The sequence below is a fragment of the Lagenorhynchus albirostris genome, chromosome 12, assembly GCF_949774975.1.
Source record: "Lagenorhynchus albirostris chromosome 12, mLagAlb1.1, whole genome shotgun sequence".
NCBI lineage: Eukaryota > Metazoa > Chordata > Mammalia > Artiodactyla > Delphinidae > Lagenorhynchus > Lagenorhynchus albirostris.
In genome coordinates, this window is record NC_083106.1 from 83,794,399 (window position 1) to 83,866,487 (window position 72,089).

A 72,089-nucleotide genomic window follows, 5' to 3' on the forward strand; every position below is an offset into this window, starting at 1 on the left:
GTTTACTTACTTTTAAATTGAATTAATTCTTAGGGAGGACACTCCATTATATACCATATTACCAAAATAACTGCTATTTAGTTGATATTTTGCATATGCTAAAATCAATGTACAATACATATACAACTATTATCCATCAATACCACCAAGAGTCCTTCCTTGAATTATGACATAAATTCCACATTTTTATACAAAGGAGTTATTTGAAAATAGAGAGAAAAAGAAAGAAAAACATTCATCAATGAAAGAAAATTAAGGTATCCTTTTATAAATGGTATTGAGTCAATATATTTAACAATAGACAAAGGCTAATCATAAATCATATCATTTTAAACTTTCTGTATGTTTTAACAGTGTTAGGTTATTTAATCTATGATGTCATTCTAATTCACATAATAGCCATTTGTATTAGAATAACATCGTTTTATACTATAAAGTTATCAAAGAATAAAAAGCAAAATTATTAACTTATAACTATAGCAATAAGGTATTTTAAAAGACATTAATTAAACATCAACTATTGGTAGGAATAAGTATCTAGGATGTTCATTAAATTCAAGTTGATTATGGAGACATACAGTCAAAATAATGAGCTTAGAGGTATTAGAAGAAATAAATAGATCAAGAGCAGATATAACATTTGATGAAACATGCTTTTACCTATTATATTTCTTCTAGCAGCATTCTGATCATTTATGATCACTTGATTAATGGCTCTTTTCAGAGTGACTACTTGTCAGAGACAAGCACACATATATTGCAAATAAATTCTTAAGATAAACATGGCATGGGTATTTTAACGGTCTGCTAATAAACACCTTTGCTGTGTGATGATTCATGAAGCTAGGGCTGATGCGTTTTAGTTGCCTAAGGTGTGTACTAATAGGACACTAAAGCAAGATCAAGTAATAATGTTATGTTCTTCTAGATAATGTTAAAATTAACTGTCAGCCCTATGTGATCTGTCCTGTTAAGACAACTGAAACAGTTAGACATCAACACATTATATTATGGTAGGTTTTGTATTTTCTTCCACTTTATGAACTTATGGTTTAGATAAAGGATATGAAAATAAATTTCCTTCCTTATGATAGTCAATATTAGCTCTCATCAAGTCTTTCACTACAATTAGAGATTCTTGTAGGTTTTTATTTGCATGCTTCAGAAAACATCCTTAGAACTTTGAAGCCAATCCCAGCTTGACTATGCAATTGTATAATTGAAGAGAGTGTTCTTAAGACAACCTAAACATTAACACACTACCTGTATTTAGGAACATTCTGCAGAAAATTGTTTTTCAGATTTGAAATGATTTAATAGTGTACTATCTCCTCACACCCGTAGCCTAGAGTACATAAACCATGACATTTTTACTTCATTAGCCAAAGAGGCATTGAGAATGGTACCTGTAGCAAATTCATTAGTCACCTCCTGTATTCCAATAGGAAGCTCCCAGCATCTGTACAAAATTACTAGAGAAATTATCGGGTAAGTTAAGTACAAAATTTCAGGATATTTTGCGGCTCTCTGAATGATCTGATTGGCTTCCCGTTTGATTTAACTATTTTTTTAAATGAATGTTATCACAGCATATAGATCTCAGAAAGACTAATCGAATGATAAATTGTAAGCTGATTATGGCCCTAAAGAATGAATACACATTCCTGCCTCTGCTATTCCCTTGTTATTATGTTCATGAGACATACGTATGGAACAGCTTGAATCTCAGGTGCCTCAACCTATTTTTACAGGAAACATTAGTAATAACTTGGGAAAGAGAAGAAAGAACTGATCAATGTTGGGATGTAAATTCAATTTGTGTGGGCTGAGGAGCCTTTCCCTGCTTTCAGCAACTAGAATATTTGCTTGGACAGCATATTTTGCCCTCTTTCAAATGGTCCTTTATCTGTCTTCAACCTCTTGTTTTGCTGACTCAGGAGACAGCAAAGTCTGGTTTATTAATTCTGGAGGCAATAATTCTAATTATCCTCACAAGCTTAACTCTAACTTCTCTCTTAGTGGTCTTGGAAGCAATGGAAGCTGGTACAGCAGCTGGATTGAAACCTGGAAATGCTTGGAGAGGCTGAGCAGGTGATTTGATTCCAAAGGACTTGATGACCTCTTCTTTTTAGACTGAACTGCTCTTCCCTTAAGACAATTTAAACCTCTACTTTGGAATATGAAAATGGAGCACATAAGTTGCTTCCAGCTTTAAAATGAAGCCAAAATGTGAAGTTACCTGGATAACCCCCTAAAATGTGGGTGGTCACAGGACCTTGGGAGGAAAGAGGTGGCAAATTTCAAACCAGCCACATGGTGCTTGTCTGTGCTGTGAAGATGGTCTTACTTGAACAATGATTCTCTCTATATCCAAATCACTGCCCTCTGGGGTACATCGCAGTGGACTTACTTTGTGATTTAATTTCCCTCTTTTTTCATATTGTTGAATTAGAAGCATTCAAATAGCTACTGATTGATCTTATAAGGAAATATGAATCTCAAACAATCTCTATTCCTGCAATAAACTTTTTATCTCAACATATTGGCTGAGAAGATGAATGATTGACTTGAATGGTAAGGTAGAAATACCAAATTTTCCTTCCATTGTGAAGATAAAAAAAATAATAAAAACAAAAGCAATTTTGCAGTGCTATGCTCTTTCCAATCAAATTTAGCATGAGGTGAACTGAAAGCGTATTTCTTCTTGTCCTTTTTGTTACTCCTTATTAATTCATGGTCTACATAATGTTTACAAGACTGCTGTAGCTTTATTGTTTTCCTTCCTTCTCTGTGACATTGAATTAGCATCTGAGAAATTAATTGCTTCCCCACTCTGTGTTGGCTGTTCTGTGGTCTGATATCGGCCCCTCTGTCAAAGATTGTTTTACTTACATCACGGAGCAGAGAGCAGCATGCATCTTTTCGGAGTTTGCTTCCTGACAGCTCTTGTCTTCAATGATAGCAAGACAGAGCTTTCAGAGTCTCTATTAAGGAGACTTACTCAATTTGTTTCTGCTCTTGCATTACATAAGTAAACTCAAAAGAAAATATATGTGCTGAAAAGCATATCTGGTATAATTCCCAGGTATGTTCTTCCAAATGATTTACTTTAGGGTTGTGAGCACAATTTCTATGGGGTAAAGGACATAACCTGAGGTCCAAATATGGATTGCTGATGTCAGAAATAAAACGATTGCTTTAATGAATTGATCAAAAAGATACTGTCTTACTTTGAACAACAAGGATCTGTTATTATGGGAGTGGATGGAAATTGGAAAACGAGGGCAGGGAGTAGAAGTTTAAGCCACAGGAACAAAAACTAAATATGACTAAAATTCAGCCATAAGCAATAGGATAGAATAACTCTCAAAGGCCTCCTGACTTTTTTCTTCTTGCTATAAACCTTTCCTGAGGGGTAAAGTAAGAGGAAGAACAAATGAGGACACAAGATTCTTTGACAGGTAAGGCCATTTGGCTGATGAATAATCAAATTTTTACTAAGAGACTAAAAACAACATTGGAGGGAGGGGGACAGTGTTTGTTCTCCCTGGAATTTAAAATATAACAGCAAAATCTAAAGAATCCAACATTTTTTGCTACAAGTTCACAATAATTATATAATCTACCTTTTTTTTTTTGTTATACTTAAGGGTTTTGTTTGTTTGTTTGTTTTGTCTTGGTGTTTTTCATTTTCTTTTGTGGTACGCAGGCCTCTCACTGTTGTGGCCTCTCCCGTTGTGGAGCACAGGCTCCGGAGGTGCAGGCCCAGCGGCCATGGCTCACGGGCCTAGCCGTTCTGCAGCATGTGGGATCCTCCCGGACCGGGGCACGAACCCGTGTCCTCTGCATCGGCAGGCAGACTCTCAAGCACTGCGCCACCAGGGAAGCCCCTACTTAAGGGTTTTTTAGAAAGAATGAAAAGTAAATTTTCACTTTATGTTTTGAAAAGTAAGTCTGTTTTCAAAGTGGCATTTGAACTGTGCTAGTTTGTGAAATACAGATTTGTCACTCAACTCACTGGCTTTCACTTATTTGTGGGGTCGTCTTATTTTCTTTACATGAACTTGGAGACAGCAGTGGCTAAGCCGAGTGTGTCTTACAAGGACCAGCTATTTTATATGCCACGGGGTGACTGAGGTGACAGCTGTGAACATTACGGCAACATAAATAATATGTAAATAAGTGCATGCTTTCCAACAAGACACAACTGGAGAGGCTTTTCATAAACAATTAAACTAATATACTTTATTGCCTGATGCACAATAGAAAGAGAATGAGTTTTCTAATAGGCTTCTTGGAATTACTTTTTTTTATGCATTGAAATGTTGTTAATGTTTCTAAAATTATCTCAGCTGAAAATTATGTTTAGCCTCAGAGGGTGAAAGAAAAATCATTCTCTGACACTGCTCCCCTTCTCTGTATTCTCTCCTTTTACTGTGTACTTTTTTTCTTTGTGGTACGCAGGCCTCTCACTGTTGTGGCCTCTCCCGTTGCGGAGCACAGGCTCCGGACACGCAGGCTCAGGGGCCATGGCTCACAGGCCCAGCCTCTCCGCGGCATGTGGGATCTTCCCGGACTGGGGCACGAACCTGTGTCCCCTGCATCGGCAGGCGGACTCTCAAACACTGCGCCACCAGGGAAGCCCAAAACAGTGTACTTTTTAAAGAGGTTAAGACAACTGATGAGTGTGTTGGTGGAGACTAGAGTGAAACTGGCTGGACTGTCCCCTGTATAATTTACCCTGGCTGCCTTAGGATCCTGTGATGATTATTCCTTGGGAGGGAAAAAAAAATCCATGTAAGCTAAGGAAGAAGCTCTATTTCTGTACTTAGATTTAGAAAAAGTGATTCATGTGCTCTCATTCTCATAAAGGAGATGGGTTGAGGATTGAATTCTTCGATACTTTGGAGAACAATAAGGATGTTTTATCTGAAGCAGGTTTTTCGAAGATTTATCAAATAGAAATCTATTCAGACCTGATGGGATGGTTATGAAGATCATTGAGATAGTATACTTCAGCACTTTTAGATCTCTAAGGAAGAAGCAGATAGAAGTGAGTCAAAATACTATTACTTTTAAGTCATAGAATCCCAAAAAGTTAAAATATCATTTCTCAAAAGCACTTCTTGAAAACTATAAGCATAGCCATTCCTACCCTAACTTTTTTAAATCCAAGGAAAGTACAGCCAACAAACTACTATTTAATAAAAGTAATAGAAGCTCTTCCTTTTTCAGAAAACATTTTGCATCTACCAAGAGCCAAGAGGGAATATGACTATTGATTCCGACTCAGATATGAATCCTGACCTCAAAAGTACTGAATGTGATTAGCCTGTATGTGCATTGGCCCCATGGATTATGAATTTTGACTTTTTTCTTGATGATGACATTTTAAATCAAAGCAATTTGAGCTTCCTATGATAATATTGAAGCCCTGTATGTTTTCAAATACTTTTGTACAGTCCAGAAAGGACAGAAAACTAGATGTTTTTCCCCCACAGTAATTCTGCACAAGGTTTTTCCATCTGCTATTAGGAAATGTTTCCCTAAAATAAGAAATCAAAATGGTAGAATTATGGTAAATTCATGTCTTAGCTGATCATATAGTTAACAGAGTGAGGGGAAAGTGAGCAGACCCATAGATAAGGATGTACATTTGTTCCCTTTTAAAAGGAAGTGTTCTGGTCCTAACAGAATGCTGATTCCAGAATCTGTAGAAGCCAAGTAAAATCAGGATCAAGGGATTATATATTTCTAAATGTCTTTTATTGATCTAGGTGATTTAAAAACACAGTACCCCTTTAAAAGAAGTGATTCGTTATGATTTCAAAACCACAAATTAGAACCATACATTTTCAGGATTAGCAACGTCAATGTAGACATAATGTTGCCTACTCACCCAGAATTCCAATTCCAGATTCAGTAACATTGTGTGAACTAATTATTTTTGTCTCTGACTCTTCCCTAAATTTCTCCTTTATGATGTACCTACTTTGCCAGTCGATATAGTAGATTGAAAAATGACCCAGACACTCAGATACAGGCATAGAGGCCTGTATGTTCATCCATTGTTTAGCCTTAAATCTGTGATTCTTCCCCCTCCAACTCCTTCAGTTTATTTTTTTCCCTTTCTCTTCAGTTTTCTGCATTATTCTCATTTCCACTTTCCATTATCTCGCTCCCTTTTCTGACTTATATCGATCGCTGAGGAATGTAAATTAGCCCCGTTACCAGGAAGCAGGTTACAGTTCTCTCAGGCATGGAGACATCTCAGCATATCGTTTACTGACTCGAGTCCTACTGATGCTGTATTGACTAAAAAGTGCAAAAGCAGAGAGGATGTCTAATTAAAGAGACTCAAATAAACATGAACATTAAAAGACAAATAAATAAATCCTGTCACTATTATCCCATCAAGTTTGATGACAAGAGAAGGTAGAATTTGAAATGTGGTTCTCAAATTTTTTTGACAAGGTCTTCAGTGATTTCTCTCTCTCTCTCCTTCTCTCTCTCTGTCTCTCTCTCTCTCTCAGTCTGTCTGTCTGTCTCTCTCACACACACACACTTGAAATACTGACCTGATTATTATGACACAAGCAACTATAAGATAGAATGGATTTTTGCTTGTGAATATATTTTCCTTGGTAACCTTAATTATTTAAAGTCGTGTTTCAGAAATAAATCCACCTGTAGAGACTGACCAGATGCTTGTTTTCAAGAGACGTTCTGGCCTCAAAGGAGATTGCCTGCCTTTCTTAGGTCTTTCTTTGTATAAAATCTTTGTATGTGTTTTAGGATTTGCACGCCTTTCAAAGTGCCAAATGTTCTCTTCAGGGGTTCAGATTATTTAGGTGTTGGAATGAGCTTTCGATGATAAACAGTAAAATTCCTTTTTCACACATTAAAAAAATATATTGAATATGCATTGCATACACATGGGTGCCCTAATTGCTTTCTTTTCTGGATCCTCCAAGAGGCTATGTCGATCATGGGACCCCACAAAGTAATCCAGATTGTTTAGAATTAAGCATTAGTAAGAGGCAAATCACAAGAGGCAGCTGAACGCTGGGAATGTCCAAAGCTGGACAGAGGTAAGATGGGAAAATTGTCAATACGTGAGTTGATCCTCCCTGTGTGCACTGCAGGGTGCCCTGCTGCCCTCCTAATTTAACAAACATTCATTGAACAGCTGCTCTAAGGCAGGTGCACACAAGACAAAGGGAATTCAGGAATGACGTATGAGGAGCACACATGGTAGCTAAATGAGCACAGGGCTAAGAGATGTGATGGGTACAAGGACTACTGGAATGAAGAAGGGCCAGTGGGGGTCCATGAGACGGTCAGGACACAAGACAGTGTTGCATTTCTGAGTGGATCAACATTTAGCTTTAGAAGACTCAGAAATGTTCTCTGTGACAGAGTGACTTGCTAAAGCCTGGCATTCCGTAATCTGACCAGATGTATTTCACAGATATTATTATTATCTATTCAATTCTGCCCTGCCTTTGATTTTAATCAAGTGCTGATAGAGAATTAAAATTTAGGCACTTGATGCCATGAAGTCATTAAATAAATGTAGAAGGAACCTTAGCAATATCTAGTTCAATTAGGGCCATTAGGAAATATTGCATAAATTTTAACATATTGTATAAAAGTTCTTAAATATCAAACAATAACAAACTCAATAGTAAAATGATATCTTCAAGTATGAATGAATAAAGGTTTTTCAATGGACCATTTTATGAGAGAAAATGCTGGGAGAGAGATTTTAAAATAGATTTGTCTAATAGGTAAAAGCAGATATAATCCATAAAAAAGGAAACTCATTAAGTTTGTAAATTCAAGAAATAAATATCTTTATGTCTTTCCCAGAAGGAACATGGAGGGATTCTAGTGGAAGGCTAGAATAGAATTCACAGTAATATTAACTAGAATGGCTAAAGGAAGAGAAAGTATAGAAAATTAGGTGCCTTGTTAACAATAATGAGTTTTAAAGTTATCCTCCATACGTACAAGTTTTCGATTTATTTTGTCTAATTTTCTTCTGCTTATTGTTATAACCCTGCTGTGGATAATCTTCACATTTCTTATTTGGAAGGCAGCTGTCACATGAAACTGCAGCCACTTTTCTCAGTTATTGAATCATAACGATCATGTCATTTTAGCAGAAGAGCAGCAAAAGCCAGTTTGCATGAGAATCCATGTCAGGAAAGATAGACCTCAAATGAATCGATTTGCAGTATTAAAAGCATTGTTTCATAAACATAATGAACTCGACACACCCAGTCCTTTAGTACATTTTCTTGGCATTACTTTTAAACCATATCCAGGATCTGACCTTGTCTTACCACGTCTAACCATTACACTCAGGACCAGCAGTGGCCATGTCTTGCATTATTGCAATCTTGTCTAATGACCTGGTCTTTCCGCCTCCATTCTTATGCCCCTGTAATCTAATATATTCTCCACTCAGGGATGAAACAAGAGTGCAAGTCTAACACGTGGCCTCCCATATCACACAGGTAGGAGCCAAAGTCCTCAGAGTGATGGAGTCCCTTGTCACATCTCTGGCCTCATTCCTTTCCATCCACTTCTTTACCCCCTCCACTCCAGCCTGTTGGTTCACAAACCTCCTATTAAGTCCCTGGGTGAAATCCAAAACAGTCCTCAGTATGCGGAGGACAACGGGAGACCAAGAAAGAGGCAGACCACTTCAGGTTAGTAAGTGACAGGTTTAATAAGCAAGGGAACTTGCATACGAGGCTGCCAGAATCTTAGAAGTTTACATAGGGACCTCAACAGGGGTCAGTTCCCACATGGTCTAGATGGTCTCAGCTACACATTATCCTCTTAAGGCTGCATTCTTGGGAGGTTCTGAGAGCAGGGAAGGCAAGTGGAATGCACATTCCAAGGACAGAGGAGTGGATGGGGAGCCTCCAAATTGCCCGTGTCCAGCTCTAGGGTCAAACAGGTGGTCAGGTCCACTTGATGATCTCCCTCCACACAGCCGTGCCATCCTGCAATGGGAGGGGCAAGCTCCTTCCTCAGGACCTTTGAAACATGCTATTTCTTTTACCTGAGATGCTCTGTTCCTAGACACTTGCTTGTATGCTTCTTTAACTTCCTTTGGGACTTTACTAAAATGTTAGCTACTGGCTGTTACTGTAGTGTAATATTTCTCTTTAATATACTAAACTGCAGTGCCAGCCAATGTGAGAAATCTAACTCGATCTTCTGACTAGATCTGTACATAATCAATTGAATTCAGGTTTTAAAATGGCTAAAGTAGTAAAAGTATTATTAATAACCTTAAGTACCCGTTTTATGCTCTAACCAATTTGTGAATTAATTCCTGAGTTCCTACATATAGAATCTATAAATAAGTGCAATTTCGGAGGTGGTAATACAAATACATCCTATTTTTTTAAATCTTATATTATTAAATCATGTTATTAACTAGTCATAATTATATAATTTTAAAACAAATAAGAATAATTATTTTTTAAATATATAATTACTTATGAAGTCAGTACAAAATGATTATGCATGTAAAAATTTAGCTGTTGAACACATTTTTACCTTTGCATAAATTTATTTATGAATATATCGAATTTCCTAAGGCTTTAAGCTCATAGAAAATAGATTTAAGAGTCTCATGCTTTACCAACTGAGCTAGCCAGACAGCTGGCTGAAAATAGATTTAAAAACTAAGCTTTACAGCTCAATACAGACATTAATGAGAACTGTAGGCAATTCAACTTTAATACAAACTACTTTTATCTTAAAGGCTGTTATAATGCATTTTTGGGGTAGCTTGTTTACATGTATAATTCCCTTAATTTGAGGGAAGGTGACAGTATATTATATAAAAACATGCAGTGATCATTAACATCACCGAATACTCATTTTCAGTTTTAACAAATTATTTGCCTTCACAGTTCAGTTTTTTGTCTTAAAGATGTTCTTTCTTTGGATATTATATCTATATATAAGCAACATGGAAAGCATGTTTTAACAAATATTATAGTCAATGGCTGTCTCTAAAAATGGTCCTAGTAACATGGAAACATAGTCATCTTATACGAAACTGTCATCAATAAAGAATCTTCACAATGACATTGTCTACATATATTTCTGAGTGGTCCTCCTTAGATTTCATTTTAACTTATATCTCTGTTCAATGAAAGGAGGAAAAAAAAGGCTCTCTGTGAATCCACAAATAATTCAAAACACTTCCCTCTTCATTGTACCGAAGTCAAACACGTTGGTGATTTTCTCTGAAGGCTGGATTCACATCACATGATATGCAACTGCATTCATATTTTTAGTCATATTTTTTGGCACATTCAGTAGTTACAGTGTTTCCTTTATATATTCCTTGAAAAAAGTCATATTTCAATCATTTTTAAACTTTTCCATTTTAATCTTCACACTTCTTACACTTACTGTTTTATTGTTTTAATGCACATTTGTTCTAAGTAGCCTATTAAAACGGAATCAGGCCAAATTGTTCAAGAATGCTCTTACCACAGTTTTTTTTTTATTTCTTTCTCTATATTTTCATCATTTTTGCATTTATGAGTGCAAACAATATTTGAATTTATTTTACTACAGAATTCAACCCAATCTAAACTTTTGTAAGGATGGGTGACTCCAGCCGTCTTTTTCATTTGTCAAATGATTCACATTATTTTTCAAAGAGTTTTGGTTCACTATAATCACATTTATAGATACTTTTTTTCTGAACAAGTTGTTCTTATGAAAATCCACATGGGAATGACTCTTCTTATTTTTTATTCATTATTAGTGGAAATGAAAGCATTTTCTTTATTAGAGTGAACCATAAAATTTTGGATAAAATTATAAGTGAATTACAGTGAAATAAGATGTAAATATTTGTGTATATAATTGAAACTTATGTGAAGTACATTTGGAAGTAAAGGATATTTTTTGTTGGCACCAGAAAAATAAAGTAAAGCCAAAAAAAAACAAAATGAAATCAAAAACAAAAAATAGAGAGTATGAAACACTGAATCTATATTCAACATATTACTCCATTACTCTGCTCTATTAAAGCTGATAAATATGTCCCAAGGACACTGAGCTCAATTAATGTAGGACTCAAGTAGACAAATCAAAGTGTGTATATTCTTTAATACCCCGTGTGTAAAATTAGTTTCAAATACTCAGAATTAAAATCATATACGATATTTCTGGAAATGTTTGTACTGCTTTTTAAAACTATTTACTAGGCGAATGACTCAATATGTTAGAATTCAAAGAATAGTATCCAAAATAACCAAACAGCACAAGCAGAGCTATGAGAATTCAAATACCCTAACATGAAATTAAAGCTTTTCATTAGTATCTTTGCTTTTTCATCTACAACTAAACATCCTGTGAACTCAAAGTTGTGAAAATACACTCACTGCATCCAATAGACTTTGAACCATTCAGAAGTAACACCCATTATTTTGGAAATGATATATTCTCATGTGGGTGAGCATGGCTCTCAGTTGGTAAATGAGTAGTCTCAACATTTACTCATGGCATTAAGAAAATTACGTTTAAATTTGTTCCTGACTGTAAATACAACAATAAAATAAAATAATGGCTACTGTTATACAATTATGGATGTTTCTTTTTTTTTTCTTCAAAATTTAATGTGGTTTCATCATCTTAATTGATAAGAATAAAGGATGATTGAGACGTTTGGTAAAGGTGGGAGGATGTTGTTGTTCATCTGAGTCAGTGATATAAGAAATTGCACATCAGTGCTCCAAATCACAAAGCAGGAAGTGAGTACAGACTCCTGCTCATTCATTTTCACCTCATATCAACCTCCAAACCCTCGTTACTCCAATTCCTCTTCTAGTCTTCCTAAAGTAAAGGAACATGCACTCACAATTTGAACAGGGATAAGAATAGTAACAACAAAGACTTTCATACATTTATTCCACCCCAGGTCCGAGCTAAGAGCATTGCATGAATTAACTCCTTTAGTCTACACACTGATCCCAGAGACCGGTCCTATTTTCTCCAATTTTTAGACAAGGAAAACAAAGCACAGAAATGTTAAGTAACTGGCTAGGTCACCCATCAAGCAGGTAGAAAAGCTGCTTGAATCCAGCTAGTTGGGCTCCACAAAGCATGCTCTAATCACTATCCCAGTGTTCCTGAAACACATCACCCCAGATGTTGTTGACAAGGAGATCCTAATTGACTAGGTCAGGGTTGGAGGTTGACACTGTGCATTTTTAGTGAGCTCAGATATGATCCAACTGCTGCTTGCTGACCACGTATTGAGGTGCAAAATGTTACACTGTGCTGCCTCTTGTGGGCAAGGCCAGGATAGAACAAACTTGCTGTAGAAAGATCCCCTTTGTCATGCAGGCTTTCTATACCCCCAGGCTTCCCACATTTACACTGAGAAAAAGATCTGAGGTATCTGGACACTCTAAAGCTTTAGGCACAAAGCATGTCTGTCTGTCCCTACTGCACCTGTTGTGTCAGTCTCTTGTCTTAGAGTTAGGTCATATTAATTTCTGAGGTCGTGGCCTTCTCCCACTATGACCTAAGATCACGATCCATGTTCATTTAAATTTATTCTAAGATTGAACTTTTGGAAGAAGTTGATGTTAATATCAAGAGAACCTTCAAAGTCAGCTGTGAGACTGTCACAGCTGTCCTGTGTCTTATCTCCTGGACCATTTTAAACAATTTAAAATTTTCTCTGAAATAAACTTTTATACTCTTCCTATAAATATGATATTTCAATTAAGATTAGAGTAGTAGAAATCTCTTTTTTTTCTGGAATGTATAGTTTTTTTGAATAATTTTTGGGATGCATGTAAATGATTGAAACCAAATTGTTATTCAATGCCCTTTAACATGCACACAGCCATAAGAAAAAGGATCTGGCTGAAATATTTATATCTCTTCTTTTAAATGTTACTACAATTTAGAAGCAGTGATTGTCCTGTGCTGGGCTTTGACTCTCTGACAGTCTTCTTACTGATTCCCTGGAATCTCTCAATATTCTTTACAATTGAACTGAAGCTTTTCTTACAGAGATTTATCATTTGACAGGTAATAAGCAATTCTTGATTTTATCATGGTTTACATTTGATGACCTCGGTTAGCTCTGACATGTTTTTTTCTCCTGATACATTAATATTTTGACCTTTGGCTTGTTTTTGCATAAACAAAGCTCCATTTTTATCTTTGGGTTGTTTTGCATATGCATAATCATACCTCCAGCCTTTTCTAACTTCTAAGCCACAGGTAGAGAAATAAAATATACTATGAAATGAACTTTGGGAAAAGTTGTAAGTTATTTGAAACTGGTAGAAGTAGTTTAATTTTAAAAGGCAAATTAATTGAGAATTTTAAATGTCTAAAGATTTTCCAGCTTTTTTTGTGTATACCTGATAAATAAATTGGTAGAATATTTAAAGTGTACATCATAACAAAACATTGTAAATTAACTACACTTCAAAATTTAAGAAAAAAACTTAAAATAGATTCTGCACAAATTCGGCTTTACATGAACTGACATGGGGGTTGGATACCAGTATTTTTAAACGCACCTCTGCTAGTTCCAATGTGAAGTCATGTCTGAAAACCAGTGCTTTGTAGGACTGGGTCCTGAACACCTGAGTGTCATCCCACCATCATCTCTGACTATCATGAAGGTCACCAGACTTTTGGGGCCAATATTTGTGTGATGTTTTAATGTTCTGTCTCCTCCAAAATAATTGATTCTTGGACATATACTTTTGAATTCTGCACATGGGAAACCCACTGTCACAAAGTGAGCACATAATAAGGGTTAAGCGAGAAGAGCGCTTCGCTTTGGCTTACCCGAGGATTCCTCCAGATTCGAGTTTTGTTCACAATGTCCACTCCCAAGACTGACATCAAACTGCCACTTCCACAGGCCCATTAAAAAAAAGTGTGCATCGTGGTGATTCAATGTATGCATATATTATGAAAATATTCTTCCCATCCAGTTAATTAACACATCACTCATCTCATATATTTATCTGTTTTTTGTTGTTGTTGTTTGTTTGTTTTTGGTGAGAACATTTAAGTTGTGCTCTCTTAGCAAATTTCAGTTATACAGTACAGTGTTATCACCTATAGCCACTGTTTCACAGTGAGTATTTCCTTATTATGATCAATGTGTAACTACTTAAGATTAATCAGGTTTGTCATAGTTCATCTATATTTATCTCTCCCATGAGAAGTAGTCCATGTCCTCAAGGATCCTTTGCCCATAATATATGATATAGCTACACTAATTAACTCTTTTAATGCCAGTGTTTGTCGTTAAGATTTTCTTTCAATTGATTTGAAATTATTTTTCTATTTATTTATTTTATTATTTTATTTTATTTATTTATTGTTTCTGGCTGCGTTGGGTCTCCATTGCTGCACGCGGGGCTTTCTCTAGTTGTGGCGAGCGGGGGCTACTCTTTGCTGTGGTGCGCGGGCTTCTCACTGCGATGGCTTCTCTTGTTGTGGAGCATGGGCTCTAGGTGTGCAGGCTTCAGTAGTTGTGGCTCGTGGGCTCAGTAGTTGTGGCTCGCAGGCTCTAGAGCACAGGATCAACAGTTGTGGCACATGGGCTTAGTTGCTCCACGGCATATGGGATCTTCCCAGACCAGGGCTCGAACCCATGTTCCCTGCATTGGCAGGCGGATTCTTAACCACTGAGCCACTAGGGAAGCCCTGAAATTATTTTGCAATTAACTATACAAATCATTCAAAATAGATGAATTTACCCCATTCAGAGGATATCACTGTTTTTGAAAATTATTTAAGAAACAGAAAGATACAAAATTATAGTCTAGTCTAAGTACATAAACAACCGCCATCCTACTGAACAGTTAGGTACGAGCGTTAGAAGTCTCCTAAGACAGATGCATCTGGAGACAAGCTCTCCTGGTAAAGTCAACAACCTCCTGTTGAGGTAGCAGCTGACTCCAGGATCCATAAGAGTGAAGCTCCACAGCACAGGAAGGGTGGACGGATGATGATGAGTTAGAACCCAACAGCCTGATAGAGAGAGAGAAGGCAGATCTTTCCAAGGAGGGGGCAGAACCATTTAGGATTATGAAAGGTAAAATTAGGATTTTTAAAATTTAAAATAGAATGTAAAGTAAAAGAAAGGGGTAGCAATGTTGAGGTGAGAGTTGTGATAACATTTTAGGATCAACAGACAAGCAGAAAGGCTATATCGCCTGAAAAGGGAAAGCACTGACACCGTTTAAGAGGGAGGATCAATTACTGGATTAATGAAATGTAAACAAATTTACAAACACATAATTTTAAAACACAGCTTATCCAACTATGGCTTATAAGGAAACAAGGACGTGGCAGATTCTAAAGTAACTTTAAGAATCTCTCTGTTTTGGGATAGATAAGAATTATTTTGTCAGTAAAGGAATAAAGAACAGTGTTTACCGTAGAAATAACTGTGACATTTATAAAAAATGTTTGTTTCACGAACAGGCAGAAGTATCAGGGCTTCCACTGTAAAGTTCGTGCATCTGAAATTTATCACATTCAACAGAAAGTCTCTGCAAGTGTGCTTTTGCAAATAAATGCCCTGAAATACTAATCTTGTTCTTCAATGATGTGTAAAAAACTCCAGTAAAACCCATTTACCAGTTTAATACCTTTTTTATGATAACATAAATATATGCAACTTTGATTTACAGAAAGGAAAAGTCAAGTTCTTAACTTCTGGAATGAGTTTTTTTCACCAGGAAAAGTGCTTAAAATGAAAGCAATACATATACGTGTTAATATGCTACGAAAATTAGAACTTGAAATGCATATTATAGGCATAAAAACTTCTAATTTTCTATTTTTTATATCACATGGAACGATTGTGTATTTTTCTGTGCAAAAAAACTACTCATTCTTCCTGTCACCACCCTACACCACTTGGCTTTTTTTTTTTTTTCTTTTGTTTATAATTATACTTCTTGTCTTGCTAATGACATTCAAACACTAATGGCACTCAAAGTGACACTGAATGCTATGGATGTCCAAATAAAAAATATTTTAATTTTCTTTTTTATGGTCACAGTAACTTTCTGAGTCAGAAATTTGACACACTGTTATTCTCACATGTGAGGTCTTGAGATACAGATACTTTTTAGTTATTTGCCCAAGGTCAGTGACAAGTGCAGACCCCTAATTTTCATTCCTGAATGTCTCATTTTCAGTAATGTTGAGTTCAATATATGAAAACAAAACAAGGAAAATATATTTCTGTAGTCCACTCCTACCCTTGGTAGAATGGAATCTCCTTAGATACTGTGAGCCCATGACAATATTGAAATGGAAACTTTCCTGTGGCCTTTTAAAAGTGATGACAGAAAGGTGTTCCAGGGTCAAGAAGGGATTTGGTAAGAAGAGATTGCAGAATCCCTCTCCCTTGCGTATTCTGGACACATTCTTTACATCTTGCATACTCCATAAGGGCATGTGTGGGTGTCCTTCAGTACTTATGCTCCATTTAAGTGTTAAACAAAAATTGGTTGTATCATATATACGTGTTGCAACCTGCTTCTATTGCAAGGAGAGAGAAATTGTGAATTATATTTTTATTTTGTCCCAATGTAAAGTAGATCAGAAGGTATTAAAGTACTCAAACCTTCACTTCATTTTTAAACTCATTGTTAATATTCAAAGTAGCTAAAATTCCCAGTTAAAAAAATATTTCACACAGATGCAATTTCCAACTATTAGATAAAGAACACTTTATCATTTTAACAGAATGTCTTATACAAATCCACAGAACTTGTGGAATTATAGAAGAAAAATAATATGAGAATATTTCTGTAAATTTCCTAGGAATTTATCTTTCCAGGAGGGCACCATTCCTATATTTTCACATAACTCAGGTACAATTTGAAATTTCTTAATCATATTGTTATAGAATAGCTAAGCTGTATTTAGTGCTTTTTCTATACCAGGCACTGTGCTGGCATCTTCTATGGTTTAACTTATAGAATGCTTATAAAACCTTATATGGTAACCAAATTATCATGTATTGCAGAGGAAGAAATTGAGATGACATGTTACAAAACCTGTCAAGATTACACAGTTTATAAGTGATAATGTTAGAAATAAGGCCCAGGTTAGTCTGACCCAAATTTCAAGGTCTTAATGATTTTGCTCCCACAATGCAGCTCATAAGATATTACATAGGTACTTAATTTTATTCTTTCTGAGTGTCCTTTTGGCTTAGCATTCTTCTCACATTGCATAAATCAGCCCTGAATTAGAAATTTAAGGACAGTTATAATACATGTAGGAGAAAAAAGAAAAACGTTGATTAATTATCTATCCAATACATATTCACCTCTTCTTACTTACTAATATAACCTGATTGCATTAAGGATGGCAATGTGCCTAGCTAAAAAGAATACATTTCCCAGTTTTCCTTATAATTATCTACAGTTAAGTGAAACAATTCTGAATCATGAGATGTAAACAGAAGCAGTTGGATGGGATTCTGGGGTGGCTTTTTAAAAGGTAATGTTGCGTCTTACACACATCTTTTAAACCTTTATTCTTTTTCATCTAGCTTGAAACAAAGATATGATGTCCAGATATCTGGCAGTCTGCTTGAGATAATGAGAATGAAGGTCAGACCACGAACAGGCAGAGCTTAAAGAGTCTGCTACTTTTAGTTTTTTTTTGTTTATGAGAAATAACCCCTTTTTTAATACAGTTAAACCACTGTTTCTGAGTATCTCTTGAACGTCAACTAAATGAAATTCCTACCTGATGTATTATAAGAAATTAACCACATAGAAAAATTGTTTTGTTCTAGGAAAATTTGATTCATCTTGTTTATATTAATGCTTAGACTAGTAGAAGGAAATTGAATCTGTGGCAAAAATTATTACTTATTTGTTGAAGAAAAATATATTTCCCTATGGCTAAAGAATCATTTGATTTCAAAATTAAAATAATGAAAAATTTGGCTTTAAAAAGAGACTATATTGAATAGTAAACTATTCCATTCTCATCAATATTTCAATTATATAGTCATTTGAATTGATTCCAACATATATATATATATATATATATATATTTAATTTTACATTTCATGGCTCTAAGATAAAGGGTACATTTTCAGATAAAATCTTAAGCCACTCCTAAATCACATCCAAGTGATCAAACAAAAACATGATAAAAATTAATATTATTGAAGGAAGTGAGAAGGACAAAAAAAAAAAAAAAAAAAGAAGGAAAACACCAGTTCACTGTACAAAAAGTAAAAGTTATTTCTTTTGATGGAAAAGACCAGCACCATGAAATGCTCAATTTCAGTTCTATTAGCACATTTTATAATATTGCAGAAATAAAAAAAGACTGAACTGTTTCAACTCTTACTATTTTGCCAAAGTATATTCTATTTCTTGCACAAAATAGTCAAGGTTAGCTTTTTTTTTTTTTTTTTTTTTTTTTACATCTTTATTGGGGTATAATTGCTTTACAATGGTGTGTTAGTTTCTGCTTTATAACAAAGTGAATCAGTCATACATAAACATATGTTCCCATATGTCTTCCCTGTTGCGTCTCCCTCCCTCCCACCCTCCCCATCCCACCCCTCCAGGCTGTCACAAAGCACCGAGCCAATATCCCTGTGCCATGCAGCTGCTTCCCACTAGCTATCTACCTTACTGCATTTGTTAGTGTGTATATGCCCATGACTCTCTCTCGCCCTGTCACAGCTCACCCTTCCCCCTCCCCATAACCTCAAGTCCGTTCTCTAAGAGGTCTGCGTCTTTATTCCTGCTTTACCCCTAGGTTTTTCATGACATTTTTTTTTCTTAAATTCCATATATATGTGTTAGCATACGGTATTTGTCTCTCTCTTTCTGACTTACTTCACTCTGTATGACAGACTCTAGGTCTATCCACCTCATTACAAATAGCTCAATTTCGTTTCTTTTTATGGCTGAGTAATATTCCATTGTATATATGTGCCACATCTTCTTTATGCATTCATCCGATGACGGGCATTTAGGTTGTTTCCATCTCCGGGCTATTGTAAATAGAGCTGCAATGAACATTTTGGTACATGTCTCTTTTTGAATTATGGTTTTCTCAGGGTATATGCCCAGTAGTGGGATTGCTGGGTCATATGGTAGTTCTATTTGTAGCTTTTTAAGGAACCTCCATACTGTTCTCCACAGTGGCTGTATCAATTTACATTCCCACCAACAGTGTAAGAGGGTTCCCTTTTCTCCACACCCTCTCCAGCATTTATTGTTTCTAGATTTTTTGATGATGGCCATTCTGACTGGTGTGAGATGATATCTCATTGTAGTTTTGATTTGCATTTCTCTAATGATTAGTGATGTTGAGCATTCTTTCATGTGTTTGTTGGCAGTCTGTATATCTTCTTTGGAGAAATGTCTATTTAGGTCTTCTGCCCATTTTTGGATTGGGTTGTTTGTTTTCTTGTTATTGAGCTGCATGAGCTGCTTGTAAATTTTGGAGATTAATCCTTTGTCCGTTGCTTCATTTGCAAATATTTTCTCCCATTCTGAGGGTTGTCTTTTGGTCTTGTTTATGGTTTCCTTTGCTGTGCAAAAGCTTTGAAGTTTCATTAGGTCCCATTTGTTTATTTTTGTTTTTATTCCCATTACTCTAGGAGGTGGGTCAGAAAGGATCTTGCTTTGATTTATGTCATAGAGTGTTCTGCCTGTGTTTTCCTCTAAGAGTTTGATAGTTTCTGGTCTTATATTTAGGTCTTTAATCCATTTTGAGCTTATTTTTGTGTATGGTGTTAGAGAGTGATCTAATCTCATACTTCTACATGTACCTGTCCAGTTTTCCCAGCACCACTTATTGAAGAGGCTGTCCTTTCTCCATTGTACATTACTGCCACCTTTATCAAAGATAAGGTGTCCATATGTGCATGGGTTTATCTCTGGGCTTTCTATCCTGTTCCATTCATCTATCTTTCTGTTTTTGTGCCAGTACCATACCGTCTTGATAACTGTAGCTTTGTAGTATAGTCTGAAGTCAGGGAGCCTGATTCCTCCAGTTCCTTCTTTCGTTCTCAAGATTGCTGTGGCTATTCGGGGTCTTTTGTGTTTCCATACAAATTGTGAATTTTTTTGTTCTAGTTCTGAGAAAAATGCCAGTGGTAGTTTGATAGGGATTGCATTGAATCTATAGATTGCTTTGGGTAGTAGAGTCATTTTCACAATGTTGATTCTTCCAATCCAAGAACATGGTATATCTCTCCATCTATTTATATCATCTTTAATTTCTTCCATCAGTGTCTTATAATTTTCTGCATACAGGTCTTTTGTCTCCTTAGGTAGGTTTATTCCTAGATATTTTATTCTTTTTGTTGCAATGGTAAATGGGAGTGTTTTCTTGATTTCACTTTCAGATTTTTCATCATTAGTATATAGGAATGCCAGAGATTTCTGTGCATGAATTCTGTATCCTGCCACTTTACCAAATTCATTGATTAGCTCTAGTAGTTTTCTGGTAGCATCTTTAGGATTCTCTATGTATAGGATCATGTCATCTGCAAACAGTGACAGCTTTACTTCTTCTTTTCCGATTTGGATTCCTTTTATTTCCTTTTCTTCTCTGATTGCTGTGGCTAAAACTTCCAAAACAATGTTGAATAAGAGTGGTGAGAGTGGGCAACCTTGTCTTGTTCCTGATCTTAGTGGAAATGCTTTCAGTTTTTCACCATTGAGGATGATGTTTGCTGTGGGCTTGTCATATATGGCCTTTATTATGTTGAGGAAAGTTCCCTCTATGCCTACTTTCTGCAGGGTTTTTATCATAAATGGGTGTTGAATTTTGTCAAAAGCTTTCTCTGCATCTATTGAGATGATCATATGGTTTTTCTCCTTCAATTTGTTAATATGGTTTATCACATTGATAGATTTGCGTATATTGAAGAATCCTTGCATTCCTGGAATAAACCCCACTTGATCATGGTGTATGATCCTTTTAATGTGCTGTTGGATTCTGTTTGCTAGTATTTTGTTGAGGATTTTTGCATCTATGTTCATCAGTGGTACTGGCCTGTAGTTTTCTTTCTTTGTGACATCCTTGTCTGGTTTTGGTATCAAGGTGATGGTGGCCTCGTAGAAGGAGTTAGGGAGTGGTCCTCCCTCTGCTATATTTTGGAAGAGTTTGAGAAGGATAGGTGTTAGCTCTTCTCTAAATGTTTGATAGAATTCGCCTGTGAAGCCATCTGGTCCTGGGCTTTTCTTTGTTGGAAGATTTTTAATCACAGTTTCAATTTCAGTGCTTGTGATTGGTCTGTTCATATTTTCTATTTCTTCCTGATTCAGTCTTGGCAGGTTGTGCATTTCTAAGAATTTGTCCATTTCTTCCAGATTGTCCATTTTATTGGCATAGAGTTGCTTGTAGTAATCTCTCATGATCTCTTTTATCTCTGCAGTGTCAGTTGTTACCTCTCCTTTTTCATTTCTAATTCTATTGATTTGAGTCTTCTCCCTTTTTTTCTTGATGAGTCTGGCTAGTGGTTTATCTATTTTGTTTATCTTCTCAAAGAACCAGCTTTTAGTTTTATTGATCTTTGCTATTGTTTCCTTCATTTCTTTTTCATTTATTTCTGATCTGATTTTTATGATTTCTTTCCTTCTGCTAGCTTTGGGGTTTTTTTGTTCTTCTTTCTCTAATTGCTTGAGGTGCAAGGTTAGGTTGTTTATTCGAGATGTTTCCTGCTTCTTAAGGTGGGCTTCTATTGCTATAAACTTCCCCCTTAGAACTGCTTTTGCTGCATCCCACAGGTTTTGGGTCGTTGTATCTCCATTGTCATTTGTTTCTAGGTATTTTTTGATTTCCTCTTTGATTTCTTCAGTGATCTCTTCATTATTAAGTAGTGTATTGTTTAGCCTCCATGTGTTTGTATTTTTTACAGATCTTTTCCTGTAATTGATATCTAGTCTCATGGCGTTGTGGTCAGAAAAGATACTTGATACAATTTCAATTTTCTTTAATTTACCGAGGCTTGATTTGTGCCCCAAGATATGATCTATCCTGGAGAATGTTCCATGAGCACTTGAGAAAAATGTGTATTCTGTTGTTTTTGGATGGAGTGTCCTATAAATATCAATTAAGTCCATCTTGTTTAATGTATCATTTAAAGCTTGTGTTTCCTTATTTATTTTCATTTTGGATGATCTGTCCATGGGTGAAAGTGGGGTGTTTAAGTCCCCTACTATGAATGTGTTACTGTCGATTTCCCCTTTTATGGCTGTTAGTATTTGCCTTATGTATTGAGGTGCTCCTATGTTGGGTGCATAAATATTTACAATTGTTATATCTTCTTCTTGGATCGATCCCTTGATCATTATGTAGTGTCCTTCTTTGTCTCTTTTAATAGTCCTTATTTTAAAGTCTATTTTGTCTGATATGAGAATTGCTACTCCAGCTTTCTTTTGACTTCCATTTGCATGGAATATCTTTTTCCATCCCCTTACTTTCAGTCTGTATGTGTCTCTAGGTCTGAAGTGGGTCTCTTGTAGACAGCATATATAAGGGTCTTGTTTTTGTATCCATTCAGCCAATCTGTGTCTTTTGGTGGGAGCATTTAGTCCATTTACATTTAAGGTAATTATCGATATGTATGTTCCTATTCCCATTTTCTAAATTGTTTTGGGTTCGTTATTATAGGTCTTTTCCTTTCCTTGTGTTTCTTGCCTAGAGAAGATCCTTTAGCATTTGTTGTAAAGCTGGTTTGGTGGTGCTGAACTCTCTCAGCTTTTGCTTGTCTGTAAAGGTTTTAATTTCTCCATCAAATCTGAATGAGATCCTTGCTGGGTAGAGTAGTCTTGGCTGCATGTTTTTCTCCTTCATCACTTTCAGCATGTCCTGCCACTCCCTTCTGGCTTGTAGGGTTTCTGCTGAGAGATCAGCTGTTAACCTTATGGGGATTCCCTTATGTGTTATTTGTTGTTTTTCCCTTGCTGCTTTTAATATGCTTTCTTTGTATTTAATTTTTGACAGTTTGATTAATATGTGTCTTGGCGTATTTCTCCTTGTATTTATCTTGTATGGGACTCTCTGTGCTTCCTGGACTTGATTAACTATTTCCTTTCCCATATTAGGGAAGTTTTCAACTATAATCTCTTCAAATATTTTCTCAGTCCCTTTCTTTTTCTCTGCTTCTTCTGGAACCCCTATAATTCGAATGTTGGTGCGTTTAATGTTGTCCCAGAGGTCTCTGAGACTGTCCTCAGTTCTTTTCATTCTTTTTTCTTTATTCTGCTCTGCAGTAGTTATTTCCACTATTTTATCTTCCAGGTCACTTATCCGTTCTTCTGCCTCAGTTATTCTGCTATTGATCCCATCTAGAGTATTTTTAATTTCATTTATTGTGTTGTTCATCATTGCTTGTTTCATCTTTAGTTCTTCTAGGTCCTTGTTAACTGATTCTTGCATTTTGTCCAATCTATTGTCCATTCTATCTCCAAGATTTCGGATCAACCTTACTATCATTATTCTGAATTCTCTTTCAGGTAGACTGCCTATTTCCTCTTCATTTGTTAGGTCTGGTGCATTTTTATCTTGCTCCTTTATCTGCTGTGTGTTTTTCTGTCTTCTCATTTTGCTTATCTTACTGTGTTTGGGGTCTCCTTTTTGCAGGCTGCAGGTTTGTAGTTCCTCCTGTTTTTGATGTCTGTCTCCAGTGGCTAAGGTTGGTTCAGTGGGTTGTGTAGGCTTCCTGGTGGAAGAGGCTAGTGCCTGTGTTGTGGTGGATGAGGCTGGATCTTGTCTCTCTAGTGGGCAGGTTCACGTCTGGTGGTGTGTTTGGGGGCGTCTGTGGCCTTATTATGATTTTAGGCAGCCTCTCTGCTAATGGGTGGGGTTGTGTTCCTGTTTTGCTAGTTATTTGGCATAGGTTTTCCAGCACTGTGGCTTGCTGGTCGTTGAGTGAAGCTGGGTGCTGGTGTTAAGATGAAGGTCTCTGGGAGATTTTCGCCGTTTGATATTATGTGGAGCTGGGAGGTCTCTTGTTGATCAGTGTCCTGAAGTTGGCTGTCCTACCTCAGAGGCAGAGCCCTGCCTCCTGGCTGGAGCACCAAAAGCTTTTCATCCACAGGCTCAGGATAAAAGGGAGAAAAAGTAGAGGGAATTAGTAGAAGTATGAGGAAAGAAAGAAGGAAAGGAGGGTAGGAAGGAAGGAAGAAAGAAAGAAAGAAGCAAAGAAGGCAAGAAGGCAAGAAGGAAAGAAAGGAGGGAGGGAGGGAGGGAGGAAGGAAGGAAGGAGGGAAAGAAGGAAAAAAGACAGAAAGAAAGAAGATACAGTAAAAATAAAATAAAGTATAATAAAGTTATTGAATTAAAAACTTCTTATTTAGAAAAAAAAAAAAAAGGGACGGAAAGAACCTTAGGACAAATGTTGGAAGCAAAGCTATACAGACAAAATCTTACACAGAAGCATACACATACACCCTCACTAAAAGAGGTAAATGGGGAAAAATCCTAAATCTTGCTGTCAGAGACCACCTCCTCAATTTGGGATGATTCGTTGTCTAAAGGAGGGAAGGAAGGACGGAAAGAAAGAAAGAACGAACGAAGGTACAGTATAATAAGGTTATTAAAATTAATTATTAAGAAAAAAAAATTAAAAAAAATTAAAAAAAACATGAAAAAATAAAAAAAAATAAAAAAAAAAACATGGACGGATAGAACCCTAGGACAAATGGTGGAAGCAAGACTATACAGACAAGATCTCACACAGAAGCATACACATACACATTCACAAAAAAGAGGAAAGGGGAAAAAATCATAGATCTTGCTCCTAAAGTCCACTTCCTTAATTTGGGATGATTGGTTGTCTATTCAGGTATTCCACAGATGCAGGGTACATCAAGTTGATTGTGGAGCTTTAATCTGTTGCTTCTGAGGCTGCTGGGAGAGATTTCCCTTTCTCTTCTTTGTTCTCACAGCTCCCAGGGCTAAGCTTTGGATTTGGCCCTGCCACTGCGTGTAGATCGCTGGAGGGCGTCTGTTTTTTGCTCAGACAGGATGGGGTTAAAAGAGCCGCTGATTGGGGGCTCTGGCGCACTCAGGCCGGCGGGGACGGAGGGGCACAGAGTGCGGGGCGGGCCTGCGGTGGCAAAGGCCGGCGTGACTTTGCACCAGCCTGAGGCGCGCTGTGCGCTCTCCCGGGGAAGTTGTCCCTGGATCCCGGGAACCTGGCAGTGGCGGGCTGCACAGGCTCCGCGGAAGAGGGGTGTGGAGAGTGACCTGTGCTCGCACACAGGCCCCTCGGTGGCGGCAGCAGCAGCCTTAACGTCTCCCGCCCGCCTCTGGGGTCCGCGCTTTCAGCCGCGGCTCGCGCCCGTCTCTGGGGTTCGCGCTTTTAGCCGCGGCTCGCGCCCGTCTCTGGAGTTCCTTTAGGCAGCGTTCTTAAACCCCTCTCCTCATGCCCCAGGAAACAAAGAGGGAAGGAAAAGTCTCCTGCCTCTTCGGCAGGTGCAGGCTTTTCCCCGGACTCCCTCCCGGCTAGCTGTGGTGCACTAACCCCTTCAGGCTATGTTCAAGCCGCCAACCCCAGTCCTCTCCCTGCACTCCGGCCTCAGCTCGCAGCCCCGCCCGCCCCGGCGGGTGAGCAGACAAGCCTCTCGGGCTGGTGAGTGCCGGTCGGCACCGATCCTCTGTGCGAGAATATCCCCGCTTTGCCCTCCGCACCCCTGTGGCTGTGCTCTCCTCCGCAGCTTCGAAGCTCCCCCCTCCGCCTCCCGCAGTCTCTGCCCGCGAAGGGGCTTCCTAGAGTGTGGAAACTTTTCCTCCTTCACCGCTCCCTCACACTGGTGCAGGTGCCGTCCCTATTCTTTTGTCTCTGTTTTTTCTTTTGCCCTACCCAGGTACGTGGGGAGTTTCTTGCCTTTTGGGAGGTCTGAGGTCTTCTGCCAGCCTTCAGTAGGTGTTCTGTAGGAGTTGTTCCACGTGTAGATGTATTTCTGGTGTATCTGTGGGGAGGAAGGTGATCTCCGCGTCTTACTCTTCCGCCATCTTCCGCCTTCCCTCAAGGTTAGCTTTGAATTGAAATTAATTCTGAAAAAGAGATAGGCAGTTGTACAGTTTTTCTTTTTTCATGATTTTTAGGAAAATCGTAAAAAAGTCAAAGCTTTAAAAACAATAGGAAATGACTTTCACAAATAGAAAAAAATGCCAATTGAAATATTTATTCTAAAGAGCAAAATTTCTAAATTTATTTTCTTATGCAGTGATGATTCTGTAAAGTATATGTTGGCAAGGCTAAAGAGATATGGGGAGGGAGAAGAATATTTTTTTTTGAAAACAAGTTTTAGAGTTTACTTATATTTTGAGTATCTTTCTTCTTTGGTTTTCTAATATGAAATATTTCAGTCATATATAAAAGTACAGAGAGCAACATAACGAATATACATGTATCTCATCTGAGATTTAAGTAATTGTAACTATTTTTCATATTGCTTCAGATCATTTTTTGTAAAATAAAAAGTAAAACTAGAATTGAAAAGTAAATATCAACAGTTTTCATACAGTATACATATGGATAGTAGAGTTTTTCATCCTACGCAGGGATTCTCAGTTCTGGTTTTCCCTGTGGTCTGACTGTCTTCTTATTACTTTCAAGTATTTACGTGCTTATGAACACTGCAGTTTCCAAAGATGGCCCCCTATGGGCACCCAATTACTTTCTACCTCTGCAGTCAGCTCCTAGGAGATGAAAATTGATTGACAGGTGACACTGGGGTGTAATCCTCCAGGCCCAGTTGTGTGCCTCCCGATTGAATCTCAGTGTTGAGACTTTTCCAAGACTCTCTTCCAAGCACACCCTGGGGGACCCTAATTGAACTCCAGGGGACTGAGCTTAATTCTTTTTCAACTCTTGATAGCTCCCAGTTTGGAGAAAATATCCATAGGCCCAGAAACAGCTTGAACTTGTAGAAAAAGACAGGAGTGAATCCAGGAGATCTAAGCTCTCACGGCATCAGAATATCTGTCCTTCTAGGTACATAAGTTGAGCTTACTGCTTTTGAGAGTGGAGAGTGAGACTCTCTGCATGAAGTGTTTTGACTTTCCTTATTCTCTGCTTCTCTGTAAAATTCTGCATTCTCTTGAAGTCTTCTTCCTTAAGAAGCCTTTCCTAGGTCCCCACATTATCCTCTGAGTTCCATTCTGTTTTGTTGGGCTCTCCCTTTGGCACTTACATTAGTCTTTTATAGTAGGTGTTTGGATATTTATTGTGACTACTTGATGAGAAGGAAAGTCTATTTTTTTGTCTTGGATCTCCTTTTCCTTTTTTTTTTTTTTTTTGTATTTAAGGATTGAGCAGTAACTATTTATTATATGAATGAAAGTATTTTGTCCCAAGTCAAAAAACTCCTCTCTGTCTAGCTCCTTCTATAGGAAATGTGAAGAATAAACTATGCCCTATGGAAAAATTTTACTAGGATAGTCAAGCACAGATGTGTTTTGTAAAGCATATAGTTTGGCACTCTATACAAATATCAATTGTTAATAAAAAATAATAGTGTGTTTGGGGATCACATATATTATATTCTCTAACACTTGTGTGGGCTTTTGTAAAATGAATAGCATGAAGGCAGAAAAGGGACACTAGAGATTAGCTACCTGTTTTGATAACCTTTACATTATAAAACAGGACTTACCATTTACTGGGATTTGCAGAAATTCCTCCCGGGTCTGATTCTTCTGTCTCCAGATGTCTAGAAATCTTGGATATACCAGGCTTGTGGGAGAACGGCACAAATATTTCCCAGTCCAGCTACATTTTAGCTTCTGGAAATGGCTCTGAGAGTGAAATTAGCATATAGCCAATGTGCTGGATGCCCAGGGTTTCCAGGCTCATGCTGCTACATCTTTATCTACTCATTAGGATTATGGCCTGAAATTTGGGTTTCTTGAGTTTATGCCTATTACTTTTGAAGTATTATAGATAAACAGTTTATTCACATTATGCTTCACTTTCTCCTTCTATGAAATGGACTAATTAACACTAAACTAAAAAATATCTTGGTAAATATGTCAACCGACAACCAATTATATGTAATGTGTTCTTACTGGGCAGGAAGTGGTAAATGATATTCTCATTACGTATGCCTATAAGATTTTCTAAAGATTTTTGTTATGAGGGCAACATTTAAACCAGTATACACAGATGATTGATACACAGAGTACTTGTTTTATTGTATTGTTTTGCTTTATTGTACATTAATAAGGTCTCTTTCAGGAAACACACACACACACACACACATATATACATATATATATATACATATATATATATACCATTAGCAATAAAACCAGCTTGTTGGACAAACTCCTTTTGATGTGATCTCCCATTTCCCATTTAAAAGCTTGTTTAGTGGGAACCTCTTCCTTTGCCCTCAGAGAACTTGAGCAGGTCTCAGGGACTCACTACTCATCTGCTTACTCTTAATAAACTACTAGGTTACAAGAACATTCCCAGTTCAGAGGTCAAGATGTCCAGCCCTGTGCAATAATCACTCTGAACTGATTTGCCCTCATTTACCCTCCACCCATCAGTTCTGTGTGCACTTAATGGCTCCTCCAGCATTGGGGTCATTTGCTTCGGTAGACGATCCTGTGCTTTCTCTTTTTCATTAATCAGACAAGGATCATTTGACCGGGCATGTATTGAGAACCTGAAGAGAACAGGCTTAGAAACATCAGCAAGACTAGCAACTACCTTCAGATCATTTAAAGATGATTACAAGGCTTAGGCTTAGGCCACTGTGGGTACCGAGGATAAGTCTCCATGGAGGGAGGATTTAAAGGCCTAAGGAACATAAATTTCAGTACAGGATGAAAAAGACAGTTTGAGACACTGCTGGGGTAGAGAAATACTGAGAAATAGCAGGTAATTGGAATTGGGGGAAATGAAGTTTGCATGGAGAGTTTACTGTTATAAATGTGAGTAACTTGCAAAATTGGAAATAGTCTCAAGAAAAAGCTCATGTTTAGTTTAATCTGGGGTTGCAAACACAAGGACCAAGGTAGAGAATAAAAAAAAAGGAAATTAAAAAAAATACATATACATCTGATATATGTACATATTCTACTATATATATGTCTTAATGGCTCTATATATATATATGTATACACACACACAGATATGTGTGTGTGTGTGTGTGTGTGTACATATGTGTGCATGAAAACTAGGAAGGGAAAAATGAGACTAGATAGCAAGTATATTCCAAATTCTGTAATTGTGCAGTTGTGTTTCAGATTCCAATCTCATAGAAGGAAGGTGGTTTGAATAGATGGTAGATTTCTTTATCCTGGAGAGCCTATTAGCATATTAGCAGAAACTGAGTCTAAGATAAATATGGGTTTAAATATGCTGAACTATGGATACCACCGGGTAGCAGACCTTAAGCAAGTAACCTTGTTTTTTTGCTCTTATAATCCCTATCATCATTCATAAATAATATTAGTTTTATTCATTATTTATAGCTAGTTCCAGTGGAGGAGAAAAAGTTAAAACAGCTGGCCTATAATCCTTCGTTCCCTAATTGCCAGAGAAATTCCCTTCAGAGAAAGAACAAAAGGTGGCGACACAGTCTAAACTCTTTCTAAACATAGTAACTGGATCTTTGTGATGAGAATAGTTCTTGCTTATGGAATACTCTTAATATCAAGTCTTTGGTTTAAGATTGCACATGGTAAACACAATTAGAATATATAGACTTAACAAAACATAGCTCTTTGGAGAATATTGCATAAACTATATATCATTGGGGCCTAAAGGGTGATATTTCATAAATTAAATACCCCCTTCTGTATGAGATGACTAATAAAGCACATTAGAAACCTCAGCTATTACTCTACGCCAGACGACACATGTCCAAAGTAAAATAAAAGAACCTTGGATGCCACACGTCAGGAGGAATCTGTGACCTCTGCCTTCTTCACCTTTGTCTTTTGAGCAAAGCTTGATACTGCATAAAATCTGTGATTTGTGGTAATCTGATTGGACAATCTGATGTATTTGTGTCCGCTCAGACTGGGTGCTCTGTTCAGGATTGCCCTTCAGTCCAAAGAAACTAAATATTTTAGCAAGAAAAATGAAGGCGTGGAAAAATACGGTGAGAATAAAACACTTGAGGGTTACTACTCATTCTTAGTATAGATTAGTGAAAGATTTAAGGTAAACTATTGGAGACAAGTGTTACCAAAGAAATTTGGAGCAAATAGACATCTACTGGGGTGAAGAGGATAAGTGGATTGATAGCACATACAAGACAGAAGGAAATACAGTCCAAAATTATATTTATCTGCTGTTGGTAGCAGCTCTGGTAAAATCTAGATCAGCACTATCCAATAGAAATATTATGTGAGCCACAATACAAGTCACATTTATAATTTGAAATGTTCTAGTAGCCACATTTTAAAAAAATTTTTAAAGTGAAATTAATTTTGATAATATAATTTATTCAACCCAGTATAGTCAAACTATTATTCTGCCATGTGATCAACATAAAAATTATTAATAACCTATCTTATATTAATCTTTTGTACCAACACTTTGCAATCAGGAGCATACTTTACTCTTACAGTGTATCTCTGTTTGGAATAGTTCCATTTGTAGTGCTAAATTGCCACATGCGGTAAGTGTATTAGATAAGGCAGGGCTAAACCTTTGAAGAAAAAAAGGGCGAGATGAGAGTAAAAGAAAAATTAAAGACTAGTTATGTTTCTTGTGCTATTTTGCTACCTGAAAGATTTATGTTCACGTGCCAAATTAAAGCAAATAAGGGCACTGATTACCCAAAAGACTGTCCATGTAGCTAAATTCAGAGACTGAATTCAGGCGACTGTTGAATGTTAAATTCATTCTGTTAAACAACACAGGTACTTTTAGAGATAAATGCCAGCAGATGCCTGTTGAATCATTACTGGCATGGGTTCTTAGGTTTAATGATCGGGGGGCATGTTACTAAATTTAGATACTATTGAATGAAAAGGATTACTTGGGTTGAGGACAGTTTCCCAAGTAGCTGTAAACTTTTGTGAGCAGATGTTTCTGGATGGTAAGTCTACTGATCTAGTGCAGTGGGTTAGATGGTATTGGACAGACCTGTGTTAGGAGAGTAACAATACTACTCTCCATCCCACACCTTGGTGGAATATTTCTTCCTAAGATGCTGGAATGCTATATGTATAGATAACTACCATTTTGATGACTGGAGAGACACACCAGTTTAATGTCATTATTAGTTTAACACACTGACACATAGATAAAACTATATAGGGTGAAGTAGAGCTTCCTCATCTTGTACACTGTATATAACTTTGGAAAGCCAGCATCTACGAAAATTTGTAGTATGATATGTGATATATGTTATGTTCACAAACCAATTGAAATCCTAAATTTCTTGAATAATGAACTCTATTCACTTTCTGGCCACCAGGAATGTATGATGCATGAGAAAATGTCCTGACTATTGGGCAGGAATAGCATTGCAATTTTAACTAAACTGTGATTTGTCCAACATTAATCTCTCTGCCTCTGTTGTATGGTGAATCAAGGGTTTTTAAGTACACTGACAGAATTAAATAAAAAGTGACTGTGTCAATGATTAACCATAGGATAAGAAAATATTTGGGGAAACTTAATAGCAGCTTATTTGAAGCTCCCATTTTATTAAGTATTTATGGAAATTGATCATTTGGGCAATGTGAACTTGGCCATAGAAAATTACGGATGAAAATAAGTGTCTCCATCAACACATATAAATAGGATCAAATAACTGTGAATAGTGGTGGTAGAAAAAGAATAAATGAGCTGGTCAAAGAATATCAGATGATCTGTGGAGTGATAGATCATAAATGCCATGCTTAGTAAAGAGAACACCTATTCCCATTGCTTGGCTCAGATCCTGATGGCCATCTGGAAATTAGTAGGCATATCCTTTTGGATAAATTATTGCCAAAAATATTGTAGAATATCTTTTAAACCTGTGATAAGGGGATATTGATTAAGGTCAGATGGTAGACCAGTCAGGAAAAAGTTATAACAGCTGGCTTGTGTTCTATTTCCTCCATGATTGGTGGATGAGGGAACATTAGAGGGAAAAATAAGGCAGGTGAGTATGTAATCAACTGTAAACATGATAATTGAATGGGTAAGTAGATTAGTGATACTGGTCATTATCTATACAACGATCTTAATGTCCGTGGATTAGGATTGTTTAAGTAAGAAAACAATTTATTGCAGAATGTCACATAAGATGTACAACTCTCTGTGTTGTAGGATATAGATGTTTCATAACTTAACTCTTTGTGCTGTTGGTGGTAAGCTACCTGATGTGGAAATCAAGGATCCAGGGAGCCACATGGGACAACCCAGATCTCTCCCTTCTTTGTTCCAATGCATTATTTCTTAAAATTATTAATAGAGCTTGATACTTGGCAAATTCTCTTGTATGATTTTAAATTGGATTGTTATGAGTTCTAGATACATTGATTTGCTGGAAAATTCTATTTTAAGAAGAAATTGGAGCTTGGATTATAAACAGCTGTTATCACATATAATTTTGAAATTTTGTTTTATTGTTCTATTTTTTTTTTCATGGAGAGCTGATGTTGTTATATTCTTAGGTCTCTTCTTGCCTCTAAGAGGATCACATGAGAAAATTGGAGCTGGTGTAACTCAGTGGTGGAGGAGGGAAAGGGGCTGTGCTCTGATTTTGCTGTAGAATCAATAAATTCACTTGAAAATGTGAGAGGTTCCCAGTGTCAGATTTTATGGGGTAGAGACAAATCTGAAGCACATCCTTCTGCTGTATGGCATATATTACCTCTATACACATGTATGTGTGTAACCCTTACAGAAGGAGAAGGGATAGACACATACATTGGCATAAATCAAGACAGAAGATAGAAGATTAAAAATTCATTCTATAACTTGTGTGTTACTGAAGTAAATTCAATTATTGTCTCCTCCCATGTTCCATTTCAGAGGTCTCTGTGGCTGAAATGCATATGCTATTGCTCTGGGTGAGGATGTGTTTTAGGTCAATGAGAGGAGAGAAAAAACAACTCAGGAAGTTTTGGGTAAGACCCTTCTGACAGTCGACTCAGATGAGCTCCTTCCTTTACAGATAAACTTGTGCTCCTGATTGAATACAGTTTGACGTTTAAGCCCAGTGGGTTAAAAATAAGGAACAAAAGGTGTGAAGATTTATTTTCTAAGGAGAATGTGAGGTTTCTTCTACCTTTTGTCCTTTGTTGGAAATATAGGCCAGTTTGGTGAATGGGAAACACTGGGCCACCCATTCTATAGAAATCTGTAATTTTCCCATCTCTTTTTGTCATACCTCTGCACCATCCCCTTGGACAGTATGGTAAGAAGGTCCCAGGCTGCTCTTTACTATTTGGGAAGAAACATCACCCTGGGGTAGTTCTGGGGTATACATCTGACTGGGTCTGATGTGTACCTCAGTGCTTTCTTTCTCCCTGATATATTTTTTCTTGGAATTGTTTTTTTCTGTCTTTCTTGTGTCAATCTAAAGAGTCCAGATTCAGGACATCCAGAGACCACTCAACCTGTCTTTGCCATCTGCATGCAGTGACTACTCAAGGTTTGTTATCAAGATTAGTATATCATGTTTAATTCTAAAAAACAGGGAGATTTTTGTCTTGTACACTTTTTCTGCATATCACTTTTGTGAATCTGTGGCAGGAGTAGGCAAATGGTGAGGGATTTTGGTTTTCAGGATTGTGGTTCCCAGCCAACTATTATTTCATCTTAACATCCACACTGTGTTTTATTGCCACCTAAGACGCCTTCCATTTGGGTTGGCTGGGCAGCGTGGGGTGAATAAGTGAAGCACGACTCCTATATTTTTACAAACATTATATCATTTCATGAAAATTTGGAAAAGTCAGTGTGAGTACCCCTTGTGTAATATTTCCTTTCCTTAGTGGCAAAAAAATATTAATCAATGTAGATACAACCTTTAGTTGGGAATGGAGCCAGTATCCTTGATTTAAGAATTCAGCATGTGTAGACACTGCTAGGGGTCTCTCTTGCATCAATTATTATGGAAGTCATGCCTTAAAAAAAAAAAAATCCTGTCTCTTAAATCAACTTCAGTTGGTGGCGATAACACAGTTGTAAAACTTATACTTTGAGTGAATAGAGGGTAACAGATTGCGTATTCTGGATTTTATAAGAACATGTCATTTTGCTGTAACTGTTTAAATCCCTAGATTCATCCGATGTGTAGAGCTAGCATTTGAAACTTCAACTTAACAGCAGTTACATTAAAGATAGTGTAATATGTGGGAAAGGAAAAAAAAATCTGATTTGTTTCAACAAGAGTTTAGAGTATGTTATGTTCTGTAACTTTGCTTTTCCTAATAAGAGAGTTATCTGGGATGGGAATAAGAGCAATTTAGAGCTGGGTAGTTGTACAAATTACCAAAACAAATACTGTCAGTAAGAGAAGAGATACAAATACAAATAATTTAGATTTAATTTCCACTTATTAATATCAAAATCCTCTTTGAACCCTTTAAACAAAAATGTGTTTGTGATGTGTAGTGTCTCTAGTACTCTGCATCATTTTTCTGACATTTTGCTATATTAGGAATGAACCAAGACATAAATTCCCTCCCTTTACTCAGTTTCATCTCTCTCATTAGATGAGTTATAAAAAGCTAGATTTTAACCACCTCAAATTTAATATTATGAGTACTAAGTTATCTGTATCTCACTTAATTCATAGAGAAGTTAAAGTATAGGTTACTCCAAACTGGTTTCATTTAAATCCCTTTAAACCATGTATTTAGTTGTTTGAGGTGTAACTTTTCATTAAATTATAAATTTTGACCAGCTGAGTGTCAAATATTTCATAAATGTTTCAGTTCTGCTATGTGTTAGTCACATTTTAGATACTGATGAATATAACAATGAACAAGGTAGCTGTGAGTGATTGTCCTCATGAAAGTTGTATTTCTGATTTTTGTAGGAGACAGAAAATAATGAAATAGATATTGGATGTATTTCCAGGTAGTGTGTGGTGAATATTATAAAGAAAAATAAATGAGGCAGAAGACAAGGGAACTTCACATGAGTGTTATTATAAATACGATGATAAAATGAATCCTGAGGAGAGATCTGAATAAAACTGCAATCATCTGAGGAAAATGCAGTTTAGACATTGATAACAGTGAGGGAAAAGCTTTGAGGCAGAAGCATTCTATGTGGTTGTAGTGGAGTGAACTTGAAGAAAATCAAGGAGAAGATAAAGAGAGACCAGGAGCTCGATCATGTGGTTCTTTGTAAACCATGGGGGAGACTTTGGATTGTATTCTGGTGTCATGAGAAAACCTGGTAGGTGTGGAGTAAGAAAGCAGGATATGTTTTTAACATTTCCATAATAGGATAATAACTATAACTCTTTTCACACACACACACACAAACACACACACACACACACAACATAGAATAGGGGAGAAAGTTTATTGGACAAATAATTTTGAGAAATTTTGGCTTAAAAAGTTTATTTATAGTAAGAATTCTGAGATCATCAAAACATGTTATTCTGCAGGGCGAGATTTTATATGTCATTTAATAAAATTACTAACTATAGGACTCTTCTCTCACAGACTATTTTGTGATTTGGGGGATGCATAACCATCTATATTTATAATAGCTTCTCTAACGGGTGTTGAAAAAATATAAGTGTATAATCAACCTCTCTTTGAAATACATACAAGGAGTATAACACTATCTGAAGTCCTAGGAGTGTTCAATAAAAATTACATTTTACAAATGGTTACCATAAAATACATTTTGATAAATGGAAATCTCTTAGGAGATTATAACAGTTTAACACTGTAGTGTTCTAATAGCCATGCTTTACTAAGCACTTACTGTGTGCCATAAAACTTTTGCACGTGTGTTATTTAATATATAATATGCTTTGAGTAGGCATTGCTATCTTAACATTGCAGAAAGAGAACATGAGACTTAGATATAGTAAAAAAAAAACTGACCCCAACTCACTTAGATACTAAACAACCTATCTAGATGTCAAATCCCGTTGGGAATGATTGAAACATATAATTTCAAGCACTACACTATGAGGTCTGCAATAGTAATAAATATTGCATATCATGAGTGGTATCTTAAAATTGTGATGCTATGATGTCATCACAAATTTGACAGTCTTGCTGTTGAGTATTAGTGTTTTGTATGGCACAGACATCTGCTCCACAGGGAACAAGAGGATATCAGTGGACAATTGTCTTGAAACTTTAGCCTAATCTACATAACTGAGGACCATAAAAGTTAGTGGGATTCAAAATCAACTAGATTAACTTTCTATGCTCTGAATTCCATTTCAAAATATTTACATTTCAACTTTTATTTTGTTTCGCCTAAAGACATCTATCCAATGCCTTACATGATATATTATATATATATATGACATACATATCATATATGTATATATGATATACATATATATATATGGGTAAATAAGAACCCATGCCACCAAAGACTGAAGTGGTTCACCGCAAAACACTGACACACTATAACCAGAAATTAGAATAATCAGAAACGTGAATTAACAAATTAAACCTTGACACAGTGCATTATTGGGGGAAACATTATACTTGTCCTTTCTTTCAATCATACAAACACATAATTATAGCAAAAATGAAAACAATAAAGATGAGGCAACATGGTCTCATAATAATAAATATAAACTATTTTATATTTATTAACTAAAAAGAGAATAGTGCAATAAATCTCTGATCCTATATTCCTATGCAATTTTTGCCCCTCTTTTGTATATTTAAGACCCCAGTTATTTTATTCTCTAATATTCAAAGAAAATAATGTCTTTGTATTTAAATAAAATCTCTCACTTTATACCCATAACCTAACCCATGCAAAGCAATTCAAGTTACTCTCGTTTTGAGGTGAAGACAGGAATAAGTTAAAATAGCATGTATTTTAAGCTCTAATGAAATAAGATGTACTTACCGTGAAATATAAAATTATTCACCATCTGGTTCTAACTTTCATTTTCCAGCTGCATTCTACCATTTGTTGCTGAGGATTATATGGTCTTGTAACATGATTTTATTCTTTCCCTAATACCCAACACATGTTCACGTCTCAGGTTTCCATGAATTTGCCCATATTGTTTTTTTTCCTAGAAAGCCTTCTCTTCTTTACCTGATTTATCATCAGATTTCCTTCAAGCAGAATTTATCACTCATTCATTAATTCTGATGAGATATAAATGTGAGATACATTTTCTGATTCATTTATCCAAAATTACTTATTAAATGTCTTATAAATGCCAGCCACAGTGTTGGAGATAAAATGGTTAATAAAATAGGTACGGTCCTGAGTTACAAGTTCTGTGTATTCATATTACACACTTTGTGCCCTGGGTTATGATATATTGTTTACTTAAGCCCCTCCCTGGAGGTAGTGAGGGGATCTAGGGGTAAGGGGCTGGGGTCGCTTGCTCATCCTTGTATCTCCAGTACTAAGCATGGTACCTATCAAGTAACAGCTACCTAATACATTATTTTTTTTTAATGAACACTTTATTAATGAACACTTTTCTAGTCACATATATCTCAAAAATAGTGGAGTGAGAAGCAAAACTTAGGTTTTGTAATTCCTGTATTCATTCCACTGTACTATATGGGCTTCAGTAGGAAGTCATTAAAGGTAACAATCTACCTCTGATATAATTTTTTGAGTGCACCAGATGAAACTCACTAAAGGTTTTCAAACATCTAATTTAGTGCCATGTGTAAAATAGGCACAAAAGTAAGGAGTTGCCATCCCCTTAATTTGCTTAGAGCACATTGCTAATAAGCTTGTAAACTGGGAATAAGTTCTATAGGGGTCAATTGGTTTAATTTGTTCCAGAGGGAGGTCAGACACCTCTCTTTTTGCCATAGAGGAGACAAGATGTAACAGTGTGGGTCAATAAGCAAAGAGTATTTTAATTTTTCCTAGAAAAAAATTACCTCTCAAAACTTGTTGCATTTCAACAAGTGCAAAACACAGATAAATCTTCAAGTTTGAAAATAGCGCATGATGATAAAGATGAGGATAATGAAAATAGTTTTAAAGCCTTTTATGTACATTAGGAAGCACTGTCTCTGCTATTATAAGCATGTGATTAGTGAAAAACAAAGAGACTGAGCATCGTATCTGAGCTACATTTATGTACCTTATGACATTGGCTTATGCTAGTTTATGCTGTGTTAGTTAAAAAAAGAATTCCAGCATATATCCAAGATGGCAGTAAGGTTTGTTTTTCCAGTCAATAGATTAAGACAAAAAACTGTGAGAAATATTTTTCTGCCAATCAAACATTAACAATACATAAACTTTAGGGAAGATGGAAGATGGTAAATATCAGTGAAGAAAACAAACAAGACTTTCAACACCTGAATATTTTAGAAATCATTAACTTTAAAGAAGGAAAAGTGGTTTCTTTTAAAAAATCTTAAGTTCATCTATTGTAATTTATTAGAATTACTGAAAATATTTAGTTTACACAAAAATCACAATTCATATTTCATGGGTAAATTTTTTAAGGCCAGTCTGGCTTTTGCAAGGAGCATTCACCTACTTCATTTCAGATGCCAGACACTTTGTAAAAGAGATTTCATGGCAACATTCTTTCTTTCCTGTATAAAATCTCCAATTCTTTAATTTCACCTCCCATGCTTTGCTGAACACTGGCCTTGTTACTCATTTTCATGCTCAGTCTTGGATAAAATGCATGATGTTGGCTCCCAATTAAGTCAAATTCTCTCTAAGATTGTTGCATTAATCTCCAGATGATACCTTAGGTAATTCAATAATCCTTCCCCACATTTACCTCCTAGCTTTCTTTACCTCAAGAGTAGCATTTATAACAGTCTTTTTCAAGCCTTTCTCAGAATACACAGATATCTCTACATGTCTTTGATTTAAATATATAAATAGGCATACCTGAAACACACACACACACACACACACACACACGCACACACACACATATATATATATACATTCTTTTTCCTATTGTTTTCCATTATGGTTTATCACAGCATATTGAATATATAGTTCCCTGTGCAACAGTAGGACCTGGTTCTTTATCCATTCTATGTATAATAGATGTCTTGATTCCCAATCCAGTGCTGCCTTTGCAAAACATGCCCTAAGAACAAATGACCCTGGGAAGCTTACTTTCATAAAATATATGCTCACATCATACAGTTTAACCTAACACTTCTAATATATTGCCTTAGCTGATAATACCAAAAATTTAACACAGAAATCTTCTTAGACATAATTTGGAGCATGTGACTCACTTGCTTCAAAGGTCTCAAAGGACCTCATATCACATTCTGAACACAATCCAGATTCCTTTCCAATACCATGGAGCTTTGTCATAATCTTCCTGTGCATTTCTTTTCAGCCTCACCTTGCAGCACTGTTCCTTCTGACTAGTAATCAGGCAGACCTTCTTTCACTGTACTTGCTTTACTGCACTTTCTAGATATGTGCCTTTTTACAAACTGAAGGTTTGTGGCAACACTGAGTGGAGCAAGTCTATCAGCACCATTTTTCCAACAGCATTTGCTCATTTTGTGTCTCTGTCTCACATTTTGGTAATTTTCACAATTGTTCAAGCTTTTTCATTATTGTATTTGTTATGGTAATCTGTGATCAGTGATCTTTGATGTTGCTATTGTAATTGTTTTGGAGCACCATGAACTGTGCCCGTATAAGACGTCAGAACTTAATAGATAAATGTTGTGCACCACCCACTGGCCGTGCCCCCATCTCTCTCCCTCTCCTCAGGCCTCCCCATTCCGAGACACAACAACACTGAAATTAGGCCAATTAGTAACCCTACAATGGCCTCTAAGTGTTCAAGAGAAAGGAAGAATTTCATGTCTGTCCTTTTAAATCAAAACCTAGAAAAGGTTAAGCTTAGTGAGGAAGGCTTGTCAAAAGCTGTGAAAAGCCCAAAGCTAGACCTCTTGTATCAACAGTTAGCCAACTGGTGAATGAAAAGGAAAATTCCTTGAATTCTATTAAAAGTGCTACTCCTGGGAACAGACACATGATAAGAATGCAAAACAGCCTTATTGCTGATATGCAGAAGGTTTTAGTGGTCTGGAGAGAAGATCAAACCAGCCTAAATTTTCCCTTAAGCCAAAGCCTAATCCAGAGGAAGGCCCTAACTCTCTTCAATTCTATGAAGGCTGAGAGAGGTGAGTAACTTGCAAAAGGAAAGTTTGAGGCTAACAGAGCTTGGTTCTTGACGTTTAAGGAAAGAAGCCATCACTGCAACTTCAAAGTGCAAGGTGAAGCAGCAAGTGCTGATGTAGAAGCTGCAGCAAGTTATCCAGAAGATCTAGCTAAGATAGTTCATGAAGGTGGCTACACTGAACAACAGATTTTCCATGTGAAAAAACAAGCTTATGCTGGAAGATGATGCCATTTAGGACTTTCATAGCTAGAGAGGAGAAGTCAGTATCAGGCTTCAAATCTTCAAAGATGGGCTGGCTCTCTTGTTAGGGGCTAATGAAGCTGGTGACTTCAAGTTGAAGCCAGTGCTCATTCACTATTCTGAAAATCCTAGGGCCTTGAGAATTATGCTAAATTGACTCTGTCTGTGCTTTATAAATGGTATAACAAAGCCTGAATGACAACACATCTTTCTACAACATGGTCTATTGTATATTTTAAGCTCACTGTTGAGACCTACCTGCTCAGAAAAAAGTTTCCTTTCAAAATATTACTGCTCATTGACAATGCACCTGGTCACCCAAGAGCTCTGATGGAGATGGACAACAAGATTCATGTTTTTTTTTGCCTGCTAACACAATATCCATTTTGTAGCCTATGGATAGATCAAGGAATAATTTCAGGTCTTATTACTTAAGAAATATATTTTGTAAGGCTACATTAAACCTCTGGAAAGGATTCACCATTCTAGATGCCATTTAGACCATTTGTGATTCATGGGAAGGGTTCCAAATATCAACATTAACAGGAGTTTGGAAGAAGTTGATTTCAACCCCCATGGATGACTTTGAGGGATTCAAGACTTCAGTGGGGAAAGTAACTGCAGATGTGGTGGAAATAGCAAGAGAACTAGAATTAGAAGTGGAGCCTGCAGATGGGACTGAATTGCTGCAATCTCATCATAAACTTGAATGGATGAGGAGTTGCTTCCTATGGATGAGCAAAGAAGCTGGTTTCTTGAGATGAAACCTGCTCGTAGTAAAGATGCTATGAAGATTCTTGAAATGACAGCAAAGGATTCAGAATATTACATAAACTTAGTTGTTAAAGCAGTGGCAGGTTTTCAGAAGACTGACTCCAGTTCTGAAAGAAGTTTTACTGCTGATAAAATGTTATCAAACAGCATTACATGCTAGAGAGAAATCGTTCATAAAAGAAAGAGTCAATACATGAGGCAAACTTCATCATTTTCCTATTTTAAGGAATTGCTGCAGCTGCTCCAACCTTCAGCAAGGTTCACCACCCTGGTCAGTCAGCAGCCATCAACACTGAAGCAACACATTCCACCAGCAAAACAATCACAACTTGCCAAAGGCTTAGATGATGGTTAGCAATTTTTAGCAATAAAAATTCCTGAATTAAGGTATCTATATTTTTGAGCCATAATACTATTGTACACTTAATAGACTACAGGATAAGGTAAATATAACATTTATATACACTGGGAACCAAAAATTTGGATGACTCACCTTATTGTGATATTTGCTTTATTGTAGTGGTCTAGAATCAAACCACCAATATATCAGAGGTTGCCTATATTGACTGGATATTATAAAATTATCATTAAAAGGGGGAAAAAAAGAAATATAATCCTACAAATTTTCCTCACTAGTGTCTTGTGAATAAATATAAAGGGGATTATGAAAATGGTGGAAAGAAAGTATGAGGTAGAGAAAGTACAAGTAAGATCAGCACAGGTACACAGAGTAAGTATAGATATGTATCATAGAATTCACACATATTACACATATGCACCAAGTTAAATTTTGTTTTATGCTAAACTTTTTTTTGTGGGGTGTTGCACTTTTTTTTAACATCTTTATTGCAGTACAATTACAATGTTGGGTTAGTTTCTGCTGTAAAATAAAGTGAAACAGCTCAGCTCTATGTATACACATACACCATATCCCCTCCTTCTGGAGTCTCCCTCCCACACTCCCTATCCTGCCCCTCTAGGTGATCACAAAGCACTGAGCTGATCTCCATGCGCTATGTGGCTGCTCCCACTAGCTATCTATTTTACATTTGTCAATGCTACTCACTCACTTCATCCCAGCTTACCCTTCCAACTCCCCATGCCCTCAAGTCAATTTTTTACATCTGCGTCTTTATTCCTGTCCTGATCCTACATTCTTCAGAACCATTTTTTGTAAGATCCCATATATATGTGTTAGCATATGGTATTTGTTTTTCTCTTTCTGACTCCCTGCACTCTATATGACAGACTCTAGATCCATCCATCTCACAACAAACAACTCAATTTCATTTCATTTGATGGCTGAGTGATATTCCATTGTACATATGTGCCACATCTTCTTTATCCATTCATCTGTCGATGGACACGTACTTTGTTTCTATGTCCTGGCTACTGTAAATAGTGCTACAATGAATATTGTGGTACATGACACTTTTTGAATTATGGTTTTCTCAGGGTATGTACACAGTAGTGGTATTGCTGGGTCATATGGTAGTTCTATATTTAGTTTTTTTTTTGTTTTTTTTGTTTTTTTGTTTTTTTTACTTAAACATTCCTTTAATTTTTTTTTATTTATTTTTTAACATCTTTATTGGAGTATAATTGCTTTACAATGGTATGTTAGCTTCAGCTTCACAACAAAATGAAACAGTTATATACATACATATATTCCCATATCTCTTCCCGCTTGCGTCTCCCTCCCTCCCACCCTCCCTATCCCACCCCTCCAGGCGGTCACAAAGCACCGAGCTGATCTCCCTGTGCTATGCGGCTGCTTCCCACTAGCTATTTACCTTACGTTTGGTAGTGTATATATGTCCATGCCTCTTTATCGCTTTGTCACCGTTTACCCTTCCCCCTCCCCATAACCTCAAGTCCATTCTCTAGTAAGTCTGTGTCTTTATTCCTGTTTCACCCCTAGGTTTTTCATGACATTTTTTTTTAAATTCCATATATATGTGTTAGCATACGGTATTTGTCTCTCTCTTTCTGACTTACTTCACTCTGTATGACAGACTCTAGGTCTATCCACCTCATTACAAATAGCTCAATTTCGTCTCTTTTTATGGCTGAGTAATATTCCATTGTATATATGTGCCACATCTTCTTTATCCATTCATCCGATGATGGACACTTAGGTTGTTTCCATCTCTGGGCTATTGTAAATAGAGCTGCAATGAACATTTTGGTACATGACTCTTTTTGAATTTTGGTTTTCTCAGGGTATATGCCCAGTAGTGGGATTGCTGGGTCATATGGTAGTTTTATTTGTAGCTTTTTAAGGAACCTCCATACTGTTCTCCACAGTGGCTGTATCAATTTACATTCCCACCAACAGTGTAAGAGGGTTCCCTTTTCTCCACACCCTCTCCAGCATTTATTGTTTCTAGATTTTTTGATGATGGCCATTCTGACTGGTGTGAGATGATATCTCATTGTAGTTTTGATTTGCATTTCTCTCATGATTAGTGATGTTGAGCATTCTTTCATGTGTTTGTTGGCACTCTGTATATCTTCTTTGGAGAAATGTCTATTTAGGTCTTCTGCCCATTTTTGGATTGGGTTGTTTGTTTTTTTGTTATTTAGCTGCATGAGCTGCTTATAAATTTTGGAGATCAATCCTTTGTCCGTTGCTTCATTTGCAAATATTTTTTCCCATTCTGAGGGTTGTCTTTTGGTCTTGTTTATGGTTTCCTTTGCTGTGCAAAAGCTTTTAAGTTTCATTAGGTCCCATTTGTTTACTCTTGTTTTTATTTCCATTTCTCTAGGAGGTGAGTCAAAAAGGACCTTGCTGTGATTTATGTCATAGAGTGTTCTGCCTATGTTTTCCTCTAAGAGTTTGATAGTTTCTGGCCTTACATTTAGGTCTTTAATCCATTTTGAGCTTATTTTTGTGTATGGTGTTAGGGAGTGATCTAATTTCATACCTTTACATGTAGCTGTCCAGTTTTCCCAGCACCACTTATTGAATAGGCTGTCCTTTCTCCACTGTACATTTCTGCCTCCTTTGTCAAAGATAAGGTGACCATATGTGCGTGGGTTTATCTCTGGGCTTTCTATCCTGTTCCATTGATCTATCTTTCTGTTTTTGTGCCAGTACCATACCGTCTTGATAACTGTAGCTTTGTAGTATAGTCTGAAGTCTGGGAGCCTGATTCCTCCAGTTCCTTCTTTCGTTCTCAAAATTGCTTTGGCTATTCGGGGTCTTTTGTGTTTCCATACAAATTGCAAAATTTTTTGTTCTAGTTCTGTGAAAAATGCCAGTGGTAGTTTGATAGGGATTGCATTGAATCTATAGATTGCTTTCGGTAGTAGAGTCATTTTCACAATGTTGATTCTTCCAATCCAAGAACATGGTATATCTCTCCATCTATTTGTATCGTCTTTAATTTCTTTCATCAGTGTCTTATAATTTTCTGCATACAGGTCTTTTGTCTCCTTAGGTAGGTTTATTTCTAGATATTTTATTCTTTTTGTTGCAATGGTAAATGGGAGTGTTTTCTTGATTTCACTTTCAGATTTTTCATCATTAGTATATAGGAATGCCAGAGATTTCTGTGCATTAATTTTGTATCCTGCCACTTTACCAAATTCATTGATTAGCTCTAGTAGTTTTCTGGTAGCATCTTTAGGGTTCTCTATGTATAGGATCATGTCATCTGCAAACAGTGACAGCTTTACTTCTTCTTTTCCGATTTGGATTCCTTTTATTTCCTTTTCTTCTCTGATTGCTGTGGCTAAAACTTCCAAAACTATGTTGAATAAGAGTGGTGAGAGTGGGCAACCTTGTCTTGTTCCTGATCTTAGTGGAAATGCTTTCAGTTTTTCACCATTGAGGATGATGTTTGCTGTGGGCTTGTCATATATGGCCTTTATTATGTTGAGGAAAGTTCCCTCTATGCCTACTTTCTGCAGGGTTTTTATCATAAATGGGTGTTGAATTTTGTCAAAAGCTTTCTCTGCATCTATTGAGATGATCATATGGTTTTTCTCCTTCAGTTTGTTAATATGGTTTATCACATTGATAGATTTGTGTATATTGAAGAATCCTTGCATTCCTGGAATAAACCCCACTTGATCATGGTGTATGATCCTTTTAATGTGCTGTTGGATTCTGTTTGCTAGTATTTTGTTGAGGATTTTTGCATCTATGTTCATCAGTGATATTGGCCTGTAGTTTTCTTTCTTTGTGACATCCTTGTCTGGTTTTGGTATCAAGGTGATGGTGGCCTCGTAGAAGGAGTTTGGGAGTGGTCCTCCCTCTGCTATATTTTGGAAGAGTTTGAGAAGGATAGGTGTTAGCTCTTCTCTAAATGTTTGATAGAATTCGCCTGTGAAGCCATCTGGTCCTGGGCTTTTCTTTGTTGGAAGATTTTTAATCACAGTTTCAATTTCAGTGCTTGTGATTGGTCTGTTCATATTTTCTATTTCTTCCTGATTCAGTCTTGGCAGGTTGTGCATTTCCAAGAATTTGTCCATTTCTTCCAGATTGTCCATTTTATTGGCATAGAGTTGCTTGTAGTAATCTCTCATGATCTCTTTTATTTCTGCAGTGTCAGTTGTTACCTCTCCTTTTTCATTTCTAATTCTATTGATTTGAGTCTTCTCCCTTTTTTTCTTGATGAGCCTGGCTAGTGGTTTATCTATTTTGTTTATCTTCTCAAAGAACCAGCTTTTAGTTTTATTGATCTTTGCTATTGTTTCCTTCATTTCTTTTTCATTTATTTCTGATCTGATTTTTATGATTTCTTTCCTTCTGCTAGCTTTGGGGTTTTTTTGTTCTTCTTTCTCTAATTGCTTGAGGTGCAAGGTTAGGTTGTTTATTCGAGATGTTTCCTGCTTCTTAAGGTGGGCTTGTATTGCTATAAACTTCCCCCTTAGAACTGCTTTTGCTGCATCCCACAGGTTTTGGGTCGTTGTGTCTCCATTGTCGTTTGTTTCTAGGTATTTTTTGATTTCCTCTTTGATTTCTTCAGTGGCCACTTCATTATTAAGTAGTGTATTGTTTAGCCTCCATGTGTTTGTATTTTTTACAGATCTTTTCCTGTAATTGATATCTAGTCTCATGGCGTTGTGGTCAGAAAAGATACTTGATACAATTTCAATTTTCTTAAATTTACCAAGGCTTGATTTGTGACCCAAGATATGATCTATCCTGGAGAATGTTCCATGAGCACTTGAGAAAAATGTGTATTCTGTTGTTTTTGGATGGAATGTCCTATAAATATCAATTAACTCCATCTCGTTTAATGTATCATTTAAAGCTTGTGTTTCCTTATTTATTTTCATTTTGGATGATCTGTCCATTGGTGAAAGTGGGGTGTTTAAGTCCCCTACTATGAATGTGTTACTGTCGATTTCCCCTTCTATGGTTGTCAGTATTTGCCTTATGTATTGAGGTGCACCTAAGTTGGGTGCATAAATATTTACAATTGTTATATCTTCCTCTTGGATCGATCCCTTGATCATTATGTAGTGTCCTTCTTTGTCTCTTCTAATAGTCTTTGTTTTAAAATCTATTTTGTCTGATATGAGAATTGCTACTCCAGCTTTCTTTTGGTTTCCATTTGCATGAAATACCTTTTTCCATCCCCTTACTTTCAGTCTGTATGTGTCTCTAGGTCTGAAGTGGGTCTCTTGTAGACAGCAAATATATGGGTCTTGTTTTTGTATCCATTCAGCCAATCTGTGTCTTTTGGTGGGAGCATTTAGTCCATTTACATTTAAGGTAATTATCGATATGTGTGTTCCTATTCCCATTTTCTTAATTGTTTTGGGTTCATTATTGTAGGTCCTTTCCTTCTTTTGTGTTTCTTGCCTAGAGAAGTTCCTTTAGCAGTTGTTGTAGAGCTGGTTTGGTGGTGCTGAACTCTCTCAGCTTTTGCTTGTCTGTAAAGGTTTTAATTTCTCCATCAAATCTGAATGAGATCCTTGCTGGGTAAAGTAATCTTGGTTGCAGGTATTTCTCCTTCAACACTTTCAATATGTCCTGCCAGTCCCTTCTGGCTTGCAGAGTTTCTGCTGAAAGATCAGCTCTTAACCTTATGGGGATTCCCTTGTGTGTTATTTGTTGTTTTTCCCTTGCTGCTTTTAATATGTTTTCTTTGTATTTAATTTTTGACAGTTTGATTAATATGTGTCTTGGCGTATTTCTCCTTGGATTTATCCTGTATGGGACTCTCTGTGCTTCCTGGACTTGATTAACTATTTCTTTTCCCATATTAGGGAAGTTTTCAACTATAATCTCTTCAAATATTTTCTCAGTCCCTTTCTTTTTCTCTGCTTCTTCTGGAACCCCTATAATTCGAATGTTGGTGCATTTAATGTTGTCCCAGAGGTCTCTGAGACTGTCCTCAGTTCTTTTCATTCTTTTTTCTTTTTTCTGCTCTGCAGTAGTTATTTCCACTATTTTATCTTCCAGGTCACTTATCCGTTCTTCTGCCTCAGTTATTCTGCTATTGATCCCATCTAGAGTATTTTTAATTTCATTTATTGTGTTGTTCATCGTTGCTTGTTTCATCTTTAGTTCTTCTAGGTCCTTGTTAACTGATTCTTGCAATTTGTCCATTCTATTGTCCATTCTATCTCCAAGATTTCGGATCAACCTTACTATCATTATTCTGAATTATTTTTCAGGTAGACTGCCTATTTCCTCTTTATTTGTTAGGTCTGGTGGGTTTTTATCTTGCTCCTTCATCTGCTGTGTGTTTTTCTGTCTTTTCATTTTGCTTATCTTACTGTGTTTGGGGTCTCCTTTTTTGCAGGCTGAAGGTTCGTAGTTCCTGTTGTTTTTTGTGTCTGTCCCCAGTGGCTAAGGTTGGTTCAGTGGGTTGTGTAGGCTTCCTGGTGGAGGGTACTAGTGCCTGTGTTCTGGTGTATGAGGCTGGATCTTGTCTTTCTGGTGGGCAGGTCCACGTCTGGTGGTGTGTTTTGGGGTGTCTGTAGACTTACTATGATTTTGGGAAGCCTCTCTGCTAATGGGTGGGGTTGTGTTCCTGTCTTGCTAGTTGTTTGGCATAGGATGTCTAGCACTGTAGCTTGCTGGTCGTTGAGTGAAGCTGGGTGCTGGCGTTGAGATGGAGATCTCTCGGAGATTTTTGCTGTTTGATATTATGTGCAGCTGGGAGGCCTCTTGTGGACCAGTGTCCTGAAGTTGGCTCTCCCACCTCAGAGGCACAGCACTGACTCCTGGCTGCAGCACCAAGAGCCTTTCATTCACAGGGCTCCTTAATTTGGGATGATTCGTTGTCTATTCAGGTATTCCACAGATGCAGGGTATATCAAGTTGATTGTGGAGCTTTAATCCGCTGCTTCTGAGGCTGCTGGGAGAGATTTCCCTTTCTCTTCTTTGTTCTGACAGTTCCCAGGGGCTCAGCTTTGGATTTGGCCCTGCCTGTGCGTGTAGGTCGCCGGAGGGCGTCTGTTCTTTGCTCAGACAGGACGGGGTTAAAGGAGCCGCTGATTCGGAGGCTCTGGCTCACCCAGGCCGGGGGGGTAGGGAGGGTCACGGAGTGTGGGGCGGGCCTGCAGCGGCAGAGGCCGGCGTGACGCTGCAGCCTGAGGGCGCCGTGCGCTCTCCCGGGGGAGCCGTCCCTGGATCCCGGGACCCTGGCAGTGGCGGGCTGCACAGGCTCCCCGGAAGGGCGTGTGGCTAGTGACCTGTGCTCGCACACAGGCCTCCTGACGGCGGCAGCAGCGGCCTCAGCGTCCCATGTCCGTCTCTGGGCTCCGCAATCTTAGCCGCGGCTCACGCCCGTCCCTGGAGCCCTCTCAAGCAGTGCTCTTAATCCACTCTCCTCGTGCACCAGGAAACAAAGAGGGACGTAAGAGTCTCTTGCCTCTTCGGCAGGTCCAGACCCCTCCCCGGACTCTCTCCCGGCCAGCCGCGGCGCACCAACGCCCTGCAGGCTGTGTTCACGCCGCCAACCTCAGTCCTCTCCCGGTGCTCCGACAAAAGCCGGAGCCTCAGCTCCCAGTCCCGCCCGCCCCGGCGGGCGAGCAGACAAGCCTCTCGGCTGGTGAGTGCCGGTCGGCCCGATCCTCTGCGCTGGAATCTGTCCGCTTTGCCCTCCGCACCCCTGTTGCTGTGTTCTCCTCCGCGGCTCCCAAGCTCCCCCACTCCGCCTCCCGAAGTCTCCACCCACGAAGGGGCTTCCTAGTGTGTGGACACTTTTCCTCCTTCACAGCTCTCTCCCGCTGGTGCAGGACCCGTCCCTATCCTTTTGTCTCTGTTTAGTTTTTTCTTTTGCCCTTACCAGGTACGTGGGGGGTTCCTTGCCTTTTGGGAGGTCTGAGGTCTTCTGCCAGCGTTCAGTAGGTGCTCCGTAGGAGTTGTTCCACGCGTAGATGTACTTCTGGTGTATCTGTGGAGAGGAAGGTGATCTCCGCGTCTTACTCTTCCGCCATCTTCCCGTCTATATTTAGTTTTTTAAGGAACTTCCATACTTTTCTCTGTAGTGGCTGCATCAATTTATACTCACAAACAGTGCAAGAGGGTTCCCTTTCCTCCAAACACTTTCTAGCATTTATTTTTGTAGATATTTTGATGATGGCCATTTCGACTGCTGTGAGAAGATACCTCATTGTAGTTTCGATTTGCATTTCTCTAATGATTAGTGATGTTGATCATCCGTTCATGGGTTTGTTAGCAATCTGTATATCTTCTTTGGAGAAATGTCTATGTAGGTCCTCTTCCCATTTTTGGATTGAGTTTTTGTTTGTTTGACATTGAGCTGCATGAGCTGCTTGTATGCTTTGGAGATTAATCCTTTGTCAGTTGCTTCATTTGAAAATAGTTTCTCTCATTCTGGGGGTTGTCTTTTTGTCTTGTTTATGGTTTCCTTTGTTGTGCAAAAACTTTTAAGTTTCATTAGGTCCCATTTGCTTATTTTTGTTTTTATTTCCATTTCTCTAGGAGGTGGGTCAAAAAGAATCTTGCTGTGATTTATATCATAGAGAGTTCTGCCTATGTTTTTCTCTAAGAGTTTGATAATGTCTGGATTTACATTTAGGTCTTTAATCCATTTTGAGTTTATTTTTGTTTATGGTGTTAAGGAGTGTTCTAATTTCATTCTTTTACATGTAGCTGCCCAATTTTCCAAGCACCACTTATTGAAGAGGCTGTCTTTTCCCCATTGTATATTTTTGCCTCCTTAATCAAAGTTAAGGTGACCATATGTGAATGGGTTTATCTCTGGGTTTTCTATCCTGTTCCATTGATCTATATTTCTGTTCTTGTCCCAGTACCATACTGCCTTGATTACTGTACCTTTGTAGTATAGTCTGAAGTCAGGGAGTCTGATTCCTCCAGTCCCATTTCTCTTTCTCAAGATTGCTTTGGCTATTCAGGATATTTTGTGTTTCCATACAGATTGTGAATTTTTTCTGTTCTAGTTCTGTGAAAAATGCCAGTGGTAGTTTGATAGGGATTGCACTGGATCTATAGATTGCCTTGTGTAGTATAGTCATTTTCACAGTGTGGATTCTTCCAATCCAAGAACATGGTACATCTCTCCATCTATTTGTATCATCTTTAATTTCTTTCATCAGTGTCTTATAATTTTCTGCATACAGGTATTTTGTCTCCTTAGGTAGGTTTCTTCCTAGGTATTTTACTATTTTTGTTGCAGTAGTAAATGGGAGTGTTTCTTTAATTTCTTTTTCAGATTTTTCCTCATTAGCATATAGGAATGCCAGAGATTTCTGTGCATTAATTTTGTATCCTGCTACTTTACCAAATTCATTGATTAGCTCTACTATATTTCTGGTAACATCTTTAAGATTCTCTATGTATAGACTCATATAATCTGCAAACACTAACTCTTTTACTTCTTCTTTACAGATTTAGATTCCTTTTATTTCTTTTTCGTCTCTGATTGCTGTGGCTAAAAGTTCCAAAACTATGTTGAATAACAGTGGTTAGAGTGGACAACCTTGCCTTGTTCCTGAATCAGAGGAAATTTTTTCAGTTTTTCACCATTATCATGCTTGCTGTGGGTTTGTCATATGTGGCCTTTATTATATTGAGGTAGGTTGCCTCTATGCTTACTTTGTGGAGAGTTTTTTCACAAATTGGTGTTAAATTTTGTCGAAAGCTTTTTCTGCATCTATTGTGATGATCTCATGTTTTTTTAATCCTGCAGTTTGTTAATATGTTGTGTCACATTGATTGATTTGCATATGTTGAAGAATCCTTGCACCCCTAGGATAAATCCCACTTGATCATGGTGTATGATCCTTTTAATGTGCTGTTGGATTCTGTTTGCTAGTATTTTCTTGAGGATTTCTGCATCTATGTTCATCAGTGATATTGGCTGGCAGTTTTCTTTTTTTGTGACAACTTTGTCTGGTTTTGGTATCAGGGTGATGGTGGCCTCATAGAATGAGTTTTGGAGTGTTCCTCCCTCTGCTATATTTTGGAAGAGTTTGAGAAGGATAGGTGTTAGCTCTTCTCTAAATGTTTGATAGAATTCGCCTGTGAAGCCATCTGGTCCTGGGTTTTTGTGTGTTGGAAGATTTTTAATCACAGTTTCAGTTTCATTGCTTGTGATTGGTCTATTTATATTTTCTGTTTCTTTCTGGTTCAGTCTCAGAAGGTTGTGCTTTTCTAAGAATTTGTCCATTTCTACCAGGTTGTCCATTTTACTATCATGTAGTAGCTTGTAGTAGTCTCTCATGATAGTTTGTATTCCGGCAGTGTCAGTTGTTACTTCTGTTACATTTCTAATTCTGTTGATTTGAGCCTTCTCCCTTTTTTCCTTGATGGCTAATGGTTTATTGATTTTGTTTATCTTCTAGAAGAACCAGTTTTTAGTTTTTTTGATTTTTGCTGTTCTTTCTTTCATTTTTGTTTTTCATTTATTTCTGATCTGATCTTTATCATTTATTTCCTTGTTGTAACTTTAGGATTTTTTTGTTCTTTCTCTGATTGCTTTAGGTGTAAGGTTAGCTTGTTTATTTGAGATGTTTCTTTTTTCTTGAGATAGGATTGTATTGCTATAAACATTCCTCTTAGAAGTGCTTTTGCTGCATCCCAAATTTTGGGTCATTGTGTTTTCATTGTCATTTGTTTCTAGGTATTTTTTTATTTCTCAGGTGATTTCTTGGTTATTTAGTAGCGTATTAACCTCCATGTGTTTGTACTTTTTACAGTTTTTTCCTGTAATTGACATCTACTCTCATAGCATTGTGGTTGGAAAAGATACTTGTAATGATATCAATTTTCTTAAATTTACCAAGACTTGATTTGTGACCCAAAATATGATCTATCCTGGAAAATGTTCCATGAACACTTGAGAAGAAAGTGTATTCTTTGTGTTTTCAATGGAATATCCTATAAATACCAATTAAGTACATCTTGTTTAATGCGACATTTAAAGCCTGTGTTTCAATGAGCTTCAAGATAGCAGAAGAGTAAGACGTGGAGATCACCTTCCTCCCCACAAATACATCAGAAATAGAGCTACATGTGGAACAACTCCTACAGAACACCTACTGAATGCTGGCAGAATACCTCAGACCTCCCAAAAGGCAAGAAACTCCCCACGTACCTGGGTAGGGCAAAAGAAAAAAGAAAAAACAGAGATGTAAGAATAGGGACGGAACCTGCACAAGTGAGAGGGAGCTGTGAAGGAGAAAAGGTTTCCACACACTACAAAGCCCCTTCATGGGTAGAGACTGTGGGTGGCAGAAGGGGGAAGCTTTGGAGCCATGGTGGAGAGCACAGAAACAGGGGTGCAGAGAGCAAAGCGGAGAGATTCCCGCATGGAGGATTGGTGCCGACCAGCACTCACCAGCCTGAGAGGCTTGTCTGCTCACATGCCAGGATGGGTGGAGATGGGAGCTGAGGCTCAGACTTTGGAGGTCAGATCCCAGGGAGAGGACTCTGGATGGCTGCATGAACACAGTCTGAAGGGGACTAGTGCACCACAGTTAGCCAGGAGGGAGTCCAGGATAAAGTTTGGAACTGCCGAAGAGGCAAGATACATTTTCTTGCCTCTTTGTTTCATGGTGTGCTGGAGAGGGGATTAAGAGTTCTGCTTAAAGGAGCTCCAGAAATGGGTGTGAGCTGTGGCTATCAGCGCAGACCCCAGAGACAGGCATGAGACACTAAGGCTGCTGCTGCCACCAACAAGAAGCCTGTGTGCAAGCACAGGTCACTATCCAACCCTCCCCTCCTGGGAACCTATGCAGCCTGCCACTGCCAGGGTCCCATGATCCAGGGACAACTTCCCCAGTAGAACACACAGCATGCCTCAGGCTGGTGCAACGTCACACCGGCCTCTGACGTCACAGGCTTGACTGCATTCCGTACACCTCCCTCCACCTGGCCTGAGTGAGCCTGAACTCCCAAAGCAGCTGCTCCTTTATTCCCATCCTTTCTGAGCAAAGAACAGATGCCGTCAGGACACCTACAGGCAGAGGCGTGTCCAAATCCAAAGCTGACTTCCAGGAGCTGTGCGAACAAAGAATAGAAAGGGAAATCTCTCACAGCAGCCTCAGGAGCACCGGATTAAATCTCCACAGTCAACTTGATGTACCCAGCATCAGTGGAATATCTGAATAGACAATGAATCATCCCAAAATGAAGAGGTGGACTTTGGGAGCAATGATATATATATATTTTTTCCCCTTTTTCTCTTTTTGTGAGTGTGTATTCATATGCTCTGTGAGTGATTTTGTCTGTATAGCTTTGCTTTCACCATTTGGCTTAGGGTTCTGTCTTTCCATTCTTTGAGTGTGTTTTTGTTTGTTTTTAGTATAGTTTTCAGTGCTTGTTACCATTGGTGGATTTGTTTTTTGGTTTGGTTGTCTCTTCTTTCTTTCTTTTAATTACTTAAAAATTTTTTTAATAATTATTTTTTGTTTTTTATTTTAATAACTTTCTTACTTTATTTCCTTTATCTTTTTTTTTTGTGGTACATGGGCCTCTCTCTGTTGTGGCCTCTCCCATTGTGGAACACAGGCTCCGGAAATGCAGGATTGGTGACCATGGCTCACGGGCCTAGCCACTCCGTGGCATGTGGGATCTTCCTGGACTGGGGCATGAACCCGTGTCCCCTGCATCAGCAGGAGGACTCTCAACCACTGCGCCACCAGGGAAGCCCCTTACTTTATTTTACCTCTTTCTTTCTTTCTTTCTTTCTTTCTTTCTTTCTTTCTTTCTTTCTTTCTTTCTTTCTTTTTCTTTCTTTCATTCTTTCTCCTTTTTATTCTCAGCTGTGTGGATGACAGGCTGTTGGAGCTCCAGCCAGGCATCAGGGCTGTGCCTCTGAGGTGGGAGAGCCAAGATCAGGACGTTGGTCCACCAGAGATCTCCCAGCACCATGTAATATCAAATAGCAAAAATTTCACAGCGATCTCCACCTCAAAAACTAGACCCCGCTCCACTCAATGACCAGCAAGCTACAATGCTGGACTCCCTATGCCAAACAACTTGCAAAACAGGAACACAACCTCACCCATTAGCAGAGAGACTGCCTAAAATTATAGTAAGGTCATAGACACCCCAAAACACACCACCAGATGTGGACCTGCTCACCAGAAAAACAAGATCTAGCCTCATCCACCAGAACACAGGCAATAGTGCCCTCCACCAGGAAGCCTACACAACTCACTGAACCAACCTTAGCCATTGGAGGCAGACACCAAAAACGAGGAGAACTACAAATGTACAGCCTGCAGAAAGAAGATCCCAAACACAGTAAGTTAAGCAAAGTGAAAAGAAAAAGAAACACGCAGCAAATGAAGGAGCAAGGTAAAAACACCATACCTAATAAATGAAGAGGAAATAGGCAGTCTACCTGAAAAAGAATTCAGAATAATGAGAGTAAAGATGATCCAAAATCTTGGAAATAGAATGGAAAAAATACAAGACACATTTACAAAGGACCTAGAAGACCTAAAGAGCAAACAAACAGTGATGAACAACACAATAAGTGCAATTAAAAATTCTCTAGAAGGGATAAATAGCAGAATAACTGAGGCAGAAGAATGGATAAGTGAGCTGGAAGACAAAATAGTGGAAATAACTACTGCAGAGCAGAATAAAGAAAAAAGAATGAAAAGAATTGAGGATAGTCTCAGAGACTTCTGGGACAATATTTAATGAACCAACATTCGAATTACAGGGGTCCCAAAAACAGAAGAGAAAAAGAAAGGAACTGAGAAAATATTTGAAGAGATTATAGTTGAAAACTTCCCTAATATGGGTAAGGAAATAGTTAATCAAGTCCAGGAAGCACAGAGAGTCCCATACAGGATAAATACAAGGTGAAACACACCAAAACACATATTAATCAAACTATCAAAAATTAAATACAAAGAAAAAGTATTAAAAGTACCAAGAGAAAAGCAACAAAAAACATACAAGGGAAACCCCATAAGGTTAACAGCTGCTCTTTCAGCAGAAACTCTGCAAGCCAGAAGGGAGTGGCAGGACATATTTAAAGGAATGAAAGGGAAAAACCTACAACCAAGATTATTCTATCCATCAATGATCTCATTCAGATTGGATGGAGAAATTAAAACCTTTCCAGACAAGCAAAAGCTAAGAGAATTCAGCACCACCAAACCAGCATTACAAAAAATGCTAAAGGATCTTCTCTAGTCAGGAAACACAAGAGAAGGGAAAAACCTACAATAACAAACCCAAAACAATTAAGAAAATGGTAATAGGAAATTACATATTGATAATTACCGTAAATGTAAAGGCTCTAACCAAAAGACATGGACTGGCTGAATGTATACAAAACCAAGACCCGTATATATGCTGTCTACAAGAGAACCACTTCAAACCTAGGGACACATACAGAATGAAAGTGAGGGGATAGAAAAAGATATTCCATGCAAATGGAAATCAAAAGAAATCTGGAATAGCAATACTCATATCACATAAAGTAGACTTTAAAATAAAGGCTATTAAAAGAGACAAAAAAAAAGACACTACATAATGATCAAGGGATCGATCTAAGAAGAAGATATAACAATTGTAAATATTTATGCCCCCAACATAGGAGCACCTCAATACATAAGGCAAATAATAACAGCCAGAAAAGGAGAAATCAAGAGTAACACAATCAGAGTAGGAGACTTTAACACCCCACTTTCACCAATGGACAGATCATCCAAAATGACAATAAATAAAGAAACACAACCTTTAAGTGATACATTAAACAAGATGTATTTAATTGATATTTAAAGGACATTCCATACAAAAACAAAAGAATACACTTTCTGCTCAAGTGCCATGGAACATTCTCCAGGATAGATCATATCTTGGGTCACAGATCAAGCCTTGATAAACTTAAGAAAATTGAAATCATATCAAGTATCTTTTTGGACAACAACGCTATGAGACTAGATACCAATTACAGGAAAAAACCTGTAAAAACTACAAATAAATGGAGCCAAAGCAATTCACCACTTAATAACCAAGAGATCATTGAAGACATCAAAGAGGAAATAAAAAAATACCTAGCAACAAATGACAATGAAAACATGATGACCCAAAACCTATGGGACGTAGCAAAAGCAGTTCTAAGAGGGAAGTTTATACCAATACAATTCTACCTTAAGAAACAAGAAACATCTCAATAAACAAACTAATCTTACATCTAAAGCAATTAGAGAAAGAAGAACAAAAAAAATCCACAGTTAGCAAAAGGAAAGAAATCATAAAGATTAGACCAGAAATAAATGAAAAAGAAATGAAGGAAATGATAGCAAAGATCAATAAAATAAAAGCTGGTTATTTGAGAGATAAACATAATTGATAAACCATTAGTCAGACTGATCAAGAAAAAAAAGGGAGAAGACTCAAATCAATAGAATTAGAAATGAAAAATGAGAAGTAACAACTGACACTGCAGAAATACAAAGGACCATGAGAGATTATGACAAGCAACTATATGCCAATAAAATGGACAATCTGGAAGAAACGGACAAATTCTTAGAAATGCACAACCTTCCAAGACTGAACCAGGAAAAAGTAGAAAATATAAGCAGACCAATCAGAAGCACTGAAATTGAAGCTGTGATTAAAAATCTTCCAACAAGCAAAAGCCCAGGACCAGATGGCTTCACAGGTGAATTCTATCAAATATTTAGAGAAGAACTAACAATTATCCTTCTCAAACTCTTCCAAAATATAGCAATGGGATGAGCACTTCCAAACTCATTCTATGAGGCCATCATCACCTTGATACCCAAACCAGACAAAATTGTCACAAAGAAAGAAAACTACAGGCCAATATCCTTGATGAACATACATGCAAAAATCCTCAACAAAATACTAGCTAAAAGAATCCTGCAGCACATTAAAAGCATCATACACCATTATCAGTTTGGATTTATCCCAGGAATGCAAGGATTCTTCAATATGCACAAATCAATCAGTGTGATACACTATATTAACAAATCGAAGGAGAAAAACCATATGATCTTCTCAGTAGATGCAGAGAAAGCTTTCAACAAAATTCAACACCCATTTATGATAAAAACCCTCTGGAAAGTAGGCATAGAGGGAACTTACCTCAACATAATAAAGGCCATATATGACAAACACACAGCCAACATCGTACTCAATGGTGAAAAACTGAAACCATTTCCACCAAGATCAGGAACAACACAAGGTTGCCCACTCTCACCACTATTATTCAACATAGTTTTGGAAGTTTAGGTACAGCAACCAGAGAAGAAAAATAAATAAAAGGAATCCAAATCAGAAAAGAAGAAGTAAAGCTGTCACTGTTTGCAGATGACATGATACTATACATAAAGAATCCTAAAGATGTTACCATAAAACTACTAGAGGTAATCAATGAATTTGCTAAAGTAGCAGGATACAAAATTAACACACAGAAATATCTTGCATTCTATACACTAATGATGAGAAATCTGAAAGTGAAATTAAGAAAACACTCCCATTTACCATTGCAACAAAAAGAATAATATACCTAGGAATAAACCTACCTAAGGAGACAAAAGACCTGTATTCAGAAAATTATAAGACACTGATGAAAGAAATTAAAGATGATGCAAATAGATGGACAGATATACCATGTTCTTAGATTAGAAGAATCAAAGTTGTGAAAATGACTCTACTACCCAAAGCAATCTAAATATTCAGCATAATCCCTATCAAAATACCACTGGCATTTTTCACAGAACTAGAACAAAAATTTTCACAATTTGTATGGAAACACAAAAAACCCTGAAGAGCCAAAGCAATCTTGAGCAAGAAAAACGGAACTGGAGTAATCTGTCTCCCAGACTTCAGACTATACTACAAAGTAACAGTAATCAAGAGAATATGGTACTGGCACAAAAACAGAAATATAGATCAATGGAACGGGATAGAAAGTCCAAAGTTAAAGACATTCACATATGGTCACCTTATCTTTTATCAAGGAGGCAAGAATATACTATGAAGAAAAGACAGCCTCTTCAATAAGTGGTGCTGGGAAAACTGGAAAGCTACATGTAAAAGAATGAAATTCGAACATTCCCTAACACCATACACAAAAATAAACTCAAAATGGATTAAAGACCTAAATGTAAGGCCAGACACTATCAAACTATTAGAGGAAAACTTAGTCAGAAAACTCTATGACATAAATCACAGCAAGACACTTTTTGACCCACCTCCTAGAGAAATAGAAATAATAAAAACAAAAATAAACAAATGGGACCTAATGAAACTTCAAAGCTTTTGCACAACAAATGAAACCATAAACAAGATGAAAAGACAACCCTCAAAATGGGAGACAATAGTTGCAAATGAAACAACTGACAAAGGATTTATCTCCAAAATTTACAAGCAGCATATGCAGCTCAATATCAAAAAAAAAAAAAAAAACCCAATCCAACAATGGGCAGAAGACGTAAACAAAACATTTCTCCAAAGAAGATATACAGATTGCCAACGAACACATGAAAAAATGCTCAACATCATTAATCATTAAAGAAATGCAAATAAAAACTACAATGTGATATCATCTCACACCAGTCAGAATGGCCATCATCAAAAAATTTATAAACAATAAATGTTGGTGGGTGTGGAGGAAATGGTACCCTCATACACTGTTGGTGGGAATGTAAATTGATACAGCGCCTATGGAGAACAATATAGGGGTTCCTTAGAAAACTAAAAATAGAACTACCAGGGCTTCCCTGGTGGCGCAGTGGTTGAGAGTCCACCTGCTGATGCAAGGGACGCGGGTTCGTGCCCTGGTCTGGGAAGATCCCACATGCCGCAGAGTGGCTGGGCCCGTGAGCCGTGGCCGCTGAGCCTGTGCATCCGGAGCGTGTGCTCTGCAACAGGAGAGGCCACAACAGTGAGAGGCCCGCGTACCGCAAAAAAAAAAAAAAAAATAGAACTACCATATGACCCAGGAATCCTAGTACTGGGAATATACCTTTAGAAAACCATAATTCAAAAAGGGTCATGTACCACAATGTACATTGCAGCTCTATTTACAATAGCCAGGACATGAAGTAACCTAAGTGTCCATCAACGGATGAATGGATAAAGAAGATGTGGTACATATACACAATGGAATATTATGTAGCCATAAAAAGAAATGATATTGAGTTATTTGTAGTGAGGTATTTGGACCTAGAGTTAGTCACACAGAGTGAAGTAAGTCAGAAAGAGAAAAACAAATACTGTAAGCTAACATGTATATATGGAATCTAAAAAAAAAAAATGGTCATGAACAACCTAGGGGAAAGACGGGAATAAAGACGCAGACCTACTAGAGAATGGACTTGAGGACACGGGTATAGGGAAGGGTAAGCTGGGACAAAGTGAGAGAGTGGTAGTGTATATATCAACATATATACACTACCAAATGTAAAATAGATGGCTAGTGGGAAGCAGTTGCATAGCACAGAGAGATCAGCTCAGTGCTTTATGACCAACTAGAAGGGGGAGATAAGGAGGATGGGAGGGAAGGAGATACAAGAGGATATGGGGATATATGTATATGTATAACTGATTCACTTTGTTATAAATCAGAAACTAACACACCATTGTAAAGCAATTATACTCCAATAAAAATGTTAAAAAAAATAAGAAAAAAAAAGAAAGCTTGTATTTCCTTATTTATTTTCATTTTGGATGATCTGTCCATTGGTGAAAGTGGGGTGTTAAAGTCCACTACAATGATTGTGTTATTGTCGATTTCCCCTTTTATGACTGTTCACATTTGCCTTATGTATTGAGGTGCTCCTATGTTGGGTGCATAGATATTTATAATTGTTATATCTTCTTCTAAGATTGATCCCATGATTATTATGTAGTGTCCTTGTCTTTTGTAATAGTTTTTATTTTAAAGTCCATTTTGTCTGATATGAGTATTGCTACTCTAGCTTTCTTTTGATTTCCATTTGCATGAAATATCTTTTTCCATCTGCTCACTTTCATTCTGTATGTGTCCCTAGGTTCGAAGTGGGTCTCTTGTAGGCAGCATATATACGGGTCTTGTTTTTATATCCATTCAGCCAGTCTCTGTCTTTTGGTTGGAGCATTTAATTCATTTACATTTAAGGTAATTATCAATATGTAATTTCCTATTACCATTTTCTTAATTGTTTTTGATTTGTTTTTGTTGGTCTTTTCCTTCTCTTGTGTTTCCTGACTAGATAAGTTCCTTTAGCATTTGTTGTAAAGCTGGTTTGATGGTGCTGAATTCTCTTACGTTTTGCTTGTCTGTAAAAGTTTTAACTTCCTATTAAATGTGAATTGGATCCTTGCTGGGTAGAGTAATCTTGGCTGTAGGTTTTTCCCTTTCATCCCTTTAAATATGTCCTGCCACTCCTTTCTGGCTTGCAGAATTTCTGCTGAAAGATCAGCTGCTAACATTATGGGGATTCCCTTTTATGTTATTTTTTGCTTTTCCCTTGTTGCTTTTAATATTTTTTCTTTGTTTTTAATTTTAATAATTTGATTAATATGTGTCTTCACATGTTTCTCTTTGGATTTATCCTGTATGGAACTCTCTGTGCTTCCTGGATTTAATTGACTATTTCCTTTCCCATGTTAGGGATATTTTCAACTATAATCTCTTCAAATATTTTCTCAGACACTTTCTTTTTCTCTTCTATTTCTGGGACCCCCGCAATTCAAATGTTGGTATGTTTATTGTTGTCCCAGAGGTCTCTGAGACTTTCCTCAATTCTTTTTGTTCTTTTTTCTTTATTCTTCTCTGTGGTAGTTATTTCCACTATTTTATCTTCCAGGTTATTTATGCATTCTTCTGCCTCATTTATTCTGCTATTGCTTCCTCCTAGAGAATTTTAAATTTCATTTATTGTGTTGTTCACCATTGTTTGTTTGCTCCTTAGTTCTTCTAGGTCCATGTTAAACATTTCTTGTATTTTCTCCAACCTATTTCTAAGATTCTGGATCATCTTTACTATCATTACTGTGAATTCCTTTTCAGGTATACTGCCTGTTTCCTCTTCATTTGTTTGGACTGGTGGGTTTTTACCTTTCTCCTTCTTCTGCTACATATTTCTCTGTCTTCTCATTTTGTTTAACTTACTGTGTTTGTAAGTCTGTTTAACTTACTCCACCAAGTGTGTTGACTTACAAGTTGCCTTTTAAAGTTACAAGTAAGATCATATCTCTCCCATAATCTTAATATATCACCCAGTGACCCCACCCCACGTTGTTTCTTAAAGTGAAATTATCATTTTGTTCACATAAACATCTATATGTCATTTTTTTTGTATTGGCTCTCTTAGTAATCACTCCAAAACAAAAAGAACAAAAATATCTCTCAACTGGTGAATTGGTAAAGAGCTAAAACAGGGAATTTCCTGGCAGTCCAGTGGTTAGGACTCTGTAATTTCATTGCGAAGGGCTTAGGTTCAATCTCTGGTCAGGGTATAGCCAAAAATAAGAAAACAAAAATGAATGTGTTACACCCAAACAGTATAATATTTTTCAGCAATAAAACCTAGTGAAACTGATACACAAGACAATAAATGCATTATGATAAATTAAATAAGCTATGCTCAAAAGTCAACATACAGGACAATCTCATTCTTATGACATTGTGTTATAGGTAAAACTCTGGGGATAAAAACTCAATAGATGTTTGTAATGGTTATGTGTTGGGGGGTGGTTTGAAACAAGAGTGCCTGAAGTAATTTTTTAGTGTGATGAATGTGTTCTACATCTCGATTGTGTTGCTTTTATATGAATGTATTCTTTGTCAAACATTCAGAAATATATACTAAAAGTAATTCATTTTACCACATGTAATTATATCCTAATATTATATATTTCTAAAAAAATGAAAATTAAAGAACACTGTGTTTAACATTATGCAAGTTCAAGGTGGGAAATGTCTTTTCCTCATCCTGCTTAATCCTGGATCTTGTGCATATCATCTCACACACCAAGGCTTAAGTTGTGAGAAGTTTTTAAAATGTGCATTTCACTTATTTTCAAGTATAATACTGACTCAGAAAATTTTTCCTTACATGCTGACTTTATAATATAATCTGTGAGTACTAGACAAGTCTTCTGGAAACAAATCACTAAACATCATCTCTGTGATAACTCTGAGATGATCATATGTGAAGGCACCTACTCTCACTTCTGGTGACCTTTAGGTACAGCAAGGACAAGTTGTCATGAATAAAGAAGAAGTGAACCATAAAAGTGGTTAGATGGAGAAGTGTTCCTGTAAAAGTAAAGGATGTACAAATATGTACAGATTTTATGGTGTGTTTGGCTATGGCAAAATAGTTCAGAATTTCTGCAATACCGAATGTTTTGAAGGAGAATGTAAGCATCATGCCTGGAGAAGTTTATTACTTTTGTCATGTCAAGAAGACATTCATCAGCTATTTTCTCATTTTTTTCCCCCATAGGATTCTTTTCCTTCATTATCTCTTCACCACATTAATGGTAGAAACAATGAGGGAAAGAATTCTTGTGTAAAGGAAAAAAGGGCTGTTTTGTTTGTTTGTTTGTTTCCCCTCACTCCCCTCACTGGTGACTTAATTACCATGTAATCTTCTGCACCAGTACCAACATTTGGGGAAAAAAAAATAAAAAGTTTTATGTATAAGCTAGTTAACAAATTTAGTTTAAAAAGTTGGGATAAAAAATTATTTATTACTGCCAGTTAAATCTATACCATATCATTCCTAATATAAATAATTACATTTATTTACCACTAAAATAGTTTAAATTACTTTTGTAGGCAAACTTGTAGACTTTGAAAGCAGGTCTGAAGTTAAAAATCATGATAACTATATTTTATTCTAATTTCAAATAGTGTCCCTGTTGTATTTAAATATAATTGCAAAAGATATTAGCATTTTGTGAAAAAAAAATCACTTTGAATTTTCTATTATTTTTATAGCAATTAAATGTTTGTAAAGAACAAATTAAGGCTTTTAAACTGGTGTAAAAGGGCTTCCCTGGTGGCACAGTGGTTGAGAGTCCACCTGCCGATGTGGGGGACACGGGTTTGTGCCCCAGTCCTGGGGGATCCCACATGCCGTGGAGCGGCTGGGCCCATGAGCCATGGCCGCTGAGCCTGCGCGTCTGGAGCCTGTGCTCCACAACGGGAGAGGCCACAGTGCTGAGAGGTCCGCATACGGCAAATAAATAAATAAATAAATAAATAAATAAATAAATAAAATGGTGTAAAACTTAATTTAGAATCAGCATTGTTTCTTCAGTCTTTTTCACAATTTTCTTGTGCTTGTTTTTTAAAAAAAACTCTTCAGATATCTATCAATTTACCTTTTAATTTTGTTGCCTCAAATCAATGTTCAATCACAATTTCAAGCTATACAAAAACAATAAGATGTTGCCACTGATTGTGGAATAAATTGCAGCTGTTCTATTTATAAAATGTGTATAGAAATGAAATAAATACCTTTCAATACCAAGGTTGTCTATTATGTTTAATTATTTACTTTAAAGTCCCCTTTCAGTAACTGATTTTTTAATTATTTGTATCAAGTTTAATAATAGGTATAGTAAAAAAAATCTAGTCTTTAAAGGTGTTTTGTATGTATTAATCTTGTTTTCAGATTTCCTCAGCTGAATAAACCTATGGATAATGAACAAAAATTTTAAGGTAAAACATTTTTAAGTGTATGTATTAAGTGTTCCCTCTCACCAGGTGCTGCTTGCATTTGCCAGTGCAAGTCAGCAAATAAGATGTGAACTATGCTATAACAACTGTGATCTGGCTTTCATGATTAAATGTTTGTCAACAAATTTGTTGGGGCTGTTTAAAAAAAATGAAGAGAATTAGGAAAGTTGAATTAAATTCCATCATAGTAAATCAAATATGCAGAATAGTAAAGGGCTTACAAAAAACTACTGGGTTTATGTGATCATTTTCAATAATTGTGCTTAACAATTAATTCCCAATGCCAGACTGTAAACTATATAAGGCCAGGATAAAGATTATGTGAAGGGTGCCACCTCTTTCTTCATCATTATTAGGAATTTAAATATTTTGTGTTCACACTAAAATGTCTCTACATTTCTGAAGTGATAGCTTAAATAGAAATTTTTTTTCTTTTTTTCTTTTTCTTAATATTTCTACTTGGAAAATATAAAGAATGCTACTTAAAAGGTCACTAAACCCAAAAATGTTGTAACAAATAAGGGACAGGCAATATACTCCTTCTATTTTGGAAGTTGATACAGTTACAGAAAAATAATCTGGAGTGCTGTGGCTTTCTCTGAACTAATTATTAAACATTCTAATATAAAAATATTACACATAAATGATAATCTTTAGTATTCTTCAAAATAACTTGTTTATATGAATTTTTAATTGAAGCATTTCTAATGGAATTCTAATTAAATAAGACTTACTGCATATGCATTTATCAGTTCTACCTTTTCCCTAAGATGCCAGTTAGTGATATTATAGAAAAGGAAAGTATATGGGGTTTCAATAGGAAAAATAATTAGAAAAATTTCAGAAGAAATTTTAACAGATTATAGGAACATTAACTGAAGATAGAGGAGTGCTAACAGATGAAATAAGTTGGCAGAAGCTGCAGCTTAGAACATTACACAGCTTTCTTCAGGGAAGATCAGTGATCCTGCCCAAAGAAGCTAGGGGAGGCTTTGGATTGGGAAACACTAGGAATATCAGAGGTAAGTCATGAGGTTGAAAACCAGGGAAATTATTTGAAGTTACACAGGACAGTTAAACTATCAATTTCCCTCCCTCACTTCATATTGAGAATGCCAAAGAGCTATGAATCAATATTTTCTTATAGAAACTGTACCTGGAGCAAAGACTTCCACTTAAAGTGCAGCAAGGTAACTAGCTCTGAGACGACTCAGAAAATGAAAAATGACTTTGGAAATATCCTTCCCACATAAACAGAGTCCTTAGTCTCAAATGCTAAACATCATTCTTAAATATAATTGGAGTGTTTTGGATCAACAGATGTGAAATTAAATGAACAAGATGAAAAAAGATAAACAAATGATTAAACAATAAATCTGTTACTGAAGAAATAGAAATAATTCCAGGAGGAGAATATAATTTTTAGAGATCTGCTATTCACAGAGTCAACAAGGAGATATTAAAATTCTAAAGGAGAACAGAGTGTTACAAAAAGTCTTTGTAAAAGTGCATAAAAATATTTTAAAACATATATATATACAATATTCAAATTAAGAGATAGATTTCCAGTTTCAGATCTAATATGTTAAAAAAATTGGAAATTGTCCAAGCATAGCAATAAGAAAACAGCTGAATGAACTAAAAATCAACACTTTTTATTAGAATATCAGAAAACCAAGGTCAAAGGTAAAACCCTATCTAGATATCTGAAGAAACAGGTGAATACAGAGACCAAAAGATGATTCTTAGAAAGGAGCCATAAAATTAATACATTGGTAAATTGATAAAATTGGTAAACCTCTGGCCAGGTTAACAAAGGAGAAAAAGGAGAAAAGACACAGTTTATCAATATCAGAAATAAAAGAGGGGACATCTTTACTGATCCTAGACATAAAAAAATTAAAGGAATATGCAACTCAATACCCATAGATTTGATAACTTAGATGAAATGAACCAATTTCTTATATGGCACAAACTTCAAAATTCATACAGGAGAAATATATAATCTTAAAATCTATATCTATTAATGAAATTAAACCAATAATTAATAACCTTCCAGCAAAGAAAGCACCAGGTACAGATGGTTTCACTGGTGAATCTTACCAAACATTTAAAAAATAAATGATATCAATTTTCCACAAACTCATCCATGAAATACAAGCAGCAGGAATACTTTCTCACTCATTCTCTGAGGCCAAAATTACTCTAATATCAAAACTAGCAATGATCAATAATTTGAATTAAGAACATAATATCACTTACAATGGCATTAAAAAATAAATACTTTTGCATAAGATAACAAAATATGTACAGAAACTGTATATGGAAAACTACAAAACCCTTGAAAGTAATCAAAGAATATCTGAGAAAATGGAGACATCATGTGTGTTTGTAGACTGGAACACTCAGTCTTTTTAGAATGTCACTTCTTCCCAATTTCATCTATAGATTCTACCTAATCCAAATAAAAATCACAGCAAGAAATTTTAGATACTAACAAACACATAAAATTTACTTGCAAAGGCAAAACCCCAGAGTATCCAGTACAATACTAAAGAAGTAAAACAAAGTTGGATGAACAACACTACCCAATCTGAAAACTTGCTATAAGGTTATGGTAAACTAGAGATCATGGCATTGATTGACAAATAAACAAATGGAACAGAATAGAGAGTTCAGACATAGAACCATACAAATATAGTGAACTGATCTTTGCCAAAGAGCAAGGGAAATTCAATTCAGAAATGATAACTTTTCCTCAATGGCACTGAAAAAATTGGGCATACATATGCAAACAACAACAACCAAACAAACAAAAAAAAAAAAACTAGGCACAGACTGCACCCTTCACAAAAGTTGAACATAGATGATAGACCTAAATGCAAAACTTCAAATTATAAAGCTCTGAGAAAAAACAGAAGAGAAAATCTTGATGAGCTTGGGTTTGATGATGAGATGTCAGAAACAGAACAAAAAGCACTATCCAAGAAACAAAAAATTGGTAAGGATTCATTAAAATGTAATACTTCTGCTCTGTGAAAGACACCCTTAAGAGAGTGAACTGATAAGCCATATGCTAAGAGAAATTATTTTTAAGATACATATCTGATAGAGGACTTGTATCTAAAATTTTCAAAGAACTCTTAAATTGAAACAAGTCAAAAGAAAATCCCAATTAAATAAAGGACAACCGATTTGAAAACATACCTCACCAGCGAAGACATAAAAATACAACAAAGAATATGGAAAGATGTTTGACATAATTTGTCATTAGTACATTGAAAATTAAAACAACAATGACAAATTCAATTGTATAAACACACATATTCCACAGTACACATATTAGATTGGCTAAAATTAAAAAAAAATAATAATTGACAGTACTAAATGTCAATGAAAATACAGACCAATAGGAACTCTCATTCATTTGTGGTAACACAAAATAGTTCAGCCACTTTTAAAGACAGTAAGGAAGATTCTAACAACAACAAACATATTACCACATGATCTAATGATAATGCTCTGCCATTCTCATACAATTAAAATATATGTCCATGCTAAAACCTACCAGTAAATATTTATAGCAGCATTATTCATAATTCCCCAAAACTGGAAGCAATCAAGAAGTCCTTCAATAGATGAAGAGGTAAACAAAGTCTGGTACATTTATACAATGGAATGCTGTTCCACAGTAAAAGGAAATAATCTATCAAGTCACAGAATGACATGGAGAAAACTTAACTACATAGTGATAAGTGAAAGAAGCCAGTATAACAAGGCTAAATTCTATATGATTTCATTTATTTGACATTCTAGAAAAGGCAAAACTATAGGGACAATTAAAAAGGTCAATTGATTGCCAGAGTTTAAGAAAGGGTGAAACACAGGGGAGGTTTAGGGCAGTAAAACCATTTTGTATGATACTATAATCGAGGACAGTTGACATTTTGCATTTCTCCAGAACTATAGAACTGTAACACGAAAAGAGAACTTTAGTGAAAGCAAATTATATATATATATATATATACACACACATATATATATATGTGTATATATATATATATACACACACATATATATATATATATATATATATATATATATATATATATATATATATATATTTAGGGGGTCATGGGATCCCAGGAAAGAATGCAGACTGTGGCAAGAAAATTTAACTGAATTACAAGTATATGAAAGAACCTCACTGAATGTGGTAGGGAAAAGTGCTGATTTAAGTATTTGTGGAAAAGAATGATGTCTGTAAAACTAAAGGCAAAATTAACTGTTCATAAGGACTTTAGTCTGTAAAGTTGTTTTCCATAGAAGTATGGGTTAATCTTTTTGATACTACTATGTATGTATACTGGAAATGAATGCTAAATAAAAGGATGGATGATACTGGGAGCTAGTTTCTCATCATTGCATTTGGGGACAAATTTAACTTAATATATATACAAAATGTTTTATGTAGAAGGGATTATAGAACATGTATATACACTTTTTTTGTTTGTTTTATTTTTTTGCTTTCTCACCTTATAGGGTCTAAAATAAACACCCCAGCAGCAAGCAGCACACTTACTCTTGGATCTTGGTTTCAAATACCATTCTCCAGTAAATGCAACTGGGGCTCCTTGGAGAAATAGTGGACTCTAAGGCTGGGACAGAAAATACACAAAAGGAGCCTGGAGTATCTGATAATGCCAGAAAGTAAGAAGTACTCATAAAAGAAATTATTGATGGGGATATGTTAAAGGGAAACAGGAGCCAACTGAAAGAGTACCCAGTGGCTAAGGCAGGAAAAATTTCAGCAGTAGAATAAAGTAGTACTGGATTACAACCCAAAACATCAAATATGTATGAGTGTGTGTGTGTGTGTGTGTGTGTGTGTGTGTGTATATATATATATAACTAAATTAATACATTGTGGAAAGAAACAATCTCCCATGCAGAAGAATGCCAAATAATTTATCTAGACCCACTCTAGAAAAGGAAGAACATCACTCTCCTTAAGTATGGTCTTCAGATATTGACCTCCTTTCAGAGTATTAGAATTCAAAGAGAAAAAAAATGTGTAATTTTACTGTGAAGAAAACTTACAAACACTACTTCAGCCAGATGATTAATGTCAACATCAGCAGTCATAAATCATGGATAGTAATATGATAAGATATGATGGAATAAATAGCCCCAGTATAATACTGAGGAAAACATCAGGAAAAAAATCCAATAAAGGGGCAACTTACAAATTATTTGATCAGTATTCCTCAAAATTCTCAAGGTCATCAAAACCAAGATTAATCTGAGACACTCTGACAGCATGGCAAATAAGTATAAAGTAGTACCCTGGATGGAATCCTGGGGAAAAAGAACATTAGGTGAAAACTAAGGAAACCTAAATATACTATGGTCTTTAGTTAATTAAAAATTTTGAAAAAAAGAAAAAACTTCCATGGTTCTAATAATATGACATTCTGAGAAAGGCAATGGATTCAGTAAAAAGATCATTGGTTTCCAGGAGCTTGTGGGGAGAGGGTGAGGATTAAGCTTGGTGAAGCACAGGGGATTTTTAGGGCAGCAAAATTATTCTGTATGATAATGTGATGTTGGATACATGATATTGTGCATTTGTAAAAACTCATAGAATTTTACCACACAAAGATTGAAACAATGTATGCAGATTGAAAAAAAATCGTTTGAGGGGTTGAAGACTGAGACAAGAGATATTAACTATATAATAAATGTATGAAACAACCATATTGTAGGGGAAGAGGAGACAATGTGCTGATCTAAGTAGCTTTGGAAATGAGTGGAGTCCATAAGACAAAAGGAAAAACTAACTGCACACAAGCAAATACTCATTAGACAAATACAAGCACTATTGATAGTATTTATCGTCAATATAATGTGATGAAGTTGATCAAGTTGTTTCCCATGTAGGTAAAGAGAAACAATTCTGATATTATTATACATATATACTGAATTGAACAATTTCATGAATGGATGGCAGATGGTGAGTTTCTCTGTTGAAGTGGATATCCACAGAAAAGCAATGGGAGCCTAGAGTGAACCATGTGGAAATGGGCTAGAGGTGGATATTCATTATAAATTCATGTTTAATGTAATATAATTGCAGATGCTTACAAAACACTTAGGTATATGTACCTAGATGGATTACTACACACACATATATTTCCTTTCTCTGTTAGCCGAGGGGGCCTAGAAGCACTGACACTCCAGTAACAATGACCATACCTAGTAGCTAGATCTTGGCTTCTAATGCCAACCTCTAAAAAAAAGGAATTGAGGCTCCTTGGAGAAATGGCTGATTCTAAGACTTGGGCTAGAAATATACAAGATGACCCTGGAGTATCTTATAATACCAGAAAATAAGGAAGTGCTAAAAAATATAATTCCAATAAATAAATAATAATAAATAAATATCCATAATTCCAGTATAATCATGGAAAAAAATTCAGATGATTCCCAACAAAGAGGCATCCTATAATATACCTGATCAATACTCCTTAAAACTAAGTTCATCAAAAACAAGGGCAAACTGAGAAATTGTTACAAATGAAAGGAGCCTAAGAAGATAAAACAACTAAATGTAATGTGGTAGTCTAGATGAGATACTAAAACATAAAAAGATATCATATAAAGACTAAGGATATCTAAATAAACTATGCATTTTAGCTAATAATAACATAACCATATTTGCACATTAATTGTAACATAATGCACCATACTAGTGTGAGATGTTAATAATAGGGGAACATGGTATAAAATATATGGGGATTCTCTGTATTATCTTATAAAATTTTCTGTAAATATAAAGCTTAAAATATTAAATCTATTTTTAAAAAGTGAAGGAGAGATAAAGACTTTCTCAGGCAATAATAACTGAAGAATTTCACAGCCAGTAGACCTGCCCCACAAAATATGTTGAAGGAAGTTCTTGAAGTAGAAGAAAATTGATGCAGTTTAGAAATTCTATACATATAAAGAAGGACATCAGAAAAGGAATATTTGAAGTAAAATATAATTTTTAATTTTCTTATATTTAATTACCCTAAAAATAACTTACTTTAAGCAATAATTGTGACAATGTGTTAGACGTTTATAGCATATGTAAAAATGAAATGAATAGGCTGGGCCCATGAGCCATGGCCACTGAACCTGCATGTCAGGAGCCTGTGCTGTACAACGGGAGAGGCCACAACAGCGAGAGGCCCGCGTACCAGAAAAAAAAAAAATGAAATGAATAACATAAGGGACAATGCCACAAGAGGGAAAAATTGGGATTATTCTTGCAAAATACATTTTGTCTATCCTAGGGCAACCACCAAATTTTTTTTTTTTTTTTTTTTTTTGGAATGCAGGCCTCTCACTGTTGTGGCCTCTCCCATCGCGGAGCACAGGCTCCGGACGCGCAGGCCCAGCAGCCATGGCTCATGGGCCCAGCTGCTCCGCGGCATGTGGGATCTTCCTGGACCAGGGAACAAACCTGTGTCCTCTGCATCAGCAGGAGAACTCTCAACCACTGCACCACCAGGGAAGCCCCACCAAAATATTTTTTTAAAAATATAAATGAAATGTTCAGAGAAGAGATTAAATG